This window comes from Macadamia integrifolia, chromosome 10 (genome assembly GCF_013358625.1).
Source record: "Macadamia integrifolia cultivar HAES 741 chromosome 10, SCU_Mint_v3, whole genome shotgun sequence".
NCBI lineage: Eukaryota > Viridiplantae > Streptophyta > Magnoliopsida > Proteales > Proteaceae > Macadamia > Macadamia integrifolia.
In genome coordinates this window covers 15,158,968-15,231,056 of record NC_056566.1, presented here as the reverse complement: position 1 = coordinate 15,231,056, position 72,089 = coordinate 15,158,968, and the positions used below count along the sequence as shown (strand labels likewise).

Here is a 72,089-nt window from a genome sequence, read left to right as displayed (position 1 = left end):
TGGTTTAGCAGCTCTTTTGGTTCTCTTTATCCAATTTAACCTCTCGACATTCTTTAGTTTTGTCATGTGCTTTAGACCCGATTCAATATAGAAGTCTTCTCTGAATATATATTAAACCCCACTTCTCCACAGAATCCATTTGAAAATAACTGATCATCTACTCAGCATCTCTCTCATTTCCAAGTTCCAACCATGAACCAACTCGACCTCTCTCTTTTGTTTCTGGAAAATACTGTGAAGAATGGTCCTAGCCATCCCAACCTGTTTTGGCCCTATCCATGTGGTTACAGTTTGACTGTTTTTTAACTATACAACCTGCTCCATATTGAAAAAGCATGAAAAGAACCATTCTCTCTGCTTAACTATATATAACCTCAACTCCTTGTCCAGGAAGTTGCAAGCCTAATCAGGAAATAAAAAGTCTGAAAGAAGGTTCTTCATGAACCCATTTTTTCTTTAGCATTCAAGCTTAGGATTTTCATGTTAATACAAAGATCCTAATTTGGTGGAATAGTATATATATTTCATTTGTTACCTAATTTTTTATTCTTTTGCCTGTTTATTAGCCCTTTAAGAGTTGATATTGAATTATAGATACTATATTTGAGTACTACATTGTTTTTATAAATCATTGTTTCTCTCTTTAATAAATTAATAAAGCAATGCATGTAAGGGCGTAGTGTCTGCCTTAGACTTAGAGACCATTTTTTTAATAAATAAATGACTCAATTGCTATGCATAGCTGTGTACATATATGGTCATGTTTTTCAACCGTTGGCTAAGGGTGGGGGTATAAGTGTAAATTTATTAATAAAAAAATGAAAGACAAAAGAAAATCATTTTACTCTTTTATCAAGGGTGGTATAACTCCACATAAAATCATTGGATTTGGATTATTTTTAAAATGTTTCATAGTATGTATGGCTACTTCTATAAGATCTTAGTTTAATTATTACATTAACAAGATGGGCCATTAAGAAGATCGCTTGACAATGATCTAGAAAATTTATTTTGATAAGGTAAATAATGTAATATTAATTAGTGCCCTTATATCCCCTTTTAAGATAGAAAATAGAAAAAGTAATTTTTTTTTTTTTTTGGTAGAAAGTAAAATAAGAACTTCAATATCTTGATAAGGTGCATTTCAATTTAATTAATTAAGTGGTACTAAAAGGCATGCATTTGTCATGACCAATGTATAAATAAAATGAACGTAAGTTGTTGGCATTATATTTGCTTATATTAATTCATTTGGCCAATATGTTCAGCATAATTTTTTCTTACTTTTCTTACCTGACAAAGATGTATATTGTTAGAATAAGAAAAAAAAAATCATGATAAAACTAGGAGATTGGAGGAAAATACTAAGAGGAATTAATTTGGTAAGCCATAAGTTTTTAATTGCTCTAGTTCTTTCATCACTTTCCACTTTTCGGTGTCTTTTGAGGTTAAAATGCATGAAAGCAAAGTACAGCTTTTGGACATAATGAAATAAGAGAAACTGACTGTGATAAGCATATATTTTACCATAGACCTTTAATAATTATTTAGTTTTCTTAAATTATAAAAATTGCAGTTTTCATTTGATCTTATTTTGTCTTGGTATGTGGAATACACATTTGATATTTTATTTGATAAGAATATAGTTCTTTAGTTGATAAAATAATTTAATTTTTCAAAACTCATTTAGACCTATAATTGTATGATAACTGGTTATAAATCGACATACAAACTGGAACATAAACTAATTCTTATTACTAATTAGGCACAAATGTTGACATAGATTAATTAAGGTTAAATACTTTAGTTGTTGGGATAAAAAAGTTGGCACTTAGGCCTTATATGTTGTGGGTTGTAATAATAGGGACAATAGAGTTGAGGTAAAGGGCATTTTTCTAGAGTTTATTTGAATGGCCATGGATGGCAATTCTAGTATCGCGTCCATATGCAACTGCTTGTATGCTAGCTAGATTTGGAAATGGATGCGATATGATGTTTAATGCACATACAGTTTCTTACCGTACCAAAAGCTGTTTCAAAAACTAAGCAAGCAAAGCGGAGGACATTTTTTGCTACGACGTCATGTACATGGTACACTGAACCATGTTTTCCATTCTTGAATTTGAAGAATAGTACAGTAAGTCTGTAATGGATTAAACTTGAAACACAATTTTTGATTGTTCACGAGGTACCAAGTACGCTCTGATAGGTAATGTACAATTTATGATGGATGATGCTATAATGTCATTGTTGTCTGGACATCCAGAGAATGCTGGTGCCCCATGCTCATGAGCCAAGATGAAGTTGTGTCCTTGATTCTTGGACCTCGTCCGGCAACAAGTTTGAGATCTTATGATCATCCAACTCAACCCCTCTCAAGGGATTACTGTAGAAACGCAACCCTAAAACGATGTAGAAGATAATAGAAAAACAAGAACAAGCAATGCACACAGATTTAAGAGGTTTGACAAGATTGTCTACATCTCCAATGAGATGAGATCCTGCTTCACTATCAATGGAGAATATGATTACAAAGCTCGTCCCTCACACACGTCTCAGTATTACTTGCATCACAGAGAAAGAAACCGTCGCTACAAATATATAGCGAAAAATCCTAATCCGAAAAGTATACAACTGCCCTCAAATAAAAAATTCAAGCGGGGGCTGCGCCCCCTACACCCCTTGCTATGCAGAGGGCCTCCTGCCCCCTTCAACCCCCACGGCCCGCTAACCGATTAGTAGGACAACCATCCTGCCTGTCGAGGCATTGCACCAGTACTCCCTGGATTAAACTATGTTGGAATACAAGACATCGTACACCAATAGTTACTTCTCAATCTTCTTGGATGCAGCAACAAGCACGAGACTGAAAGCCCTTGGGATTGGCTGTGTTATACGTGATCATGATAAGAAATTAAATTAATTGCATCGGATCACTTGGCTTTTGCTCCAGCGGTGGTGGGTGAGGGCCTTAGATGGCATTGTACACTGCTAGGCAGCTTGAAATCTCTGAGATCTCCGTCTTCTCGGATTGCCTTACCCGTGTCAAGTGCTTGGCTCCTTCTCCCTCTCCTCATTCCTCCATTGTGTACATTGTTTGCATTGTTAAGGATATTCTTTTATTGAAATCCTCTTTCTCTTGCTGTAAGTTTGTATATCTCAATAACATAAAGAACGGGATGGCCTATGCTAGTGTTAGGTGGGCTGTTTCTTGTCTTCATAGTTTCTCTTGTGAGTCTCCATGTCCGGAGAATCTTGAATTTCAATTTTTTTAAATTAGGTGGTTGAAACCTTGAATTTCAATTTTTCGAGTACCCGTCACAATTTTGTTGTCGGCCAATGTAGACCCTTGTAATGAAATATTTTCCCTTAAAATTTCAATCTACTTGATTTCAATGTCATCAAATCCCCTTTTAAAATTAAGTGATTAAGGCTCTCTTTGGTTTGATTTTTATTTGTATTTATGTGACCTATTTTGAATTTTTACAAGTGTTTGGTATAATTTATAACACTTATTTCTATTTATAATAAATTAGAATAAATCACAAATTACTCTCAAGCTATTTGTGATTTGTGGCAACAAATCATTTTTGTTGATTTTTGCTATCTTAAATGAGCACGTGTGATAAACTACTCAAAATCAATAGTAAATAGGTAACTTCAGTACGTTTTACACTTTTCCAGTAAAAAACCACAAATCTTATTATCTCTCGTTCGAAGCTCAAATCTAAAGGAGAAAACTGAAACTATTTTCTCATTGTATAATCTATTTTATAAATAGTAACCAAACAAATACTATTTGTGGTCCATAATTTATTGTCACAAATAATTTCTAAAAGATAGCTAATAAATACAAATAGAAATCATACCAAAGAGAGCCTTAATATAAGAGATTGTCAATTTTTCAAGTGATTGAGACATTGGTTGATTAAGTTGCTCGAATTACATCAGGGACAAAGAAACCCTATAATAGGCCATCAAATCTAGAAACCAGTGACACAGTCTCAAAACTCTAGAATTTATTTTTGTATAATAACATGAATTAGGATTGTTATAGCCGATTAGACCAAGGATTTTATACTCCAAATTGGAGATTGAATTGGTCCCAAAAACCCAAGGCAGCAATCCATGCATCAGACAAAATTGATGGGCTGTGTTACGCGTATTCATCTTTGAAAACTGAAATAAGTGCTTCAAGAAATTAAGACTTTCAATAACACCAAATAATAATAATAATAATAATAATAATAATAATAAAGAAAAAAAAAAAAAAGGGAAGAAAAGAAGTAACAAAAGAAAGGAAATAAGTAAAAACGGGGAGGTAAGAGAAGAAGATAAGGCACAATACAAAGATGCATCACAAGAACATCCCTTATATGGGGTCGACTACCTCGCTCGTTATCATCCACAAAACTATATTTATGTTCATACTAGAATTGAGCCCCACCATATGCATATCTTTTCTCACCACTTCGTCAATAATCATTTTAGATCTACCCCTATTTCTACATTCCTCCAAATGAATCGGATCACTCTTTCTTTTTAGGGCATCTATAGGTCTCTGTTACATATGGTCATACCACCTCAATTGACTCTGCGGAGCTAGTCTTGGATCGGTGCAACCCCCAACTCATTTTCTATTACATTCATTCCTTACTCTCTCTCCTAATCTTGCCGCACAGTCCTCTTAGCATTCTCATCACTACTACACTCAATTTAGTCAAATCACTCTTCTTCACATATTATAAATGCATTGTATTCCCTTAAATACAACATAGAGTATATAAAAGAAGCAGGAAAACAGCTGAACTTTCTAAATCAACTTTATGAACATGTATTCCTGAAAGTTGCAATTTAAGAATTAAAGATTAATTCCTAAGATAAAATTAACCTTCTGAATTAAAGAAGTTGAACCTACCTCGCAGCTCTGGGTTCATTAATATATTATCACTCCTGTCATTTTTCTTTTACTTTTAACTCTACTGCAAGGGTTGGGGGTTGTGTAGAGGCGCTCTCAAGGTCCTTTCCCCCATAGGCGGTGATGGTCATCTTCGACCCCCTCTCTCTCTCTCTCTCTGCTTTATCGCTTTGGCATTCTTTTATGCACAAGTGGAATGAGAATATTCATTATCTCTTGTCTTTTTTGTCTGGGAGAGAGAGTTATTGTAGAAACGCAGCCCTAAAACGATGCAGAAGATAATGAAAAAACAAACAAACAATGCACACGGATTTTACGAGGTTCGGCAATCTTGCCTACGTCCCCGGTGAGATGAGATCCTGCTTTACCATCAATGGAGAATAGGGTTACAGCGCTCGTCCTCACACCTCTCAGTATTGCTTGCATTACAGAGAAAGAAACCCTCGCTACAAATATATAGCAAGAAAAAACCCTAATCCGAATTAAACTACAATTGCCACCCTAATCCGGATTAAATTACAATTGCCCTCAAATAAAAAATTTGAGCGGGGGGCTGCGCCCCCTACACCCCCTGCTATGCAGGGGGGCCTCCTGCCCCCCTTGCAACCCCCACGGCCCGCTAACCGACTAGCGGGACCGTCGTCCTGGCTGTCTAGGTGCTGCACCAGTACTCCCTGGATTAAACTGCGACGGAATACAAGACATCATACACCAACAAGTTACATCCTATTCAGCCCTTCTTGACCATTAACAAATTGAAGGAAGCAGGGGTGATTGGTTTAGTTAAAAAGAAGTGTTTATGAAGTGGAGATGGACAGAGTCAGCTATCCACAAGAACACAAATTAATGGCGACTCTGAAAGGCTTTTTCTTTCCCAGCAAAAATGTATATTGTTAGAATATGAAAAAAAAAAAAAAAATTATTAGACTAAGAAATTGGAGTAAATCAATAAGAGGAATAGCTTCAAAGGCAAAGAAGCAGCTTCTTACAGTTTCTTAATAATGGAAATTTTGGAGATACCAAACGAAATAAGAGAAATATTACAGTTTCTAAATATTAGGTTCTGGTGTTTTTGATTCATATCGGTAGAGATGGATGAAAAAAATGATGAAGGACCTTAAGTCTTGATCCACGATTTTGCATCCACAAGACATCAGGATAATGATGCAGAAAATACTTTGTAAGAAGATTCAAAGACTCCGAAGTGAACCTTGAAAACATATATGCTGAATTGAGCTGGACCTTCTTCTCTTTTCATTCTTCTTTTTTTTTTTTTCCACCCAAATGTTGCAAAAGGGAGAAACAGAGGATGATGCAGGATGAGAGAAATAGATTTATATCACCAAGTTCTTCCATTCCCATCAATGTGCTTTATCGAAGATCTCTCAAACATCTTATTTGCATCTCCTTTTCTTCAAATGTATTCACAAAAACTTGCAACACCATATTATAAATTTGATTATTATTAAGATTCTTGATTGTCTACACAAAGTTATTACAATTGTAAAGAACATACTAGAAGGGTTTAGCAGATATAAAGAGAACATCACGACTCCGGTAAGTTAGCATCAATATAGTGCAAGTAAACTGTATGGGACTATGAACACAAAAACTTCTTTGCTTTATGAGAAAGAGGGTGAGAAGATGAAGATGATGGTGTGTTAGATCAAACATCAAGAAACACAAATAAAGGGAAACAATAGATCCGTACGACACAGAGATTTAACGAGGTTCACACACCAGGGTGGTGTGCTACGTCCTCAGGCGAAGAAGAAGATGATTCACTATGTAGAAGAAAGATTACACCCTAGTAGGGCGAGGAAGAACTCGCCCTGAAACCCTAGCTTCGTGAAAACCCTAGAATACAACGACTTTCTCAACAAGCAACAGTACATTATATATATTCCAAAAACGTGGGTCGACCCATTGGGTCGCGGTCGATTCGGTCGAACCATACCGCGGGGGCGTAGCCCCGCACCCCCATACGAGATCAGTGATGGGCTCGATAGGCCCAAGCCCTCTGCTTCCATCACAGATCTCAGAAAATTTCCCATTCGGGTCGCCACCAAAATATGTCGGATCGGGTCAATCTTCAAAATGGGTCAAGAATTCGAGACAAACTTAACATGGTGTCATGAGCTCGGGTTTCTTGTGATGGAGATGAGGGTAAGGAGAGATGGACGGGGTTCTTCCTCAACAGTAGGTAAATGGAGAAGAAGAAGAGATGAGGGATTGATTGCAGGGGTCAGAGATCAGGTTCACGGTCAAAATTCCCTGTTTCGCTAGTGCTTCGATCATGACAGGGAAAAAACAGAGGGTTCGACTGGATGGAAAAAAAACTCACCGAGAAGGTAGATGGAGGAAGTGTTAGGACTTCACCAGAAATGGCGGCCATGAGAGATGTCAGAAGGTGGGAGAGAAACAGAAGGAACAGTGAGATGAGATATGGGTTCAGCCAGGTTGAAGAGTGGAGATCTTACCAGAGAGGAGAAGGGGAACTCTGGTCATGGGAGGTGCAGCAGATAGCCGCAGGGAAGAAAGGGAAGACGAAGAGGAAATGGCGCCGGCCCGGGATTTTGGAGAGACGGGTAAAAATGTAAGTTAATCCTCCATTAAGGGTAATTTGGGTCACCACAAAAGAGTTTAGTTGTGAAACTTATTAGACTACTCTTAACGGGAAAATAAAAATAAATAAGTAAACTACCGGTAAAGTACCAATACACCACATTTAGAGATATTGTTTTTCCTAGCCATCCGGGCTAGATGGCGTTGTGTTGAATTTAATTCCAAATCAATGAGAATATAAAATTTATCTCATGGCTATAACTTTTTTCGGTCCATCACACAAGTCTTGGAGCCTTCAACCTCGAAGTTGAGTACATAATCAACACATCATTGAGGCTCTGAAGCGACTTGTCAATGGCTATCACTTGAAAACAGTATGATTATTAGACTTTTTTTTCTTTTAAGACAAATAAAGACTATATATTATACTGAACACATCCGTGGGTTGTCCAGATGGTTAAGACAAATTGAGGATTGTGTGAATAAACACATGATCACAAATTCAGTTCGATTCTCCATCTGTGCATCTACGATCCTCGAGGTGCATGTAAATTGACCCGAACATCTTGGTTAAAAAAAAAATCATACTAAACACCAATTTTTATAAAACTATATCAAATAAATAGTAATATAAACTATACCAAAGTGTGGATATGTATACTCCTTGGTTGCCAAAGGCATTTAAGATTTCTTAAAAAAAGAACTACAGGGCATTGAAGCAGCCGGATAGCAGCGTTCTCTTGCCCCCCAAAAATTAACCTTCTGATGGGTGTTTTGCCTCCCTATTTTGAGATCCATCCCTTATTGAGCCATCCTGGCTATTGTAGCCTTTCGTTTTTCTTTTTCATTTTTCATTCAAAATATAACAACAAAAATAAAAACAAAAACCAAGATCTAATTATCCAAGTTGAAAATCTAAGGAGCGATTCAGCGGCTTTTCAAGGGTTTATTTACTTGTAGTGCCTTCTATTTATTTATTTTATTTTTGGGGGGTGGGGGCGAGGGTGAAGTGAGGAGCTCCAATCACGCAACGAAGGGAGCTGCATCTCATGTTCCTAAAGACATTTTCATTTACATTAGCCACATTGCATCTGTTGCACACCTTCCCCCTGCGGCAGACCATCAGCTCCCGACCGGACCCTATTTTGTACTACCCAACCCCACAACTCCCAACCCCCCCCCCCCCCGCCCCCCCCCCCCCCCCAAAAAAAAAAAATCTCCCAACAGAAGAAAACATTGTCCATCATGATTCAGTAAGCATTGCATGCATAAAATTTGAGTACTCGATCGGTGTTCAGAGCCTTTCTTTACCCCATTACATCCTCTTTGATTTGGTATGGATCTACTGGTGCAGGCCCCAAACTGCATGTTCTCTCTGCACTCCACCGCTTTCTGGAAATCATCTACCTCTTCCATAGTAAGATATAAACCATGAGTACATAATCAATTCGCTCTTCCAGTTGCCACAAAATTCCATCCTCAACTGTCCAGATGCGTGGACCTCGTCTTTCCCCTTATTTAAAAACATCTCATCGTTGCCATCTCAATACCCAAATTAAATCAGGTGGCAAAACCTGACGTTGTAGTTAGATTAGCACAAAGGCATCCCAAAACATAATTGTAAGGAACACAGTGAAAGAGTTTGATGATCCCAGACATCAACTCCACTTGGGAAGTTTTCAAAGGCAAGTACTCGCCACATTGGTGCGTCATATCAAAGACTACAAGAAAATATCATCTAAATGCATGCATAGAAAATGAAGCAAAAAAAAAAAAATTATAAATGAAAACCTATTGAAGAGAAGTTATACAGAGTTATAGCGAGCCAGAAGAAACTTATTTCATCATCAGAAGTTTCTGTCATCCCTTATCTCAATCCACAACAGTGGGTCCTGGATGCCAACCAGTGAACAAGCTANAAAAAAAAAAAAAAAAAAAAAAAAAAAAAAAAAAAAAGGGAAGAAAAGAAGTAACAAAAGAAAGGAAATAAGTAAAAAGGAGGAGGTAAGAGAAGAAGATAAGGCAGAATACAAAGATGCATCACAGGAACATCCCTTATATGGGGTTGACTACCTCGCTTGTTATCATCCACAAAACTATATTTATGTTCATACTAGAATTGAGCCCCACCATATGCATATCTTTTCTCATCACTTTGTCAGTAGTCATTTTAGATCTACCCCTATTTCTATCTTCCTCCAAATGAATCTGATCACTCTTCATTTTTAGGGCATCTATAGGTCTCTGTTGCACATGGTCATACCACCTCAATTGACTCTGCGGAACTAGTCTTGGATTGGTGCAACCCCCAACTCATTTTCTATTACATTCATTCCTTACTCTCTCTCCTAATCTTGCCGCACAGTCCTCTTAGCATTCTCATCACTGCTACACTCAATTTAGTCAAATCACTCTTCTTCATATATTATAAATGCATTGTATTCCCTTAAATACAACATAGAGTATATAAAAGAAGCAGGAAAACAGCTGAACTTTCTAAATCAACTTTATGAACATGTATTCCTGAAAGTTGCAATTTAAGAATTAAAGATTAATTCCTAAGATAAAATTAACCTTCTGAATTAAAGAAGTTGAACCTACCTCACAGCTCTGGATTCATTAATATATTATCACTCCTGTCATTTATCTTTTACTTTTAACTCTACTTAGTCTACTGCAAGGGGTGGGGGTTGTGTAGAGAGGCTCTCAAGGTCCTTTCCCCCATAGGCGGTGATGGTCATGTTCGACCCCCTCTCTTTCTCTCTGCTTTATCGCTTTGGCATTCTTTTATGAGACCATTCATTATCTCTTTTGTCCTTTTGTCTGGGAGAGAGTTATATTCTATTCAGCCCTTCTTGACCATTAACAAATTGAAGGAAGCAGGGGTGATTGGTTTAGTTAGAAAGAACTGATTATGAAGTGGAGATGGACAGAGTCAGCTATCCACAAGAACACAAATTAATGGCCACTCTGAAAGGCTTTTTCTTTCCCAGCGAAAATGTATATTGTTAGAATATGAAAAAAAAAAAAAAAAAAAAATTATTAGACAAAGAAATTGGAGTAAATCAATAAGAGGAATAGCTTCAAAGGCAAAGAAGCAGCTTCTTACAGTTTCTTAATAATGGAAATTTTGGAGATACCAAACGAAATAAGAGAAATATTACGGTTTCTAAATATTAGGTTCTGGTGTTTTTGATTCATATCGGTAGAGATGGATGAAGAAAATGATGAAGGACCTTAAGTCTTGATCCCCGATTTTGCATCCACAAGACATCAGGATAATGATGCAGAAAATACTTTGTAAGAAGATTCAAAGACTCTGAAGTGAACCTTGAAAACATATATGCTGAATTGAGCTGGACCTTCTTCTCTTTTCATTCTTCTTTTTTTTTTCCACCCAAATGTGGCAAAAGGGAGAAACAGAGGATGATGCAGGATGAGAAGAAATAGATTTATATGACCAAGTTCTTCCATTCCCATCAATGTGCTTTATCGAAGATCTCTCGAACATCTTATTTGCATCTCCTTTTCTTCAAATATATTCACAAAAACTTGCAACACCATATTATAAATTTGGTTATTATTAAGATTCTTGATTGTCTACACAAAGTTATTACAATTGTAAAGAACATACTAGAAGGGTTTAGCAGACATAAAGAGTACATCACGACTCCGGTAAGTTAGCATTAATATAGTGCAAGTAAACTGTATGGGACTATGAACACAAAAAACTTCTTTTCTTTATGAGAAAGAGGGTGAGAAGATGAAGATGATGGTATCATGAGCTCGGGTTTCTTGTGATGGAGATGAGGGTAAGGAGAGATGGACGGGGTTCGTCCTCAACTGTAGGTAAATAGAGAAGAAGAAGAGAGGGATTGACTGCAGGGGTTAGAGATCAGATTCACGGTCAAAATTCCCTGTTTCGCTAGTGCTTCGATCATGACAGGGAAAAAACAGAGGGTTCGACTGGATGGAAGAAAAACTCACCGAGAAGGTAGATGGAGGAAGTGTTAGGACTTCACCAGAAATGGCGGCCATGAGAGATGTCAGAAGGTGGGAGAGAAACAGAAGGAACAGTGAGACGAGATATGGGTTCAGCCAGGTTGAAGAGTGGAGATCTTACCCGAGAGGAGCAGGAGAACTCTGGTCATGGGAGGTGCAGCAGATAGCCGCAGGGAAGAAAAGGAAGACGAAGAGGATTTGGGTCACCATAAAAGAGTGAGTTAATCCTACATTAAGGGTAATTTGGGTCACCATAAAAGAGTTTAGTTGTGAAACTTATTAGACTACTCTTAACGGGAAAATAAAAATAAATAAGTAAACTACCGGTAAAGTACCAATACACCACATTAGAGATATTGTTTTTCCTAGCCATCCGGGCTAGATGGCGTTGTGTTGAATTTAATTCCAAATCAATGAGAATATAAAATTTATCTCATGGCTATAACTTTTTTCGGTCCATCACACAAGTCTTGGAGCCTTCGACCTCGAAGTTGAGTACATAATCAACATATCATTGAGGCTCCGAAGCAACTTGTCAATGGCTATCACTTGAAAGCAGTATGATTATTAGACAGTTTTTTTTTTTAAGATAAATAAAGACTATACATTATATTGAATGCATCCGTGGGTTGCTTAGATGGTTAAGACAAATTGAGGATTATGTGAATAAACACATGATCACAAGTTCAATTCGATTCCCCATCTGTGCATCTACGATCCTCGAGATGCATGTAAATTGACCCGAACATCTTGGTTAAAAAAAAAAAAATCATACTAAACACCAATTTTTATAAAACTGTATCAAATAAATAGTAATATAAACTATACCAAAGTGTGGATATGTATACTCCTTGGTTGCCAAAGGCATTTAAGATTTCTCAAAAAACAGAACTACAGGGCATTGAAGCAGCCGGATAGCAGCGTTCTCTTGCCCCCTAAAAATTAACCTTCTGATGGGTGTTTTGCCTCCCTATTTTGAGATCCATCCCTTATTGAGCCATCCCGGCTGTTGTAGCCTTTCTTTTTTATTTATTTATTTATTTATTTTTCATTTTTCATTCAAAATATAACAACAAAAATAAAAATAAAAACCAAGATCTAATTGTCCAAGTTGAAAATCTAAGGAGCGATTCAGCGGCTTTTCAAGGGTTTATTTACTTGTAGTGCCTTCTATTTATTTATTTTATTTTTGGGGGGAGGGGGCGAGGGTGAAGTGAGGAGCTCCAATCACGCAACGAAGGGAGCTGCACCTCGTGTTCCTAAAGACTTTTTCATTTACATTAGCCACATTGCATCTGTTGCATCACCTTCCCCTGCGGCAGACCATCAGCTCCCGACCGGACCCTATTTTGTACTACCCAACCCCACAAACCAAACCCACCCCCCCCCAAAAAAAAAAAAAAAATCTCCCAACAGAAGAAAACATTGTCCATCATGATTCAGTAAGCATTGCATGCATAAAATTTGAGTACTCGATCGGTGTTCAGAGCCTTTCTTTACCCCATTACATCCTCTTTGATTTGGTATGGATCTACTGGTGCAGGCCCCAAACTGCATGTTCTCTCTGCACTCCACAGCTTTCTGGAAATCATCTACCTCTTTCATAGTAAGATATAAACCATGAGCACATAATCAATTCGCTCTTCCAGTTGCCACAATATTCCATCCTCAACTGTCCAGAGGCTTGGACCTTGTCTTTCCCCTTATTTAAAAACATCTCATCGTTGCCATCTCAATACCCAAATTAAATCAGGTGGCAAAACCTGACGTTGTAGTTAGATTAGCACAAAGGCATCCCAAAACATAATTGTAAGGAACACAGTGAAAGAGTTTGATGATCCCAGACATCAACTCCACTTGGGAAGTTTTCAAAGGCAAGTACTCACCACATTGGTGCGTCATATCAAAGACTCTACAAGAAAATATCATCTAAATGCATGCATAGAAAATGAAGCAAAAAAAAAAAAAATTATAAATGAAAACCTATTGAAGAAAAGTTATACAGATTTATAGCGAGCCAGAAGAAACTTATTTCATCATCTGAAGTTTCTGTCATCCCTTATCTCAATCCACAACAGTGGGTCCTGGATGCCAACCAGTGAACAAGCTACAAGTTGAAAACCAAAATAACAAACTTTGCATGTAAAATGAAAGAAAAGGAAAAATATTGTTCCAGACAGTTTAATAAGGTAACAGAAAATTGCAGTCCTTTGAACAAATTTGACAGAGCAACTGGATGGAGACTGGAGTTCTCACATCAAACTTGTGTACTTCCCTACTTGTGATTTCAGTCACCTGTAAGAAGGAAGAATTCTGTGATCAACATAATTCCTTCTTTCTTCCTCTCATCCTTTCATGCACGTGTTCATGTGTGTGTGTGTGTGTGTGAGAGAGAGAGAGAGAGAGATCCACAACGTTCTTGTTTGTGGAAGCATTTTGATATCCACCTCATCAGACAAATACTACACTATTTTCTTTAGTATATCTATACATACTTAGAGAAGGCTTTTACTCAGTAAGCATCACTTTAATTTTTTCCATTACTGACCAAGTATAAGAATGAAGGATATTGGAAACAAATCTCCAAGGCAATAAAGTAACAGCGGATAAAAAATGGAAATAAAGGGTGGTGATGATTCAAGTTCATACAAATACAAACATTTCTATTTTCACGAAAATGGTTTCCAGTACTGATCAGGTATAAGAATGTATATTTAATAAAGGGTAATAATAATAACAGAAGAATATCGGCAACAAATCTCAGAGGCAATGAAGGTAATACCAATAGCAGTTAAAATTGAAAACGAAGGGGGTGTTGATCCAGATTCATGCATGTACAACAAAGTCTAAAGTGAACTAGACCTTTCCAAATATATGTATAAAAGAACACTAAAAATGTATACCATCTCTCTCTCTCCAATGTGGGGGAGGGGCTTGTAGAATTCACTTCCATTGTTATTATATTACCATCAAGTGCAATCTATAATTTGCTGCATAAAGTTGCACTTTTTTGAGTTCCATCTGCCAATGCTGTGGTTGTCAAATGGAAATTCATTCCATTAGGCTGTGTTTGGTAGCCACGAGAAGAAAAGAAAAGAAATGAAAAGAAAAAGAATCTAGAAAAGAGAAGAAAAGAAATGAATTGGTAAGAAAATAGAAAAAAATATGTATGTTTGGCTACCATTAAAAGAGAAGAGAAGAGAAGAAAAGTTTTTGAATTTTCTTATGTTTTCTTGTGTTTTTGGCAAGATTTTTTTTTTTTGCAGCAAAAGAAAACTTCACCATTCCCAAGATGAATTTTGAAATTCAAAAAAGAAATCTTCTCTTGGTTCATTTGTACTTTTTAATTTTCTTTTCTTTTCTTCTCTTGGCTACCAAACACAGCCTTAGGGTGTGACATAGCATCCAAACAAAGTCTAAAACCAAAAAATGGGTCCATTTCCATACATCAACAAACATATGAATAAATCGTACTACATTTTCATCTTCCACGACCCTAAATGACTTCATTTCTATTTTTCACTCATAAATCTAAATGAATAAAGAGAGGTCCATATGAAGCATTCAATTGGATCCAGGCATCTATAATTCAATATGTTAGAAGAACTTCCAACAGGTTGCCAGTGCTTGCAGTATTCATGGAACATTGACCTCCAAGATTTTTCACATGATACAATTGTGGCAAAGCAAAAAATGCAAACCAGTAGCAGCAGGATCTTAGGAGGGATCATTCCATCAAAAAGACAACAAAAGAAAAACTAAAATAAGACTTTAGCCAAATTATGAGACCTGGTGATCATTGAACCCCTTTTGGGGCAGTGATCGCAGAACAAATGGATACACACTCATTTGCATAGCCAAGTGATGAGGGTCATAGGCTTTATGAGTTTATGCTGAAGGTACCAACTGGTTCATGAAAGGTAGCAAGGTCATTTCTTGCAAAAGGAAAAGCTGGACGGAAAAGGTGGTTGATGAAATATCTAGGTGACAAGGATATTTTCCAGTTAGTGGATCGAATGGTTAGATTGGACCAGTTATCAAAGTTTGTTTTGTCATAGATGTTTGAGTAGATAGCTAACTCATGATGGTTCACTTGTAAGTTTCAATAGATGATTTACTCTTTATACTTTATACATCTTATTCAAAGGGTGGTTTGCAATATGATTATTCACTTTCCTTTAAAATTTCAGAAGAATTTGACCTCAAAAGCATTTTTTTTAACAAGTGGATTTTTCTTTTTTGAAGAAGGGTGAATTAAAATCAAGTGAATGATCCTTCTTGCACTGAGTGAAAAACAAAGAAAACATCCAAGTGGAGTCTTTGCAAGGTGGTCCAATTGATATTCTTACCACAAAAGGAGGAAATTCTGTTTATGGTGTTAAGGGTGCATGCCATATGCTTGAGTCTTGTGCAGATTGAGTGTTTGACCAGTAAGGAATGTGGGGAAAATGTTTTGGTTGAATGATAATTCACTGCTCATTAGAAACATTGGGTACATCACGGCAGTCCACAGAACAAGACGGATGGAATTGATGTAACTACTTGTAAGCATAGATAATGCAGCATAGCTTAGAATTTGTGGGTACGGCTACAGACAGTTTGATCCTCCGGTTGTCTGCTTGTAATGTCCACTGTGATAAGCCGTTCTTTTCACAACAGAGAATCGTACAGGTTCCCCTGGATCCACAAGATTATTGTGTTGGACAGAGTTCTGTTTTCTACTTTTTGGAGGGGGGATTGTCTCATTGTGCAAATGATCATTACGAAGATACAAAAACATCCCATTTTTCTCTTCAAACAATAACTGCCTACTGCAGCTGGTGAGGTTGTGGTGCAATAAGCCCAAGCTCACCAGGAGGTCTCAAGTTTGAGTCTCCTGGCTGTTACCTTCCCCCTCCCCCTCCTATGGTGTACCCATCTAGAAAAACATGTCATTTTCATTGTTTGGTGCCCCAAACAGCAGAAAATGAGAAAAACTATTTTCCAGAATTCATTCAAACAATCGGTTAAATAAGATGAGGGAAAACATTTAGAAAATATTTTCCCGCAAAACAAATGGAACCAGAATTCATCGACTCTACCACCAGAAATTCATGAATCTTGATCATACAGAGCCACGATTTTTTTCAAATTTGGATTCGCATCACCACATTTGCAACAAGAAGTAAACATCAGAGTAAACAAAAGGGTCTAATCAAGTTACTCAATTCAAAGGAGTTAAAGTCAACTAAGATGCCCATCAAAGCACCAAACTTTCGAAGATAAAACCCTGATTTCTTGAAGAAGCAAAATTACTGAAAACATTTCTACAAAACTAACAAATTCTGATCAGAACTCACCTCAAAGACAGATAGAATCAATCAAACAAGTCCTTGGGACCTGAAAGCAAAAACCCAATAGATGAAGCCCATCAAAGCAACGGATTAGATTCGATTCATCGATAAAGGAGAAGAAATAAAGAGAATCCCAAAAATAAGGAAAGACAAGAATTGTGAAAGAAATGCATACCATGAAGATCAGGTGGGCGACCGTCTTTGCCCCAACCAATGCCACGGGTGGACTCAAGGTACTGGGTAACGAGGTGACGGCACTTCTGGAGATGATTGATGCCTTCGACGCGGTAGCACCACTTCACCTTCTCACGCAATATCTTTGCAGTCTCGATATCGATCCACTTCTCTCTGACCAGATGCTCCCTCATCTCCAGCATCGCCACCGGATCCTTGTATGGATTCGCTGGGTCGAAGTCATCTGGAGGACTTTCATCGAACACTACTCCTCCCTTCCGAACCATCTCTTTCTCCCTCTGACCTCTCTCTGCTTTCTTTTCGCCCCTCTCAGTGTGTTTTTGAGAGTATGTAGCATCAACGGCCTCACTGACATTGGAGAGTATATTATATACCATCCACTAGCTCATAGACCTTAGTTAAAGTATATAAACCTCACCACAACTTAAGGTCTAAAACGTTTATAAGATCTTGGTGCTCACCTGCGTACTTTTGGCCCAGGCCTGAGCAACGCCCTGGTGGGTGGCCAGTTTCATGGGAGCCTTCACAACTATGGTTTGTAGCAGGGTTCTAAAAACAGGATTCGGTGATCCAATAGGTCAATCCTGTGATCCAATAGGCCACTGCTGATTCGATTCAGATCGAATTGGAATCGGTCCCAAAAACCCTAGAATCGGATATTTGATCTGAAAACCCATTGATTCAAGAGAATCTTTATGGGCAAGAAGAGGTGAAAGCATCCTCTGCAGTGAGTTCGACGGTGCGGTGCGGTGCAGTGAGCATCAGATGGTCAAGACAACCTCGGGACATGTGCCCGAATGTTCTCGACCATCCGATGCTCATAGCACCGCCGCACTCACTACAGAGAATAATCACTCCAGGCAAAGTTCAAGAGATTCTTACCTGTTGGACCTTCTCCAGCACACGTGTCTGTTGGAGAGGCCTCATTGGGATCCCAGCACCCTCATTGGAGAGGATCCGGTCCCGTGTTAACGTTTCTTGATGATTCAAATATGGGATTTAGATCCTCTCCAGCCACTCACCAGCCAGGGTTTTGTTTCTGTCTCACTTATTCTCTCTTGATTTATTTTTCTATTTCATCCAATAGCCTCCACGATGCTACTCTTCTACCATGAATAGAACATAAAGGCAAAAGAGAAGTGATCATTTGAGAGGAGCTTAGTAAGTTCAATTTCAGTACCTTGAATGGTTTACCCTAAGTTCAAGAAATGCAGATTGGAGCAGGCAGGAGACAGTTCCAAAAGATGTATTACGAATATAGATCGTTTCCATCCACCTGACTGCATGTAAAAAATCCTTGTGGTTGTTGAATGCAATTTTGTAATTTCTTGAAATCACAGTAAGGTCGGATCTTAATGTACGAGGCTGTGTTGTGCTATTACAACATGTTAGTTACAGGTTTGAAACTTGTAAACAGCCTCTCCTGGGGATGAGGCTGTGTACATTTGCCCTTCCCAGGCCCTGCTATAGTGGGAGCCTTATGCACTGGGTCGCTCTTTTTTTTTTACAGTAACTTGTGATCTTGTTAGAGGAGCTGCCCCCCATTCCATTAGTTGATGAGCTTGTAGCAGCAGCAGCTTCTGTAACCTTCCCACAGTAACTTAACCAGCAGCCCTCAATATCAATTTTCTATGTAACAGGGAGAAATTGCAAACCCTTGCAGACAATCTCCTCCCGCATTCTCATCAAAATACACTTCCTCAATTACCAGTTCATAACAAGTATTGCTTGCTTCATCCATTACTGGCTCTCAAACTTGCGAATCGATTTTGTCTGTCATAGAAGAACCTGCTCAGGTGCAATCATAAATAATGAGAATCAGCAAAGTTAATGAGAAATAAATAGCTTCAAGTACCAGCAAACTGGTCCAAAGGTTTCAAACAAGGTCCAAGCATGTCCACCAAGTGCATGTGAACAAGGAGCCTTCGAAAATAAGAGGAATCACAAGGGATAACATGTAAGATTGTCCTACATGCTAATATACAATGATGAAAAATCTATTACTTGGTCTCAGATCGATACAACTTCATTAATTTGATAATCCATGTTAAGAAGTCAAGATTGGAGCCTCCTCGGATGCATCATGTCTATTAATATTGAACATCAAAGTCATAACCCGTTGCTGATCAACTGATTTGATGAACCGATTGAACTCCAGATGGTGGAACGAGGTCGTATATAAAAATGAAACACAATGCTCTTCCTCCATGTCTTTTTCAGCTGGTGAGCCTCCCTTCTTTTTTGCCATGGTTGAAAGTACTCTGTCCTCCATTCCTTGACTTGGAGAATCTGATCTGCTTTCGATGACATTTGTATAAGTATGGCAATTTGAAGATCACTGCTCATTTAAGATGAATGACTATGGAATTCAAATTCCAATCTTGCTACATTTAATAAGTTAATAAGGTTCCAAAGACCACCGTGAGATCTTTTCTGGATTGCCAAGTACCCGTTGGTTAGCTGTTGTATTCAAATGACCTACTGTAACATTGAATTTCTTGAAGATGTCTGCACAAAGGAAGAAATACATATGCCGTAAAAGCAATGGACTGAAATGACTTCTGCTCAATGACCTGTCAAAGCAACACAAAATAGGAGCTGCTCAGTGATTGGTAGAAAGCAGAGTCCCACCAGTTCCAGAAGCACAAGTAGTACACGTTATAAAAAAAAAATTATATATATATATATATATACACAGACTCAATCTATTCATAATTAACAAACCATCAGCAGAAACCTAAGTGGATGGCAAAAAGAAAATAAATGGCATCATTTATCAAGTTTTCGACGTGATCAAATTTACCAACCAAGCAAAGTAGGTAACTTCATTTCTTAAATGCAAGCTTTGCTTTCATAATCAGGTTCAGATTTTTATATTAAGAGACTATTTTGGTTGGTCACAGGCCAGGTAGAAGTCTAAGGTTTTCTGCGTTTGAAAAGGAAATTGAATTAGTACTGCAGTCAAAGTCTGTATAAACAAAATGTACTCCATCCTACAAAGATTGGCCTCCTGATTTTTACCTTGTCCTATGATGTTTGTCCACTGTAAAAGTCAAGACATGAAGTTTTGTCACTTTCATAGAATACGTTGCCAGAGTACAAATCCAAACTATTTCTAACAGTTGTTTAACTATCTGCAAATCTATTCAACATTTACATAACAAATTTGGATAGATGAGGATTTAAAGCATTATAAAAAAAAGAGTCTTCTTTGAAATGGTAGGCTTCTTCATAGAGGAAAGTCATCATGGGACAGAGATAAAGGCAAACTGGACGGATTGTGGCAAAACCCTACTTTGGTCATGGTGAGGATGAACAGTAACTTACCTCTATTTTATTCTACTGTACATTGCTATAGATAAGTTTCTCTTCCTTTTTATTTCTTTATATATTCTATTTTGTGTTGCTTGATATTTTTAGTTGGGCCGGGGAGCCTGCAATTGTGGATTTCTTTTTGGCTGACCAACATCAATCTATCAGTGACAATCCAATAACATTAATGTTTGCAGCCAAGAGTTTTCTCTCAGCCACATTAATTTTTCACGGTGGTGTGATTTGATTCTTACTCAATACTGGGGTGGATTCCCTAAGTTCTCTCCCCTCTTCTTTGTCTTTTATATTGTCTGCTTACAGCAATTACCAAACTACATGACCAGCCTCTGCCAGTCTGTCCCTAAAGTCTTTCCATCAAATCTTCCATTCAACAATCCTAAAAAGCTACCCTTTTCAAGCCCCAATTAATCCATCTTCAAACCTAACCAGAAAACTGTCAATTGGAGTGTTTTCCTCATATTATTGCTGTCATCTATTCTACTATTAGGAAACCATCTATGGTATAATTTGTCATTCCTAAGATGTTCTCACAATATACATTAAACCAGTCAGACCTAATCCCAAACTTAAAGCCTAGAAACCTTAATTTCAGAAAACATAGTGCTACTAGAAATTCGAGTTTGCCTAGCAATATAAATTATCTTATTTTTCTTTACTTGATATTTTCACTATTACTTTTTTACTCTTTGGGAATATTTTACGGTGGGAAACTCTCATCCTGCTTTTTTTTTTCTCCAAATCATGGGTGAGTTCTAGCCTCTTACATGTATTTATAAAACAGAAAAGAGACATAAAATAGAAGTCTAACATGAGCAACAAGCACTTAATCAATGAGAATATTAGAGATATATCCGCAAAAAGGGATATGGTGACAGTTAACACCTAAGAAAATTACAATACAAATTAAGAAAATCTGAAATGTTACATTCTATCAGGGCCAACTATCCCGAACACATGGAGACAGTCTAGAACCACTAGTTTAGCCAAATCATCAGCTTCTTAATTTTACTAATCTTGGCATCCAAGTGAATGAGAAATTCAATAAGTTTACGAGAGATCAAATGAATCTAATAGAATAAGAGCATCTACATGGTTCTGAGTCATTACGCCTCAACAATTAACAAATAAGTTATTGTTGCAATCCAAGATTCAAAACCCCCATTTGGGATCGCTACGGGCCCACCCAAGAAATATAGCCCAATTAGAAGGAAAAATGGAAAAACTAGGAAAGACAAGATAAGAAATGATCATATCATAGCTGATTTGAGAGTAGCTCTGATGCATGATAAGCTACGAGAAAGTCGTTTAATATGGCATGGTCATGTTCAACAAAGTCCTTTGGATGCTCCAGTATAGAGGAATGACTTGATTCAGATTGAAGAAACCAAACGAGCCAAAGGCAAACCTAAAATGACCCTAGGAGAAGTGGTGAGGAAGACATATATAGCTTAGGCCTTGTATCGAGTACAACGTCAAATTGAGCTGATTGGCGGGCAAGGATTCATACAGCCAACCCAATTTTGTTGGGATAAGGCTGAGGCTGAGTTGTTGTAATGGCAATCTGGCAATTAACTAGAAATATCAAGGGGTGACATGATAGAGAAATAGGGAAAATGATAAGAAAGGAATTAAAAGTTGAAGGATGAGGGCAGACTTGGAACTAAAGAAAATTAAGGCTAAGAGTTAGAATAAAGGGTGAAGATGAGGATATTTTGGAAAAGAAAGGGAGTTGGTGAAAATTAAAATATCATCACCAAATCATCTTCTACCTCATGATAGATTAGAAAGGCGGCAGAACAGCAGTGCTCTCAGTTGGGAGGGATCTCTCTACAGGTCTATGAATGAGTTGAAATTTTGGGAGAATGTTACTGATTCACGGATCTATCAAGTCCAGCAAACACCAAGTGATTAAGCAACTTTAAGGTCAAAGAGAATACACTGAAACAAGACCTGGTGGACAGATTCAAAGACAACCTAGTTGTAGGCCTGATTTTCAAGATTGGAGTTAGCGGCTGAAACTCCAGAGGTTTGGTTGCCAGAGGAGGGCTTCCTTCAACCCAAAAATCAGGTTGAAGGGAAGAGGGAAGAGGGAAGAGGGAAGAGAGAGAGGGACTTTTAGGTACCACTGGAATAGTGTAAAGAAACAGGAATAGGAAATAACATCAAAGGACAAGGAACGAATAATGGGAAAGAAAGGGGAAAAAGAACAAAAGATGAGAAGGAAAGGGATTTACCTGTGAGAAAAAGGAAGAAGAGGTGAGAGATAGAAAATACTCCAACAGCAGGCTCACACAACACAATACAGTAACTCAGCCAAACTTCAATTCATTCAATTATTTGAAAACTAATGCCATTTTAAGGTTATAAGCATATTTGAAGAAAATAAAGACTACTACAAATAGCAACTACTATCAAACTAGGAAATGAAATCAACAAAAAAACTCCTCCAATAAGGAAACTGGAAAATAATCTGATCTCCTACTTGATCTACCCAATAAATAGAAGTACACACATTATCTCCAATGTAGAAAGAAATCTCTACCACCCTTCTTGGAACAAAAGCTCGGGTTGGGCCAGTTCCGTCTCCACTTAGGCTTCCACAGCGGGTCGTGCCCATCCAACCACGACAGTGCTACTGCATCAATTATCCAATCTTGCTCCACCATGATGTGGTCATATCCTCCAACAATAGCAAACTTCAATCCTCTACTGCAGGAGAAAAATTCAATGTAGAAGAGTCTTCTTCCTCAAGTGGACCGAGAAGGCTCCAATAACTAACCCATCCCATATTCTAAACGTTCCAACCATTGCTCGAATTTCCCATAGAAAATCCATCAAAATTCAGTTTAGATCTTTCTTACTATGGAGCTTGCCACAGAGGAACCATGTCCATCCTTGTGTCACTAGAATAGATCAAAGAGCTCCAATGCCTACATGAAGAAAGTAGTTGAGTAGGAAGCCCCTTTTCTCCAGTTGAATTAACTTGGGGAAGAATAATATAATTAGTTTCGTGGAGACTTTTTAAGCTTCAACTGACTTGTACGTAAATAACCACCAGACATTATACCTCAATCCTTCCCTGTCAAAGCTTTGTATATAATTTGTGTATTGTTTGATATTCGACTTCGAATGTAGGGAAAAGCGTAAATGGTGAATGTGAAGTGAGCACCCAAATCTTGTGATAGGGGCATTTTGGGTTCCATAGATCTCAGATGGGTCACATGTCACCATTCACCAACAGAATTAAAAGCGCTTACTGAAAGCTTTGAGAGAGCTCCATATCAGGGAATTCAAGACCCGATAGTAGAAGGGATTCCATGATTGTGAGAAAAGGTCCTTCGAGGCTATCTTATATGATCAACCTCAGTCCTTAGGTCCTTGACTTCGAATGTGGGGAAAAGCGTAAATGGTGAATGTGAAGTGGGCACCCAAACCTTGTGATAGGGGCATTTCGGGTTCTATAGATGCCATATGGGTCACATGTCACCACTCACCAACAGAATTAAAAGCGCTTCTTGAAAGCTTAGAGAGAGCTCCATATCAGAAAATTCAAGACCTGATAGTAGAAGGGATTCCGTGATTGTGAGAAAAGGTCCTTCAAGGCTATCTTATATGATCAACCTCAATCCTTAGGTCCCTCACTGAATACCTCATCACAGTGAGTGCGAAGGTAGGAGAATGCAGAGACAAACGATTTTATATAAGTACTCTCTATCTTAGGGATGCATGTCATATAGCTTTTCACATTGTGTGATTCATGCCATTCCTCCTCCTCACACTTTTTCCCTTTATGTACCTATAATGCCTTCAATCCAACTAAAGGGTGGGAAAGCTTGAAAGAAGCCCTTATAGGGAAACCTAAAAAACTTCAAATGGATTTCCCATACAAACTTTTGAATTTCAGAAGTTAGCACACTAACTATGGTACAGAAATCAGAATCCTAATTCATAAACACTAATGAGGATTAAAGTCCTGCCACGTCATACATCCTAAAACCCAAAAATAATCAAGGAACAACATCTACAATCCACATGACCTTTAAATGTTGAACTTTGTCATCGCCTATCAAGTACATCCAAAATACTCGTGTCCTCCTTTTATTAGGCATTTACATGAGAAGTGAGGAGCAAGAAGTGTGAAACTGTATACAGATATAGGACCTAACACCAAAAACAAAAGCAAAGTCAGGCTGTTTAAAAGGAGAAAACTAACCCCAAGGGGGTTTCTCAGTTGGCAAAGATCAGCACATCAAAATTAAGAGTTCAGAGTTCTACTCTCCTTGGGGCCTAACTATCAAAAAAAAAAAAGAGGAAGAGAAACCCATAAAGGAAGGACTTATGTGGATGGATATAGCGGAAAGGAGCAAAGAATATTATGCTTCGTACAAAGTGGAAAACTTCAGCCAGTCAACATTCTTCGGCTTAAGGGTCTCTCTCTCTCTCTCTCTCAAAGTGGAGACACATCAGCCCGGGGGTAACAGAAGAATCCCCTGCAGGGAAGAAATTGAGGAACAGCTTTGGGGGGTGGGGGCGGCTAAACCGCAAGCCCCCTGCAGGAAAGAAATTGAGGATAAAAAAATAATTTTGAAATATAGAAAATTTTTATGAAAGAGTCGCTGGATTAGCTCAAAATCGAAATGAGCGCCAGATAAATTCAGACGCTCAACGGGATAAAAACCCCTTGTTCATTCCTAGTAGGAAGATTTGCGAGGTCCTGAGCTTCTGTAATATTCAATGAATGCAAGAGAATAGGCGAGTTTGAAGACCAAAATTTTTAAATCTGGGCCCAATTTTAACACCTCAACCAAAGTCATAATTCTCGAATAAATCAGAAGATACGTTTTTTATTGCTTCTCATTTGACTCATTAATTCCATGAATCCAACAAAAGTGCCGAGCAAACAGGGTAACATTCAAGCACATCTGCTCGCCCAGAAAAAATTAACAAAAACAAAGTTTCTGTTAAAGTGTACAAACAATCCAAACAAGAAAAGAAAGCGCAGAATGAACCAAACCCATTAAGAAGGAAATCAAGGAAGAACTAACCCGTTCACGCAAGATAGAAGAGATCATCAGTCATTAGCATAACGTACTGCAAAATCCTTAAAGGGGCATTCCTGAAATCCAAAGGAGGCAACCTCAGCTCTCTAATTCTGTACTCCCCAGATATGGGTTCACCACCTCCATTCGATTGCGATGCCCGTAGCTTATTAGAGTCAACCTTCCTGAAGAGATGCACAGACTTGACACCATTAGAATTTCCATCACTGGAAACAAGAGATGGGTTGTTCTTGGTCTTGAACAGAGTCCAACCCATTCCAGCTAGGGCTCTGCAGAAGCCATCCATGCTATCGATACGATCACCACTCAATCGGGAATACAAAGAAAGCGAAGAACAGTCCCAGTGACTGGCATTATCTCCATCGCCGCTGCTACTGTTGCGGCTATTACTGCTGAAGCTGCAAAAGGCAAGCTTGAAGAGGCCTTTGGAAAGGCCAACAAAGCTGCGAAGCTGAGCAGTTGAAGCAGTGGTGAGGGAAGGAAAGGGGAGAGCAATGGCATCTCCTGAGAAAGACCATGATGATGATGACGATGACCATAAGGATGGTACAGATGGTGATGAAGATGATGAGGAGGAGGACGACGACGATGGTGATGATGGCCATAAGAAGATGACATGGGAGAGAGATGGGCTGGGGTATAAATCCATGCCCATGTCTCTGGCAATGGTGGCTAATCTGTAGGTATCCCTAACAACCTCTCTGGTAGGAAGAAAGATAAGTAATGGGGTTTTTGTTTTGGTTCCACCATTCTTGCTCTCTCTTCTGCTGCTGCTTCTTTGATGGGTGTGGATATCATCATGGGTGTGACTATGGACTTCATCGTGAGAAGGGTCATGGTGATTTTGGTTTAATAGGAGAGGATTGTTAATGGTCTCCCCCAAAACCAGAGAGCGTACCAGCTTTAATGAGAGCATCTTCTCTCTCTCTCTCTCTCTCTCTCTCTCTCTCTCTCAGTCTCTCTTCTTCAGTCTCTCTTCTATCAAATCAATGAGACTCTTTTCATTCTCTCTCTCAGGATACCCTGGCTGAACAGTGGACTTCTGCAAACTGTTAAAGGAAGGAAAGGATAAAGGAGAGATTGCAAGACTTCCCAAGTTCAACCTGAATCTTTGAAAGCATGTTCTAAGGTGGGTAGAGTTAATTGGTCCATTTTCCAGAGTCCAGACTGGTACAGACCGGACAAAGCGAATGGGTTGGGCCGGGTAATTGATTGTTCATGTTATATGATGGACGGCCGTGATCTCAGATAATGTGGGGTGGTCCCACTTTCAATTAAATAAGGAGATGATCGCCAGTTAGATAATATGTGATATGTTCATGGTTTCAAGATCAACGGTCCACTTTGATTTCCACCCTTTTCAAACAATAAATAAAGGCTTGGTCAAAAAGATAGGAAAATCTCACTTTCTGGTTGTTCTAATTTCTTTTTGACCATTTAAAACATAGAAACGTGGAATTGTTTTCACAATTTTGGAAAAGAAATTCCAAAATATAAAATGTGAGTAGATATATCCTCCTCCTCTCTCATTCCATTTTTCATCCGGTCGGATTTATGATAGAAAGGAATCAAAATTGATGGAGACCTATGGTCAATTCTAAGTTTTGATGTTTAAACCTTTGGATTGGATAGATTAGATTTGGTCTTTGTTAAACCATGTGATCGAAAAAAGATGAACCTTGGCTCAAATGAACAATATATTTACGAATAGAAATCCACTCACGGCCTAGGGTGTCTAGAGCGCAAAGGTGGTATCAAGACCATTTTCAACTTACTCATTAAGTTTGTGAACCTAGGATCAATTGATGAATCTCATTGTGTGGTCAAGGAAAATTTTGCCATTAAAAATTAATATTACACGCTTGACTGAGGAAATAAAAGGATAAGATGATATTGATCACTCTATTGTAGATGGATGTAATGAGATCAAGATTAAATGGAAACATAATGATCCTTTCTTTTCGTTTGTCTTTGGTTTTGTTCTAGTCTAACACACACACACACACACACACATATATATATATATATATATATTAGTGTTTAAGCAAAGTTTTTCATGATTAGAGGATTTTTCAATGTAATTTTGTAAATTTTTGTAAAAGGTTTTGGAAAATATTATAAATGTTTTTAAAACACTTATAAGGCTTAATCGATGGTTCAGGTTGTATGTATAAGATGTTTAGACAGACTAGGGTGATGACAATGATTATTTCCATGTTGGGACGTCTATTATGTGATATTATAGTATGGAAAAACTGAATTATAACATTTTTGGGTTTAAATGTTATATCTATTTATATGTGTCCTTGTGTGCATATATATTTATTTAAGAAATAAAAGGCAAACAAATATTGAGAAGCCTAGGTGGATTATCCAATGGAATCCCACCTCGACACTCGCAATGAATTAATTTAGGTTTTAATTGCTGCTTTCCATGGGGGTGGAGTGTTCGCCACACTGCATTTTAAGTTTCTTACTAAATATATGGCTCAAGCATGCCTTCTCGGTCACTCCCCATTTCCCTATGTTGAAAGAGAGAGCATAACGAGAGAAGCAGAGAGAAAGTTGAGAAAATTGTAGAGAAGTGCATGGCTAATTAGGAGGGAGCCAAGCTCGATATCAAGAGAGAATACAGGATTTTTACACTTGTCATCCTTATCCCTTCCATTACTTATCAATAGTTACATAATCAGTTTCCCAATGGAGTAAAACACTACATGGGATGGTAGACCTCACATGTGATATGACTCTTAAGATTTACGTGTAAATTATTGAACCCGACAACATATGTAACAATATGATAGGAGTTTAGATAGGTTACACAATCATGGTTAAAATACTTTTCTTTCTCTTTTCAAAAATGATTTTACCTTCATTTCCTTCCATTTTCTTGCAACCAAATTAAGCCTAAGTAATTTTACAGATCGAGATGCCTATGCTTGCACACGTAGACTTATGAAATTTTATTTATTAATTTTCATATTTTTCGAAGGCCATATGTAGCTGCACAACTTAATTTGAAAGGCAAACCCTAATATAATTCAATGTAGTCATCTGAAAAACTCAGATTAATTTGACTATCAAGAAGGAACATATAGGGCCAACTGAGGGAACTAAGAGGCTCATGTACGGTCTGAAAAAACCCAAAATTTGGTACGGTTGAAGAATATTCCCAAAATTTGATTATATTGACTATCAAAAATTGAGTAAGTGATCATCGATTTTGATCTGAATCGGACGATTTTCAATCTAAATTTGTTGATTCCCGATCTAAATTCGTGGAAATCCTGATTGAGAATGAACTGAAACAGATCATATCCAACAAATCTACTCCTATTTTCTTAGGATTTTACTCTTGAACCATACATGTGAAATGAAAAGGGGAAAGTCAGAATTGAAGATCAGTCAAGATCCTTATTGGCCAATACTGACCGTTTAGTTACGTTACGTTTTTTAAAACCATGCTTGAGATAAGGCAAATTAGTTTAAAAAGGAGGGGACTGGAATAAGTAGCGTTTGTCTGGAGCGGAAGTTAGATATGACTTGGTAGGTGGAAGCGTGCAGTCACACTACTCTCTCTCTCTCTTTCTCTCTCTATTCAATGACCCAAGAAAGTCTTCTCTCTCTCTCTCTTCTTATTCTCACTCTTTCTCTCTGTCTCTATAGAATAGAAGCATTCTCTGCTTTCCAAGGCCATGAAAAGCGTAGGTGTTGGGCTCGTTCGTGATTGCAGGTACATCATCTCTGATATCTTCTTCCCCCCTCTTCTTATTTCCTTGTTTTTATCTCTTTCTTTGAAGAACTTTGATTCCACAAAGTAATAATTATCATCTCTGTTCATCTGCTACTTTCCTACTTAGTCATAATATAGAGTTTAGGAAACTACCATGTCAGCAGGTCCTACTTCCTTCCCTTTTATGTATATAATTTCTCTTTCTGAACTAGTTCTTAAGATGCTATAATTAATTTAATAACCTGTGTTGACCCAAAACTCATTCCTGGCCCAAAATTTCACCAATCAAATGGAGGGGAAAGAAACCCACCCATGTATGCCAACCTATGAATCCAAGTGACATGAGACTGATCTAAGTCACAATCCCTTCTTTTCATGTTTAATATTGGGGAAGAAGAATCTTACCTGGTTCTGTGGCCTCTGCATCAGTGCGGGGCTATTTAGTGGATGTGCAAGGGCATTAAGAGGTATATGAGTATTTTATATTTCACAGGGGAGGGTCCTTTATTTCGCCCCATCTATGTTTGGGCATGGGATCACAAAAAGGGGTAGTTTTCTTTTTCCCTTAATATTGATTGGACATATCTTATTTCATTAATATTTTTGGGTTGCAAGCCTTGACTCTAATTAGGAAAACCAGGAAAACTGTTCTCCTGGTCAGTCCTATACTAGTGGAGTAGTGGTATGTCTGAGTAAGCTTTCAAGCAAAGAGGCATATCCAACTAAGGTAAAAAGTTTGGGCTAATGGCGCTAGGAGAAGGTGATTATTCCAAATTGACTCCTCTGATTGGTCTCTCCTTTTTTGGGTCCCCCTAGAAGTCCCCCAGAAACTTACCCAAATATGCACTAGGTCTAACTTATGCCTCAAGAACTAAAAAGCTCCAGTGTAGTTCCTTATAGCAAACTTAAAATAAAAATTAGGTCAATGTTTAAGCATTTGAAACCTTGTTTTGATAGATAGACAGATAGAAGGGGATGGAAAATCTTGGTATCTTATCAACAAAAGGGTTGCAATGAACCAAGCCCAATGCACTAAATTACATATTGGGCCTTAGTGCCAAATATCCATGGCAAAAAGCCCGCTCAGGGTTAATTGTACCTTACTATGGTTTTCTCCATGTTAGAGCCTTCATCTCAATTGCAATATTCCTAGCCACTGGGGTTTGGCACATTTACTACTCAAGGCAGACTATAGTTTTATTGTTAAAAGTTTGAGTCTGAAATTTTATACATGAACTGAGCTAAACCTTATCCTATTTATTCAATGGTTGGAATTGCCACATCATATTGACACGTAGAAAAACTGAGGCTATCCAGGAGAATTTGTTTACATTGACCATGGAGTTACATTACACAAGTACATACATACTTGCACTTGGTGTACTTTGGGTTGTCACCAAGGTGGTGAAATGAGAGGTTGTAACATTTTTTTAATTGTTTCTTGTTTTATTTTTAAAAATAAAAAAAATTAAGTTAGGGGTAAAAAAGGATTTTTAAAAAAAATTGAAAATGAATTATCATTATATCATTTTAAGAGTTGTCCATGTGATATGTTTGGATTTGCCTCATTAAAAAAAAAAAATTGTTATAGTAAAATGGAAAAAAAAAAAATATGGTTGCAACATCTTTTCACTAACTTTGATTACAACAAGATATTTTCAACTAGACCAATCATGTGATTTGGAATAGCGAACGAACAACAATAATGGGGGCACATGATGGGGTGTATACAGGAGGGATAGGGGATCATTTCAAGAAGGAAAAGAGAGATAGACACAGTGGGTACCGACAACATACCCAACCTTTTCCCTACACATAAAAAATAATGATGTACATTCTTATGGTTTGATTCATTTGCCTCTTTGACTTATTATTGTTATGTTGAAATAGACTTTGATGACTTGAACATGCATGACCCAAAAGACCAACAATCCATTGACAACCCTAGTTATAGGCTTTTGATCCTTGAATTTCTAGCTACCATATCATTAGGAACATTAACTTCTATCTAAAGTTATAAAGTTTGATTTGTCTAGACTTTGTCTCCAAAGTGGAAACTTAGTTCGCCAAGTAGACCAATCATGCCCAAAATATCTAAATTGAGCCTTGTATGAGCAAGAAGTATATGACATTTTTCACAAAAGTGGTAATTAAACAGAACCCTTTCAAATGATATGCAACTTCAATACCTGATTATATATAAGAAGATTATATTTTGTGATAGATCCTCGTTTTCCTTTCGATGCTTTGGCCTTGTGGGTGTGGCATGCATTTAGAATTTTTTTCGGGGAAAAGGGCTTTGTTCAAGAGCATCCTAGCATTGTCTATGTTAACGTTCCCATGCGTTTATTTTTCTCCTTTCATATGAAAAGATAATTTTACCCTTTATTTTAGAGAGTAAAGACATAAACACAGGGAAAACTAACGTAGGCCACTGAGAAGTTTGCCTAACACTATTAGCTAGCTATTACAACAGCATTAGAACCCACATAGAAATGTTTGGTGATTATAGTTGACCATCCATTCCTTTGTTAAATCTCTTCCTTTCAAATAATAGTTGCAATTTGGCCTAGTTGATTGACCTGAAACAGCTTGACCCAATTTTGGCTCTTGATCAGTTCTTTTTATTGGGTTTAGGTTTTAATATTAAGAACTATTTACGTAGATGACATCAAAGGTCTCATTGGGAAGGTGGTGTTCTTAGAAATTAGCTTGAAATTGCCAAAACCCTAGAAATAGTATCAAAAAGAAGAATTAAAGATTTCTCATAATGATTGTTTTTTAAAAGTTTAGAGTTAATAAAATTGAGGAGAAAATTTAAAAAAATTAACAAAAACCTAATCCACTCCCACCTCAAAAGTAAGAAGTGTTTGAAAAAGATGAAGACAAGTTGCTTGCGGAGTTGATTGGTGCCTCGTCAATAAAAAGTAGTAGGCTCTCCTTATCTTCATCTTGTGCGAAAAGCATTCTTAGTTAAATAAGAAAGGATAAATCTATCATAATTATTATTATTATGGATGTTGTATTAAAAAAAAAAAATTATGGATGAAAAAGAAGCTTTTAGTCGGTGGCAAAAACAGACTTCACCCTTTAGATTATCAGTATGACCATTCATATTTCATATTCTTTCTCTCTCTGCCTTATTGAATTTGGATTCTAGAGGATATCATCCATCCATACAATACCCCAAATAGTAAACCATTGTTGACCATCTAGAAGAAGACGGTTCCAAATTAAGAAGAAAAACTTCCATGGAACTTTAATTTGTAGGGCATAGGGAATTTGCTTTAATGGGATAGCATTGAGTCCCTACTCCCCACTTGACCTTAGGGTATCTCCAAATCTTACTTTTTTTTTTGCCCGGGGGGGGGGGGGGTGTATCTATATCTTACTTGACCTCATGGTAGTTTGGTGTGTTGTAATGTACAATGCTTCTGTATTAATTGAATTTATTGAAACTGGTCCCAAAACAGAAACAAAACGCATACATTAAATGATTGCTATCATTTATTGTTGACATAAGTCCCAAGGCTAAGATCTGAATCCTTAGATGGTTTATTGAATTGAATCCTTCAATTCAATAAACCTCTTTTATACCAAAAAAAAAAAAGAATCCTTAAATGGGTCTGTGATGTTGTAGTTTGCAATTCTATTGGGAGTTTGAGAAATGAAACCTACAATAGGTCTACAATAAATTAGTCTCACCTATCAGCTTGTCTGTTTTTCTAGAAGCTAATATCTTAATTCTTTTTTTTTTTTTTTTTTTTGGTGGAGCTTATATCTTAATTCAGAAAGGAACTTTTTGCACTTTATAAATGAATTTATATCATATGAACAACATTTACATTAGTTAGTTTGTTGAATCATATGAAAAACTTTTGTATTATTTGTGTCTTCTAGAAACCCTTTTTAATCTATTAATCTGATAATTTTTAGTCTTTTCAAATTCTTTTAATTGTATTAACTTAGTACTTTTTAGTAAAATCATTATTTAGTTGAACTAATGGTATTTACCTGGATAAGGGTAAATGGAAGTTTAGGCTTTGAATTAAACTACAAAAACTTGTTGAAAATTCAATTATAGTAGTTTTTGGTTCTATAGTTAAATATATAAAGAGAAAAACTTAGTATTATGTGGATTGAATAGACTTTGAATTTGACATGTGATCAATTCATAGGCTCTATTGTGACCAATTGGTTGCAGGTTTGATTCAGGAAACAGCCTCCCTGAGACTCTTGTGCATTAGGTATACCCTTCACCATATTTCGTAGTTTATCAATTGTGATAAAATAAAGCATTGAAACTTTTAAAACTAAGGAGAGATCCATTGCCGTAATTGATTTTTTTTTTTTTTTTTTGTACAAGACTCACATTGGGGTCAGATAGTGACTCACCAGAGGCCAAACAAGGGGCCACTGAGCCACAATTATTACTAATTATTAACCTATTACTACTATATTTCAAGAAGGTGTGGGTAGGAGAATCAATGACCTTCCCTAAACTTACATATGCTAGAACCCTATTGCCTAGCTACTTACCATTGAGCTAAAAGCTCATCCTTGAATGAACTTTAGTCTGAAACTTAATATTTGGATAATTTAAATTATTCCAATGATATCCATTGATTGTAATTGTCATATCACGCTTTAATGGGGCATCAAGCTATTTCTTGTGAGGGGACCATCTAGAAATTTTCTTCTAGACGATTTTTGTTTTTTGACGATACATTTCCACATCTCTGTCACCTTTTGGTTTGAAGTTTTTTGGTTTGACATAGTTAAATCAACTTGGAGTTTGTTTAGAAGTTGAATGTGCATGATAATTAGGGGGTTGCAACTTGCAATGGATCCTGTTTGTCTAATGATAAGGTCTGGATGAGGAAAAATTTGTCATGTTATAATTGAAAGTGTATGGGTAATTGGTGTTACAATGTGAACAAAGAGAAATGGTATTGATATATAGATTTTCTATAATAACTCCTACCCTACTTCATTTATCAACATATAAATGTTTTTGGATTTTTCTCTTATCTCTGGATATGGTCAGAATTGAACGACCTAACTCTTGTCCCCACCAGTATCTCAAAACATGGAATTCCTACCAAGTATTTTTCCCAAGAGCCCTAGAATTACACCATAGATCAAAAAAGTCAACAATTCTAAGGTTTCTTGGCATGAATTGAACGTGTTCAAAGTTGGAATTGAATGCGATCAATTCTGATCTGGATCAATTGATTCACCTATCCGATTCCAATTTTTTAAGCCCTGGTCCTTGCGGCTGACCTAATCACTCTACTCCCATAACTTTATTTTTTTAAATACAAAGATTTTAAGTATGATGTAGAGGTCCCAAATCTATTGACTACATGTGCATTACATCTTTAATTTCAAGAACCACTTGTGCTTTTCCTTTTCTCTTTAATTTATATTTTATTTTAACAAAACAATAAATACAAATCCAAATACAAAACTCAGATAAACTAGAAAAGTTATAATCACACAAAATATTTTCTTCCTTTCCAAGTTTCCATTCCCATTAATCACATCTCTCGTATTGTACTGTCTTGAGATATAAGAAATGCTTATTTTATTTTTATTTATTTATTTTTGTTAATTTCATCTTTGGTTAAAATGAGCTTGGCGTGTGAAAAAAAATATATTTTCTTCAAACCTCTATATAATAAAATGTATTTTAGGTAATCAAAATATCAGTTCACTATCTAGTGTTTTATCTTATTGCAAAAAAAGTATTTGTAGGATTCGAATCAATCTTTGATCAGATGAAAATTGGCCAGAACTATCTTGGCAAACCTTAGAATATACTTGTTAACCTTGTTGATTCAGTTGGGATTAGTCTGGTCTATAATTCGAAATCAATCGATCCAATCCAATCCAATTGCTATAATAAAATAAAATTTATTCACCTTCACATAAAAAAAATGGAGGGAGAGGATTCTCTTTGATACCTATGTACTAATTTGGGTGAAGGAGAGTTCCTCCTTCGGATCTTCTAATTGGGGGAGGGGGTTTAGGAGAAAGAATGAGGGAGAGAAAAAACAATACTTATAGTCTTGAAGTGTAAAAAGTGTTTAAATACAGTATCCGTGTGCGAAACCTTTTCCCAAAATAGAATTATAAGAATATACAATCTCCCTTTTTGGGAACATTCACAATTCACATCACATTAACCACTCAAAATCTTATACTCATGGCTCAGGTAAAAAGAATCGGTTTGGAAACTGGATTCGAAACAACCAGAATCAAGGCCGGTTGAACCAATCCACTGCCGATTCCTATAACTATGTTCCAGTTCCACTACCTTACACAGTTCCACTTTATTAAATTAGCCTAATTAATGATAATTAATTTCGTATTATTTTTTAATAGATTTTTCTTAATCTAATAACAATTTTTTTCACGTGTTTGAAACCTAAGCTTCGCTTATGCCGCCGGCGGATATGCGAGAGACTTAAGCCGCCACGAGAAGAAAACGATCCAAACGTACCCTTCACGAAAGCTTCCTTTTGGGCGCATCACCATCACCTCTTCTCTTTCGTAACCGTTACCAACCCCACTCTTTCCCTTTTATTTCCTCTTTTGTCCTTTACCTTTTCAACATATTCCACTCTTCATCATCAAGGTTCATAATCTCAGTTCTCCGATTGGTATCACCCGAGGTCGAAATTGATTTGCCGATACCGATCCGTGTTGACCTAGATCGGATTTATCCCTTGTTTGATAAAAGAACAAATAGTTTGTTACCATTTTACCCTTGGATAGATATCGGATTGATCAAGACTCAAAATACACCTCGAATAATACCGATCCGATTCGAGGTTACGAACCGATGGAAGCACAGGAAAAGGAATAGGCATTTCTCTCAGATAAGAGGGACCCACATATCACGGGGGAAGAGAGAGTGGCCGTACAAACTGGCGGTGAAGATTGCCTTTTCCCTCCATATATATTTGTTTTCTCTTGGACTCTGACAATATGTGCTTGGCTGCCATTTTTGCTTTCTCGTTCTTCTTTTTCAGCTACTCCTCCGGAGCTCAATCTCAATCTCTCTCTGTCATGGCGGACGAGAAGGTTATCAATAAGAAGGAGAGGTTTGATACAGATGCGGCTGCTTCGTTAGTGAAAGAGCTCAGAGGTACGTTCTATACCGGTAAGACGAAGAGCTACGAGTGGAGAGTGGCACAAATAAAGAGTATCTTGAAAATGCTAACGGATAAGGAGAGGGATATCATCGAAGCTATCCACAAGGACCTCTCCAAGCCTGAGGCCGAAGCTTATGTCGCTGAGGTCGTAATAATTATCTTCTCTGCTTTTCTTCAATGATTTCATTTTCTACTCTTGATTACTCTGCTTCTGTTCGTGAAAAATAAGGAGGGATTTGATATATATACCAATTTTTAAGTTGGGTATGAATTGATGTTGGTACGTTGGGAAGAGAGGATTAACTGTGGAATTCTGCTTTGTACATACTTGATTTTCATATATTTCAATTGTGGTTGCATGATTTATTGTTTTATAGGATTGAATGCTCAATTGGAAAAATAAGTATACTGAAATCCTTTGTGTGCGAGGATTTTGGATGAAAACAGTTACCATCAAGGGGAAGACATAGTTGCTTTGATAATTTGTTGATTCTTCAGAACATGGAAGGAAATAGCTTTTGGAATTTTGATTGGCAGTTGACAGATTGATGAATTTTGTAGTCAATGGTGAGAGGGATTTCTTTGTTTGGAGTACGTCAAATTCTGTGTGTCAAAAATAAGTGGCATTTACCATTAGGATTCTAATATATTCCCAACCCCCTCCTGTTGGACAAGCAATTTAGTGGTTAATTAGGTAGTTCTGAGCCAGGTTTTGCAGTCTTTCCAGGAATATATAACCTGGATTAAATCCAGGTTTATCTGGGATATCATGTATGAACACTGATATGGATATAGAAAACTTTGCACCATTGCTACAATTTGTCCATGTAATCATAGACAAAATTTTCAACCAAACTGAGTGGTTGGAGATGTCCTGGGAAATATTGAAGCCAAAATCTTTACAATTTGTGATAACATGACTTGTCAGAAGCAATGATAATATGGCTAGTGAGGATTGCAGCCAACTGGAGCTTGTGACATTCCTATTTCTTAGAAAGGAAGAGACCTCAGTAAAAAACTGAAATGTACTTAAAGTTGCCGGTATATTTTCATCTGGTCAGTTGTAGTAAATTCATCTTTTGAGTGATCTAGGGAAGGTAAAACTTATAATTCTAAGCTTTTGGTCGAGGTGTAACTTTAGTCCCCTTACAAGTGGAAGTATTTTGTTGTTGTTGTTTATGGAAGTCCATGGAAAATCCTTTAAAATTATGAAGTTTTCACTGCCTATTGGTATTTTGGATGGAAGGATTTGAAGTGCTTGCTCAATCCACAATATTTCAACTGTAAGTCTAGTTTCAGATTATATACCTCTTAATATGTGTTATAATACATTCCGAGAACAATAAAGTTCATTCTGTACAAACATAATAGGTCTTTTTTGGCCCTAACATCCCTTGCTAGTATCCCTTGAAAGATAAACATTGAAGAAGATTTCTAGCATCCCCTAAAAAGGAAAAACCACTATATAAGAAAGTGCTAATTGACATTTCTTTATTCTGAACCAGTCTTAATAAGATTTGCCCCTTAGCATGCTGTATGTACCTTGCACTCTGGATGTTTCCTGTGACCGAGGGGTATGGACTTAGGCATACCCCTATTACATAAACTCCAACAGCACCTTTATATGTTTCCTGTGATAAACTCCAACAGCACCTTTATATGTTTCCTGTGACCCTTTTGTATCTTTTCTATGCATCTGCAGCTTTGTGATTAGACTGCTTGATTCAAGAAAATGAAGAATATGCTCTCTTCATTTGATTCTTGCAGCCATTGCTTCTTCTCTTTTAAAGTGTCAATTCTGATGGGAGAGAAATAAGTCAGTTTGCCTCCTTTAGTTTTTTGGTGGATTCTGACCCTCTTCAGATGTGCTGGGGCGCATCCTGGGAACACACCCCAACATCTGGGTGCGCACGCCAAGCTGCTTCCACCCGTCAGATGTGCACTGGGCGCCAGCGCGGCTAGAGAGGATCTCAATCTTTAAAAAAAAAAAAAAAAAAAAAAAAAAAAAAAAAGAGGTTCTGAACTCACATACTCCTTTAGTGTTGTGTTCCAAACTTTTAGTTCTGGGGCCTTCTTTATCAGACATCCATCACATATGTATATGTGCTTCCCTCATCTTAATCACCTAGTAATTTCCATATTGCTAATTTTCCCTTCCATTCTCTTATGTATATATCTCATATCGGTTGCTACACAGATTTCGATGTCAAAGTCCTCGTGTAATCATACACTTAAAGATTTAAAACATTGGATGAAGCCAGAAAAGGTAGTTGTTCTCAATCCATTCTCTCATGTTGAACCAATTATGAACCATGTTATTTTGTTTGTCCTTGTCACTGTAATAGGTAACCATCTCCAATTGCAACATTTTGGCATTTGTGCAGGCCCAGACGTCATTTACGACCTTCCCATCATCTGCTGAAATTGTGCCGGAACCATTTGGTGTCGTTTTAGTCATTGCACCTTGGAACTATCCTCTCTGTATGTCACATTCTGGTTCCTTAGCATCAATGATGATGTCATGTATTTTGGTCATCCAATATTTTTCTTCTTCCAATTTGAATATGTTGATATGGAAGTGTACTCCTAGATATGATTGTTCCTAGCTTATATTTGCATGAGAATCTGCTTTAATCACATCATTTTCACCTAAAGAGGCAGTACCTTTTCATCTATTCAATACTAGTATTTTAATAATTAATTGCATTGTTCTATATTTTCATATTAGCAACATGAGATCTCATTTCTTTTGGATACAACTATTATTCTTCTCTTTGTTTGCCTGGACATCTAGTGCTCTACTGAATCAAAGTGGCAATCTTGGGCTTTAATCCAACGAAAGTCTATATGACACATTAACCTTTTCTTTCAGCTTTCAAATTATATTGAGTTTCTTTGATTTTCCTTTTCTTTCTATTTGTATTTGGTAATCTTTCTAGTAAGTTTATTTTTTTAACCTTTCGTAACTTTGTACTCGTCTTAAATATGACATTTAATATTTTATAGTATTAGAATTTGTAAGGTAAAGCGTTACCATCATTCCGGTTGTTGAAGAAAGCACTTGTGCTCCCCTTACACTCCTTGTGTAGGAATACCCATGAAACGGAGATGAGTAGGGTTATCTGGCAATTAAGTCAATATTTCTGCACCTATCCTAAAGAAAATATGGTCTTTCCCTCCCCTCACATGTACATCAAGACACCACAAAAGTTTCAGCCTAAGAATATTAACCTTCTGAAGCAAAAGCTCTATTTTCCTACCAGGTTTAAACAGGAGGATCAAAACCTTTTTTTTTTTATTGGGGTAGAAAGTGGATGATGGTCTTGAGCTCAAACCTGCAGTTTTCTCATTACAGTTGAGCTACTCCTACCTTTTTCTACTTCCAACCTTGTACAGGTTTAGTCCTCGAACTCAACCTATCAAGAGCCTGCCACATGACTACAGAATGCATCCAAGATATTTCTTGTTTCTACCTTTTTCCTTTTTCCTTTTTCCTTTTTGGCTCTTTTGTGCTTGCTTGAGAGTAAAGTTGACTGATCCATTCATCATTGTGAAAAATGTGAGCCAGGGTTTTCTTTCTTTCTTTTTTCTTCTGAATGTTAAGCTTTACACCTGGTTGTTTTCATTTTAATATTCTTTTTTTAGTACATCAAGAGTTCTTCTTATTTTGCTTCAGATTTTCTTTTATCTGACAAGAATATGTTTTTTGGGCCTCCCTTCCAGTGTTAGCCATTGATCCAGTTATTGGTGCCATTGCATCTGGCAATGCAGTGGTTTTAAAACCATCAGAAATTGCTCCAGCAACATCCTCATTTTTCGGAAAGTATTTGGAAGAGTATGTAGACAGCTCTGCGATAAGAGTTGTTGAGGGGGCTATCGATGAAACAACTGCACTGCTGGAGCAGAAGTGGGATAAAATATTCTATACAGGTTTGGACCCACTCACTAATTATTTTCTTATCTTTAGGATACCCTTTGGTATTTAATGGCTATAAATGGATTAATTATATGGTGGTTTAGTATTTCCATTTTGATTTCCCTTGTCTCTAGCGATTTTAGTTATTATCTGTATCTATGTCATGTTTTCAAACAATACGAAATGTATGGTACCTTAGAATTTTTATTGGTCAGTATTCATATTTAATTATGAAACATTATAGCCGTTTCAAATATAAATGGTAAATCAGGAATTTTCCATTTTATATTTTTGGTTCTTCTCTCGTGGTTGTTCAGTAAAAAGAACAAAATGTGATAAAGCCCTATTGCTTTTCAAGTTCTCAGTGAAGGGAACCTGAAACAGTTCTAATCAGAGTTATTAATGCTAAAGGTTTGGAAAAGGTGATGTAACAATATCAGAGAAATAAGAGATCAGTCAGTAAATGTACAAGGTGATGAAGAGAAGATGTGAAAAATAGGGCTTACGGTTTGGCTGAATGTCCAAACTGTGAGCAGTGCTGTGTATATATATATATATATATATATGCTGAAATATTGAAACATTACAATTATACCATGTACACCCCTGGTCCATAATCTTCTAACATAAGAATGTATGGCTGAAATACCCCTGCGGTAGCACTATTAACCCAATAATCTCAACACTCCCCCTCAAGCTGGAGCATATATATCTCCCATGCCTAGCTATATGCTCCAGCTTGGAACAACCTTCAAGAAATGCTGGATGAAACAAAGCTTTAGTAAACATATCACCTAGCTACTCCCATAGTTAACAAATGAACTATAGATAAATTTTCAGTTATTTGTTAGAACCCCAATTTGTGGACTAATTTTAATTATGAAACTCAAATATTGTCTTAGATTTGGGACCATTACGTGCAGAGCTGCTAATCTTCCTGCATCAGGGTGGGTGTCCAATCACTGGTAGACCAAAGTAATTAATGAACACAAATGGATAAAGAATTGTATGAATAAGATCATCATAGAAAAAGGTACTAGTAACTTGTAAGTTAACCCAAAAAAAAAAAAAAAAAAAGAGTTGGAAAATAGTATGAAAAAGTAAAAATCCAATAGTACTAATATATTTTCTGCTCATAAAAAGATTTAGGGAATCAACTGAAATTGACTGGTTGAAGAAAATAGGGGGAGAAAGCAGGAAATTTAAGTCCTATTTTGGATGGGACGCTGAGTCTAATTGTAAATGGTGGGAAAAAAGCAAGAAAGAAAGATAACCGGGAAATCAGAACACTGTAAGATCTGAAATCCTATTTTCTTCCCCAAATTCACCTGCAGGTGAGAAGTGAGATAGAAAATGCATTCCATGGAATTTCCTGACACTGTTGGACCTGGAATCAATTAGTTTAATTGAACTGAAAAACAGAACGAAAGTATTACATGAATAAATAAGGTTGTAATAGAGAATCTAACCAAAAAAATTATAAAACATTATTAAGGAAAGTAAATTGATCTAAAAGAACAAATGAATATATATATATATAAGGGCGTACCCGGTGCACAAGGCTCCTGCATGTGTGAGGTCCAGGGGCGAGAACTACGCAGCTTTACCCCAAGAATGTCGAGAGGCTGTTTGAACGGCTTGACTACTAGGCCGCAACATTCGTTCCTTTACCATTGGACCAAGCATGCCCCTTAAAAGAACAAATGAATATGAGAAATTAAAATGAATAATTTGCAATAAAGCTGTAAAGATCAGCTAAACTTTCTTATAGATTCATTAACATACTTTATATACTTTGAATGATTTATTTTAAAATTAATATTTTTCTTCTGTATTTATATTCCTAACTTTAATTTTATATCTTAAATAACAAATTTCTTTTAGAATAAATAGGAAGGTCTTTATGCATTAGGGTGTAGCGCTTTCTGCTTTCAATCTTCTCGGAAAATGTTGATTGCAAAGCCAAACCTTCGAATTTAAATGCTTTTAGCGATCACTAGAAACAGTTGGTTGGATGTTGGGTCCTTCATTCTTGATTTTGTTGATGCTGTCATATTAAGTAAATTATCATCAAATGTGCAGGTAATGGAAAAGTGGGACGTATCGTTATGGCTGCCGCTGCAAAGCACCTCACGCCTGTGGTTTTGGAGCTCGGAGGAAAATCTCCTGCTGTTGTTGATTCGAACATCAACTTAATGGTAAAATATTTTATTTTTCTTGACTACTCATGTAATATTGTGAGAGTCAATTTCTTTTTTCCCAGTTACATTGCCATATTTATGACTCTTACTGATGTTGAATTGCCTCTGTCATTCCAAGGTTGCGGCCAGACGGATGGTTTCAGGCAAGTGGGGAAGCAATAATGGACAAACCTGCGTTTCTCCAGATTATATTATAACCACAAAAACTTTTGCTCCTACATTGGTAGAAATGTTTACACTTTTATGAATGTGTGTTCCCACTTATGCAAAAAAAGTCTCTCTAGGATTCTTCTATTGATGCCATTCATTTCTTCATCAGATTGATGCTTTAAAACATGCATTAGAGGAATTTTTTGGGAAGGATCCACTGCAATCAAAGGATATCTCCCGCATTGTGAGTTCCAACCATTATGCACGCTTGTCAAAATACTTGGATGAGGATAAGGTTTCAAATAAGATCATCCACGGAGGTCAACGGGATGAGAAACAGCTGTGAGTACTGTTGTCGTCATCATTAGTTATTGGTGTTGTTAATCCATTATTATCAACCTTACACTTCCGGGTTTGTTAGCTAAGCTGTAGGGGACATATAATTGAGACCATGACTGCTTCTTTCTATGCCTTGCAGAAAAATTTCCCCGACCATCTTACTGGATGTTCCAGAAGACTCTCGGATCATGAATGAGGAGATTTTTGGGCCCTTACTTCCCATAGTCACGGTTAGGACTTTGTAAAAGGAATTTTTTTTTTGTTAGTATTTATTTTACTATCTACTTCTATAATCTTTTGGTTTGGTGCTGTCCATGTGTGTTAAGCATATGATATTGATAAAATTTTCCCCCTTCTCCGTCCATTTTGGGAAAAGGTTGACAGGGTGGAAGATAGCTTTGATTTTATTAACTCAAGATCAAAGCCTCTTGCTGCATATCTATTCACCAATGATAAGAAGCTTCAGGAGGAGTTTGTGAGAATGATCTCTGCAGGAGGGATGCTCATCAATGACACGATTCTGCATGTGAGTATAGTGCATATGAAAAATACATCAGTACCGGTGAAATTTTTGCAGTTCGGGTTTGGGAATAATGATTCGATTATTCTCATATCTACTGCTAGGTGGTAATGTATCAACATACCCACTGGAATTCTCTTCCAAGAAAAGAATTGCCTTACCTCATTTATGTTCCCTTCTTCCACTTGAAGATATTTTCTTTAAATAAGTTAATGGTTGGGTTCTATCTTTCATAGATAACTTGCTTGTGCCTACATGGATTTGGAAAATTTAGGTGTAGTACAAGGATTCAAACATCCGGAATTGAATCGGGTGAAGTGGCCGATCCTGATCCTGATTTCACCTGATTCTGGAAAAAAGTGTTTGATTGAATCCAACTGAGTTCGACCAAGTCTTTGACTGATACTGGCTGATCCGGGCCGATTCGAATTGGAATTGGTTCGAAATTGATGGAGACCTATCTGATGCCTGATTCTGAGTTTTAAAACCTTGGTATTGTGCATGGATGCCCCACATGTGTTTGGTACACATACATATTGAGTAGTACTACGCATGCTATAATGTATTTTGAATCTGATTGTATTCTAAATCTGATGATGCAGCTTGCAAATCCCTCTTTACCTTTTGGAGGAGTTGGTGAGAGTGGTACTGGTTCTTACCATGGTAAGTTTTCATTTGAAGCTTTTAGCCACAAGAAAGCTGTTATGTACCGAGGTTTTGGTGGGGATGCATCAGCAAGATACCCACCATACACCCCTAGAAAACAGAGCTTGGTGAGGGCCCTTCTTGAGGGCAATATATTTGGCATAATTCTTGCTTTGGTCGGATGGCCAAGGGTTTGAATCAGCATCAATGTTATCCTTAAGAAGCTTGAGCCTAATTGAGTGTAAGTTGTTTGAATCTATTTAATTGTAAATAATAGTGATCCTTAATGTTGTGCAATATATTTGATGATGATTTGTTCTTCTTCTGTTCATGCCCCTTGGGTTCTGTTAAGTAGCTTAGTTGTATGCACCCATTGATTGTGAGCAAGATCAATATTTCAAAATCTGGAGAGGAAGAGATGGATGGAACTGTTTTCCCTGGGAAAGGTATGGGTTAGGACATGCCATGGGCTGGGTCAAGAATCCCTACCACTCAAACCCCTTTCAGGCTTTTGTTCATGGAATATCATCATCTACTGAGACCGCGTTGTGACAGATTCACTCTTAACTGCGATCGCATGGAATTTTATTCAGCCAAACCCATTGACCAAAATAAAACCCAAAATCATTTAAATCTTAGAACGAAGCCCAATAAAAAAACTAATCATAAATCAAAATAAATAAAAAAACGACACATACATCACATGGCACATGCACACACAATTGAGAATGGTTACCAAATAAAAGACCACACAAATTGTAAAACACATTTTTTTAACCCGAATATTATCTGAGACGGGGGAAGCCCCTAAGATTTTATTAAGTAAAGGGAAAACCTTAAACGATTACAAGGGTGGGACATAACATGCCTTTCCCCAACCCTGAAGGAAATCGAACGGCCTTACACACTCCAGAAATCCAACACAAGAAAATCATACCAAAAAAAAGAATTACAATCTGAACACTGGCAAACAAAATTGTCATGACTTAACTGCCAAGGAAATAATATAGGTTACCACAATAATGTGAATATGATACAAGATAAACAATCCTTATTCTTCACCATATACCACACATAGAGGAAGCAAAAGGTTACACGGGCTTAAACTACACAAAAGTCTTCGTCTATTGGATTAAAATCTCGCCTTAGGATTCAATAGTTGCCCACAATGTTATTTCATGGAATTTCTTAGGAAACACTGAAAATTGATAGCTTTTGAAACACTTGTTGCATTGTTGGCCGAGATTGTGGATTTTCATGCAAGCAGGAAAATGTCAGCTTCATAAGTGAAACAAATTTCTCAGCAACATGATTTGTGGGAGGTGAGATGCATTGGTCAGCTATATCCTTCAACATAAGTTTTTCTCAATAGATGGCAATGGTGAAAAGGATAATGATGGCAAAGTGGAGATGAGTTCTCCGGGATGCTTCCCCATTATCACTTTTAGTGTGACTATGCCAAAGCTATAAACATCACATTTTTCAGTAATCCTCATTGTGTAAGCAAGCTTTGCAGAATAAGTAAAAAACAAATAAAATTAATAAAAATAATTAGAAAAAATATTAATTTCTCATTACATTGTCGTCTATTTTATGTCAGATGGAGTAATAAGTTGGCATTTGACGGCTAATGGGGAATTCTCTAAGTTGAAAGAGCTTCTAGGTACTGATGTAGGGGTGAAACAAGGCCAGGATGGGCCGGGTTTCTTAAAACCTTAACCCAATTCAAAATTTAACCCAGGCCCAGCTCAACCCTATCAGATTCGTGTTCAGGCCCAACCTTGTCAGGTTCATACCAACCAACCTTGCCCCAATTGACCTTGTCAGGGCAAGGCAATTAGGGCAAGGTTGGGTATAGTTGACCTTGGCTTCTACAATGTTTGAATTAACCTTGATTGCCCTATTTTTTCCATTCATATCTTATACATTAAAAAATTATAGGAAAATGAAATACCAATAGGAGCCCTAAATTCTAATATAAAAATTTAGGGTTAAATTTCGGGCCGAGTTGGGCCGAGCTGAGGCCTCAACTTGAGCCCAATCCAACCCTGACTTGGAGTTGGATATTTTCAACCCTAACCCACTGTCAGGGCAAAAAAACTTGGCCCAAGCCCTATTCGGGCTCAAGACAGGCCAAGATGGGTTCGAGTTGTCAGGGCCAAACTTTCACCCCTATACTAATGTGTTTTAGAGAGAGAGAGAGAGAGAGAGAGAGAGAGAGAGAGCGTGGTGCAAAATATCCATATGTTCCTGCAAGAGATGTCCAATGGGATGAATCAGGTTTTGAAAGTCTACTAATGCCGAAATCTGAGAGATGAGGCTCAAACTCTGAATCCAACAAATATTTTTGCTCGATACATCTTGATGAATTATTGGGGGTGAGCAATCATGGTGCAAGTAAGCTAAATCCTCAGCTACACCTTTAACAATATTAAACCTTTTAGTCCAATCCAATTCTGCTGCTTCTTCTTCTATGCTTAGGATCTTGGCCAAACTTCCTCTCTCCACATATTCATAAACCAAAAATGAGTGCCGCACATGAGAACAAAAACCATACAATTTTACAATGTTTTGATGCCTCACTTCAGTCATCATAAGAATTTCATTTCTGAAAGTTTCTTGATCTGAAATCTCCTCTTCATCTGAAGAAGAGGTGAACTTCTTAACAACTACCAATTGACCTGATGACAACTCTGCTTTATAAACACTTCCATGTCTTCCCATGCCAATGCAATATTTGGGGTTGAAATGCTCAGTTGCTTCAATGATGTCTTGGTATGCTATCCTCCCATCATAGTTCCATATTGCAAACATATCTTTGCGACTCTTTTTTGGGGATAGCTTAGAAAAGCAAGGTCGCAAACCTGTGACATTACCGCACAAACCTTTATTGTGACTGAAAGCTGCTATTGTAGCATTCCAAAAGGCTTGATTATCAGGTAGAGGACCCTCTAACTCATTGTAGGATACATCAATGGTTATCAAACTGAGCATTGTGGAAAAAGTAGATGGAAAGGAACCAAACAACTTGTTATGAGAGAGATTCAAATTTGTTAGTAAATAAGATTCATGCATTTCCCTAGTTGATTTGGAAGAGATGCACTTAGATTGTTCATTGAGAGGTCAAGCTGTTGAAGTTTGAAGAACAATCCCACATCCTCAGGTAGGGTGCCAGTGAGATGGTTATCATTAAACTTTAGTATCAGTAAAGAGCTAAGCCTCCCCATTTCTTTTGGAATCTGGCTTACCTGGAGATTTGAAGAAAGCTCAAGCCCTTGCAATTGAGTTGCATCTCCAAGCTCAGGTGGTATTCGACCGGAAATCTTGTTTGTTGAGATTTTTAGGCTTGTTAATTTTAGGCACTTTGCCCAATTCTTTGAAACCTCACCATACAATTGGTTGTAGCTGAGATCGATGTAATCTAAATTCGGTTTGGGCCTTTGAAATGGTTATGAGCTCCAGAAAATTGTATGAGTGACGCATTTTTGAATATATGTTGTGGTAAATACCGATGAAAATGATTATATGCAAGATGCAAGTTTTGTAATTTTGTAAGATTGTTAATTTCCTGAGGTAGTTGACCAGAGAATTGGTTGTAATGAAGGAAGATACTAATTAGATTGGTCAAATTTCCAAAAGAAGCATGAAGTGAGCCACTGAGACTATTGTTACCCAAATCAAGTAGAGTAAGAAACCTCAAGCCTCCAATTTCTAGAGGGAAAGAACCTGTTTTAGAAGGTTTTTCCATAATTCTAGCTTATAAAGATTGGTTAAGTTCCAAATTTCTTTAGGAATGGAACCAGAAAGTGAATTTGTAGCGAGGAAAATGGATTTCAGATTGCTCAAATTTCCAAAAGAAGTTGGAATTGAACCATTGAGACTATTATCCAATAAACTTAGGTGATGAAGATTGGTCAGGTTTCCAATTTCAATAGGAATGGAAACAGAGAGTGAATTTGTATAGAGGTGTATGAAGCTCAGCTTGCTCAAATTTGCAATTTCTAGAGGGATATGATAGAACCTGTCAAAAGGTTAATTGCCAATGATAGCTAGTTCCTGAAGACTGGTCATGTTTCTGAATTCTGTTGGAATGGAACCAGAGAGTAAATTTGAATAGAGGTGTATGAAGTTTAGCTTGCTCAAATTTCCAAAAGAAGTAGGTATTGAACCACTGAGATAATTGAACCCCAAAAAAAGTACAGTAAGAGATCTCAAGTTTCCAATTTCTGGAGGGATAGAACCTGTCAAAAAGTTACTCCACAATGATAGCTTATAAAGATTGGACATGTTTTCAATTTCCACAGGAATGGAACCAGAGAATGAGTTTATATGGAGGTGTATGATGTTTAGCTTCCTCAAATTTCCAACGGTGGAAGGGATGGAACCATTTAGGAAGTAATTCTCAGACACTTTCAGCACAGTGAGGCTACAAAGGTTCCCAATTTCGAGGGGAATGGGACCAGAAAGTTGATTCTCAGCAAGATGTAGAATTTTCAGGTTCTTCATAGAGCCTAAAGCTGGAGGGATTGAGCCCGTGAGATTGTTGTTGTGGAAATCAAGCTCACTAAGATTCATCAATAGGGAAATCTCAAATGGGATGTTCCCAGAGAAGTGATTGATGGAGAGATTGAGGTTGGACAGTTGGGAAAGGTTGGCAATGCATGGTGGGATAGGTCCAAAAAGTGAGTTATCATGGAGATCAAGACGGAGGAGGTTAGGAAAGGATGAGAAGGTAAAGTCATGGAGCGTACCTTGTAAATCCATACTTGAGAGGTTTATTATGGTGATGAGTCCTCTTGCCTCATTGCAAGTAATTCCCTCCCACTTGCATGGGTCGACGTTGCTGCTTCTGTTTGCCATCATCATCATCATCGTCCATGAAGGGAGTAGTAGTTGGGAATTGTTATGGACACGGTAGCGAAAAAGGCTGGCCTTCCATTGAAGGAGAGCCTCATCCATTGCTTCTTGTTGAAAACCATAATTGGAAGCCGAAGGAGAAGTGGCAAACAGGAGCAATCAGAGGAGGAACCATAATTGTTTCTCTCTTTCTAGGGGTGATGATGATGATGATGTTGGTGCGACCTGAAAAACTTTTAGAGATGATGAACGGTTCTCTCACCCACCGTGAGGAACCCTATTATCAGAGATTATATATATATATATATATGCTCAAGTAGAGTTAGATTACAACCATGTAGAAACTAATAATTACATATACTGCCACTAACAATTATGTAATTTCCTTTACAGTGGACCTATGATGTAATGTATCACCCGATGGGTGCTCCAATGAGGCCTCTTGTCTAACACCCCCCGCAAACTGAGCTGTGGGCGAGCACACACGTCCAGTTTGATACAAATGCTGTGAAAATCATGGCGACCAAGAGGTTTAGTAAAGACATCAGCCAGTTGACGATGAGAGGGAACAAACCACGTAACAAGCAAGCCAAGAGCCACCTTCTCACGAACAAAGTGATAGTCAAGCTCAACATGCTTTGTACGAGCATGAAACACAGGATTGACAGTCATATGCAAGGCACTAAAATTATCGCAAAATAGCATAGCAGGTTTCGATTGGGGAACGCCAATGTCACGAAGGAGGAAGGACAACCAAGTCAACTCTACAGTGGTAGTGGCCATCGCACGATACTCAGCTTCCGTATTGGAGTGAGCAATTGTGGGTTGTTTCTTGGCACTCCATGAGATACAATTAGCGCCAAGAAAAGTACAGAAACCTGTGGTGGAACGGTAAATCAAATTTAACCAGAAATAGCGAGAGGAACTATACAAAATATTAAACAATAAAAATCGGATGAATCCATTCAGAATGAAATGAACAATCTAGCCGGATGAACGTTTAAAAAAAATAAAATGTATACATTTATATAAGAGAAAATTGCATTTTCTAGATGCTATTACACTACTTAATCAATCCTAGATGAAAAATAAAAAATCCCCATCTCCAGTATTCCATAGGATATAAACCCTAGATTAACCAAGGAAAAAGAACCCTAAATGCCCAAGAAGAAGAAGAAGCCGAACCCTACATACCTTGGGAGAGAGGTTCGAACGCCGGAGGGGGGAGAATTGCACGCCGGAGGGAAGAGAGTCGCATGCCGGAGGGATGGATCGAGTTGCAGGTTACCGTACCGTCATCGTCTTCTTCTTCTTGTCCGACCTAGTGAGTGAGAGGAGTGAGATGAGAGATGGTAGATGGGTTTAGAAGATGCAAATAAAAGAGAGAACAATATTGTCCTCTCACAATAGGTGGGGGTATTTTGGGTATATTATAAAAAAACTAACCGGTTTCCATTCATTTAACACAGTCGGCTAACGGCAGGGACCAATTTGAAATTTTTTGAATTTTTAGGGGGTGGCTTTGATGTTTCAAAAAGCCCAAGGGGTGGCATTGAATAAGGACCAAAGTTCAGGTGGTGGCAATGAAATTTTCTCAAGTAAAATTGATTTTGGTATCCATCAGTGATACGAACCCAACAAGCTCAAAAGCCACGCATGAGCCATGCAACATGCAATAGGGTCTCTACATGGGTCAATTATTTTCCACCAAAAAAAAAAAAAAAATACATGGGTCAATTATTATATGTTATAGTGGGTTGAAAGTTATTACATTTAGTTATTAAAAGTGAAGTTATTGTGTTAGTTATTTAGAGTCTATGTGTTTCCAACAAAAAAATTAGAGTCTATGTGTTGTATATAGTTGTGAATCATAGGTTACAATTATAATTATGAGAGTTGTGCAATCATAATTTTGGCTTAAGCCTTTCCTTATATAGAAAAACCTTAATTAGGAGATTACAACTTAACAGTCTAAATCACACCAATTTCTTGGTTTTGTTTACGATGCTTGATGTTGCGGTCATCAACCTCGATTTGTTTATGATTTAGATAAGTAATCTATCATCCTTTACAAATGTTATCATGTATGATTTGAATGAATTTTTACAACAATTCTTATGATTTTAGAATTTCTTGAGTGATTATAATTCTGGTTATCATATTGATAAACCATTAAAGTTAAATCTGAAAAAACCTATTCTCTATATATCTGTGCATATGTGTATACTTTACCATGATTAATGGAGACTGAAAGAATTAGTGTCTGTGACTATATGCCATAGGTGGGACTGTAATGATCATTAATTAGATACTTCAACAACTTTTCTCGGTAAACAAGAGGGTGATTTTTCCAAGAAATGCTCATTGGTAAGAGCATATATGTATAGACGATAATGTGTATATTATCGTGTAGAAAACACTAATTGATGTGTGAGGGGTTTTTAATTCCCTATTAGATGTATTCTTATTCCATCAATGTACGCAGTCAGCATATAGAAATATATTATTCAGGAAAGCTTAAAACCATAAGGGTATTATTAAGAATGTACATCATTGCATGATGTATCTCCGCTCAAAGAGATGGTATTTAAGTGTATTAATTTAAATATTTCCTCGGAAGGCTTTGAATAGAATCTAGCTACATTCGATTATAGAAATTATAATCATATTTTATGAAAAAAAGTTTTTTGATATAAATGAATTTAAACGAATTTGTGGGTGTTGCTGATTATATATTCAAATCATGTGGTGGGATGATTTCATAGAAATTAAATAATCAAGCATATGATTTAAAATCAACCATGGAAGAAAAAGCTCATGGCCTTTAAGAAAAGATAGGATCAAAATCTTGAAAGGCTAATGATCTAAACGATAAATAATTTATCAACGCCAAAGTCGGTGCGTCTACATAAAGACAAATTAAAAGTCGTTAAAGTAAATTAAGAAGCTACTAGATTGCAAACATCATGTCTAAGGCCCTAGATTTCCTCCACACGATTTCAATTTTTCAGAGACAAGTTAAAAATCCAAACCAATGGACCTTCAACTTGAGGCGGTGTATTGAACTGTATCAGAATAACATACTAGACTGGTGAAGATCAGGACTGAAATGTGATTGTGTATTAGAATGAGATGACTTGGATTAGGTTGTTTTATCTACATTAGTTCCTGGCTATCAAGCCATTGCACTTATAAAACATAATTACCAAGCTTCTTTATGATTGTTAGAGAAAGAAAAATACAATCTATTGAGTTAGTACCATGCATGTATAATACATCCAATGAATAAGATGTAGGATATGGTTTATAAAAAAATGAGTTGATGTGTTTAAGTGAGACATATTGTTTTTTATTTTTCTCGCTAACAACGGGTATCCAGACCTTTTGTCGATAATTACACCATGCAAAGTTTTTTATCAAAATTTTTTTTTGGCTTCTTTTAAAGCTTGCTTTATCTAGGGCAAATCAGCTTTTTCTAGGACCATGTAATCTGATAATCCACTGCTTAGTAGGGCTATTCTACTCTACTGCACTATTAATTGACGTCCATTACTGACTGAGTGACTTCCACCATTAGTAGTGGGACTCTTTTATTCCATGATTGGTTTCCACTACTAGTAATGGACATCCTCTTCCATTGTTGATCACTTTCACTACTAGTGATTATCATTGATTAACCGATTTCCACTACTATTGAGATGACTACTTCATTGGCTAAAATAGATTTTGGTTTGGTTTTCTTCTCTTGACTTAGTTTAACTCGATTATTAGTTTGCTTGCAAGAGATCATTACGTGATCATCTCATGGCCTCTATATCAATGTGGAGCCAATGAAAGTACATGGTGGAACATCAACATATATATATATACATATATGAGATTTTTGATCTTGTGTGGGGGCATGATGATAATTTCATGGACTCCTATGTTTGGACATAAGAACCACTGACCAAGTAAGACACAAGAACCGTGCGACCAGGTAACAATCTTTTATGATTCTTTTTACTTTTCTTTTTAATAACACGTAGAGACAGTTTTCATTGGCCAAAATGGTCTGATTGATTTACCTCTCTCGATTATTTTTTCACATAGCTATTATTCTCTTAAAGTGGTTCAATTGTGTATCTTTCCTATCTCTTCTTGAAGGGTTCAATTGATTATCTTTCTTATCTTTTCCATGACGTACACAAATGAAAAAAAGATTTCATTGGTTATAATAGATTTCACTATTTTTTCTTCTTTGGGTGGATCATATATCTACATTCATCAATTGGCCTAGCTAGTTGAATTAATGGGTGTTACAAGGAAAACCACACCTCAACAACCCAAACCTAGTCCCTCACATGACTCCGCGCTCTATATCACTGCAAGTCTTCAATTAGCAGTAACTTGAGACTAAGAGGAAATGATGCAAGTCTTCTACTAGCAAGTCCTAAGCATGGCCTGGTCAACGCTGCATGAGTACAGAAAAGGTGCACAAAGGCACATGTAAACCTTATTGAAGTAATCCCAAATGCGATCACGTGTAAAAGGTCTGCCTGGCACACGATGCAAATTAATAACAATTGAAGTAACTTTATTAATTAAACTCTAGGTACTATTAAGGAAGTTGAAGATCATTTATATTTATTTTTTTAGTAGACCAATCTTGTTTGAATATGAATGTGTGCACGCACGAAATTGTTTGAGAGAGAGAGAGAGAGCGAGAGAGAGAGAGAGAGTTTTCGGAAAATGGTTTCTGGAAGAGTATGATCGTTGTGCCAAGACACATAGGGGCGGGAAATGATCACTCCGTCCTTTATAAAATGGAAAATGATGTTCCTATTGATGCTTCCTTGTGTACATCCATTGGTGTGACCCCTAATTTTTAAAACTAGACTGCCATTTGACGGGGACAAGAATTGATGCAAGAGAAAAGATTCTTAGGATTTTATTTATCAAAATACTTTTTTTTTTCTTGAGAAAAAGAAAATGATCCGCCACACTGACAACCTGGGAATTCCTCTCATACTATCCTCCTTGACATTGCCCTGTTCTTGTTGATGATTGTGCAACATCTCCTCATGTGTCCCCATCGACTGGGCATGGGTCCATCCCACACTGCCAGCATAGGGGTTCACTATACTTTCTCTTAGAAGCACTGTCATTTTCTAGGTTACGTAAAAGGAACTTTATCATATTTAAGTATTAAATGAATTTTACTTGTAATTGTATTTAAATTGAAAGAGGTCCAATTATATAGGATATTGTGGGGTAGTTTGAATGTTTTTTTTCATAGGTAAGAAAAATTTTCAATGGGTTTTAGGAAAGCCTTTTAACATTTCATAAGGAATGTAAAATATATCTCTTTCTCATCATTTTTAATTCTTCATAGTGTGAAACAAATGTATGCATTTTGATTAGGGTCATATTCTATTGTTACGATTTTACCCCCCTTTTTTTTTTCTTTTTAAATTCATCAAAAATCAGATCATGTCAATGGAATCTGATTGAGCTTTCTTTCCCTATTTCATAACTTTGCCTTTCCAATTCTTATATCTGATTATTGAACTGGAGTTTGAAAGATAACAAAAGGAGGCTAGTGGCTTTCGCTCCTAGTTTAATTCTCTTCTTCAAGAAAAATAAAGCTATCTGCACAAATGTAAGAGGGGGCACTTCAAAGATAGACATGAAGCCTTAGTTGATGACATTATGAGAGGCAAGTAGGGACGAATTCAATTTGGATTCATTACTATCCCAATCCGAATCCATCTACTTAATGACATACTCAAATCCACTCCGATATCCGATGGAAATGTTAAAACTAATCATATCTCTGGGAGTTTATCTGATATTCGAATATTATCCGATTATGAAAATTTGTCGGTATGAAATGAAGATAACGACTGCAGATTGATTTCTATGGGAATCGAGAGAGATGTACTCAAGTAGTACAGAAAACAGAGCAAGAAAAGCCATCCAATATAAGATCAAAGAACACAAAGAACAATAAGGCAGTGTTTGGTAGCCAAGAGAAGAAAAGAAAAGAAATAAATTGGTGAGAAAATAAAAAAAAAGTTTGCATGTTTGGTTAAGAAGGAAAGAAAAAAAGTTCTTGTATTTTCTTGTGGTCTTGGCAAGATTTTTTTTAGCAACAAAAGAAAATTTCATCATTCTCAAAATGAATTTTGAAATTCAAAAAAGAATCTTCTTCTGATTCAAGACATGCCAAGCATAAAGAGAATTACTTTTCTTTTCTTAACTACCAAGCACAGGCTAAGGATGAATCAATTCGATCTAGACATCCCACTCAACGATTTGGACATCGACCACCATGCTCGGTCACCAACGAAGCATTATCCATAGAACTCAACCTCTGCAGCCGCCATGAGAAAGTAGCAACTAAGAGAAAGACCAACAGAAAAGTCGAAACCCTAAGAAGATGAGGAATCTTTGAAAATGGGCAATTTAAAACTCAGTAGTAGGGCTAAGGGGTAATTTAAAACTGAAAACATGAATTAATGGTAAGATGGTGGGGCCAAAGTGTAGGAATAATGGTCAAATATTAATCGTTATGTATAAAATTGTATACTATAATAATATATCAATCCACAATGGATACATTAAACTATAATATATGTATATATTATTGGAGGGTTAAATGGATCGGATATTATCTGGTCAGATATCTGTGTATCCAAATTGGTATCCGATTATATTTCAGATAGATATAATCTGATACGGGTAGTCTTCAGATAGTGATTTCCCATATACGAATACTTCTAAATGATTTGAAAATAGATCAAATTTAAATTTTTGACTACCTGTTGAAAAACCTAGAGGCTAGTTACAACTGCAAAAGAAAATTAGACTCAAGCCAGCATAGATAGGAAGAAGTGGTTCACGATGAAATTGAAGGAGAGACCCATCAAACATTTTTTCTAGGCTCCCTGCAACACCTTGGGTCTCTTAAACGCTGTGACAACTATAATATATATATATAGCGTTATTTATTCAAGATGGGTTGCTTATTAGCTTGTTTATGAATCAAATTCAAGGATGTTGTATGGGATGGATATAGTTCTATGGTTCGATGGGAAAACCTCACTTTTGTTTTTGGTGAACATGCCATTGTGCCATACTCTCTCTCTCTCTTTCTCTCAACTAAAGTTTTACCTTTTTTAATTTTTCTTTTTGTGTTGATATGTAGGGAGCGGAAGTAGAAACTACCTAGCGCTGCGAGTGAGTTTTTTTTTTTCCACCACAGCTCACTAATTACGCTTGACAATTGTTAAATTTTATAATTATTTTTTTATGTTTTTTATATTTTTTTTTTTTAGACAACCTTGTGACCACCCCAGGGCTGAAACAACCATGGGAAATATTTAATTCTTTAATCTCATTCTCCCTTAAATAGACCCGGTAGTGGCAGAAGTCTCATGCATTGATTATATACTTTGACCTTTGTTTTATTGTCTTAAAGTTCAATTTTGTTATTGAATTGGGTTCTTGTTTGCTCTCGGATCCAGTTCAGATTTTTCTGATGCTATTCTAAAGATCCATCTTCCTTTTATTTGTTAGAACGCTAGTCCTCAGAGTTCTTTTAATTATCCAACTTTAGAATTCTCCTAGACTTGGGCCCATCGCCTGTAGGTTTGTTAATCTTCATTTTTCTCATATGTTTCTTTTCATCTTGTATTTAGATCTGCAAACAATGTTGCGCACTCTCGTCAAGTTCAGGCTGAGCAGCCCTCCTTATATTTCCTTTTCTTCATGCTCTGACTGGCTTGAAATTGTTGTATCATTTGATCATTCTTCTCATCAATGAATCTTTTTCTTACCAAAAAAAATAAAAATTATGGATTCTTTTTTTTTTTGGCTAAAGATGGGTATTTAGTCTTTCGACTTGACTAATCCCGTGGATTCATTTTGAGCTCACAACCACATGGACCAGATCGTTATGAATATGATCATCATAGAAAAAATTAACTGAAATGCATTTTCTCCTCATAAAAAGACTAGGGAATCAACTGAAATTTACTGGTTGAAGAAAATAGGGGGAGAAAGCAGGAAATATATAAGCCCTCTTTTGCATGGGACGGTAAGTCTAATCTGGGGGAGAGAGAGAGAGAGGAACACTTTAAGATCGAAACCCTATTTTCTACCCCAAATTCATTTGCAGGTGAGAAATGATCGAGATATAGATTACATTCCATGCAATTTCTTGACACGGTTAGACTTGAAATTAATTGGTTTGATTGAATTGATAATAGGATATAAAGGAAGAAAGCTACTTGCTGATGACGTAGGTCGTAGGTACACATCTAGACCTAGAAAAGAAAAAATAATTGGAAGCACTGAGGTTAATTCGCATAGTCAGAAGGGAATGACGGTTGGGGATTGTAAATTAGATTGAAAACAAATGTTTGTTGCTGACGTCCAATTGGCTATTCAGCTCTATGAAACTGAATTCTTCTCACTTGATATTTGAGAGCTTGTTATTTAATTATTTTTTTTAAAGGATGGTAGATGTAAAATTCCCTAGATAGTTACATAACTACTAAGACTCCAAGGTGGAAATAACTCCTACTGACATACAAACACTAAAGTTACATAAGCACAAAATAAATTAAATAATTACCATAATTATTTGGACACTTTTTTTTTTGGGTAAGAACATGACCCAATTATTGTTGAGATAAAAAGTAACAATAAACCCTAAACCTATTTTACGATGGATCAGCCTAAACCCATCAACTAATGATGTGAATTTGAAATCGAAACCGTTTATCGAAATCGAATTGTATCGTTTGCATCGAAGCCACGAAATCATTTATTAAATGCTTTGGTTTTGGTTTTAAAATTGAAATAGTGGTTCGGTTTTGGTTTTAAAATTTGAACAATTGGTAAACCATTTAAATAAGCAGCTAAACCGAATTTTTTTTTGCTAAGAATCAGCAATGAGTTTTATTAATAGACAATTAAAGATCAAAGAATGAGAGAAAAAACAAACCATTGAGCTACTTTTCCACCTTCGGCGTGGCCATCAGCAGAAAAAGCAACTCAACCAAAAGAAATACAATCAAATGGTTACGAGAACCTAAATCTAGGTCTCAATTGAGCATCCCAATTAATATCAGATACAAGAAAAGATGGAATAACATCCCAAGTAGAAGAAAATCTAGTTGAGGCAGCATGCTTTGCGAGTTTGTCCGCTACACAATTGATCTCATGGAAGCAGTTGGATATATATCATAAACAAGAATCTAGGTAGCTCTTAATATACCACCACTTCTGTTGAAATGCCCATGGAATTTTTTTGTTTTTGATGCACATTACGACAGCCATCGAATCACATTCAATCCAAAGCTTTCGGATATTCATTGATCTTACATGATTGATACCAGCAAAAAAAGCTGTGAATTCAACAACAAAGTTTGAAGAAATCCCTTCATAATTTGCGAACAACCTAGAGGGAACCTCCTTCTCATGACGCAAAATCCCTCTAGCCCCAGAGCAACCAGGATTTCCTAGCGAGCACCCATCAATATTAAGCTTCCAATATCCCAAGGGAGGGCATTGCCAAGTTACTTCAACAATCTTCCTTCTTGTTGATGGATATATCAGTACCTTTAACCGTCTAGAAAATAAAAGCTCCAACACCGACTTGATATTGATTGGAACTAACTTGAGAAAATCAATTAAATCTCTCAATACCGCCTTAAGCACAAAAGAATGATTTCTCTCCACACATTCATATTTCCGTTTGTTCCTTTCAAACCATATATGGTATGGAATAAGAATAATCATAGCCATCCAAAGCTTGCTCAAACTAACGATTTTTCCTTTCCGTTTCCACCATGAGAAAAATTCCTCGATGGATGAAAAATCACACCAACGAACTTCAAAAAAACACATCAGCTCTGTCCACACCTTAAAGCTAAAAGCACACTGCAAGAAAATATGAGTATATGATTCATTCTCCTTTTTACATAGCTCACATCTCAAAACCATTGGCACACAATGTTTTTTAACCATATCATTTGTAGGCAAACGAGCATGAGCAAACCTCCATCAAAAAATGGAAAATCTAGGAAGCAGACCCTTCATCCAGACTAAACGAGGTCAACCAAGAGTATTATTCTTATCCTTCAAAACCTCCCAGGCTGAATAAACTGAAAAAATACCAGACTCAGAAAGAGACCATACCCGTTTATCTTGAATGTCCATGGACGGAGGCTTGGTAGCCACAATCTGAGCAGAAATAGCTTGCATTTGAAAGAATATTAAGTTTAAGTAATTTAATGTTAAGTTTACATGCATTTCAATAAAAAAAAAATTAAGTTTACATCAAACAATATTAATAAAAGCATATAACAAAATAATTCAATTCAATATTACAATTTACATCCATTTCACCACAAATTTTAAAGGTAAAGAAATTGTTTGGATAAAAAATTAGAAAACATAAGAAAACCGTTCAAAACCGTTTATAAATGGTTTCAGTTTTAATCTATGAAACCGTTTACTAAATGGTTCGATATTGGTTTAACTTAAAAAATCTTGCACCAAACTGAATCAAACCGTATACATCAAAATTGAACCGATTAACACCCTTACCATCAACCTAAATAAAATCTTAGAACAAACCACAATTACAATTGAAAATTAATCATAAATAAAAATTAATAATAAAACTTGATTACAATAATTAATCAAAACCATAATTCATTAGCAAAGTTGAATGAAGAAGAAGTGACTGGGAAGGATTTTTACAGCCTTAATAGACAACGAATGCAAATTTCATGTAATCAGACTATCAGACTATTACCCTTAAAAATTATATCCAAATACACACATACATATTCCCACACAATTAAGAATAGTCAGCAAATAAATGACCACACAAATTGTAGAATCCATCAAATAAGAAAGATGTAATAAAAACATACCAACTTTTCATGACTTGACTATCAAGGAAATAATAGAGGTAATAATAGGGGTCATCACAATAATTTGTGTAAGATACAATATAAGCAAACCGCATTCTTCACCATATACTTACACACAGAAGAAAGAAAAGTCTTCATTTGTTGGACTAAATCCTCACCTCAAGGTTCAATAGTTGCCCCAATATTATTTTATGGAGTAGCTTTAGGAAATGCTGCAAATTGATAACTCATGAGATACCTGTTGTATGGTTGGCCAAGATTGTAGATTTTCATGCAAACAAGAAAATGCAAATTCATAAACGAAACCAATTTCTCAGAAACTTGATTTGTGGAAGGTGAGATGCGCTAGTCAATTACATCCTTCAACCATATGTTTTGCTCAATAGATCATGGCAATAGGGAAAAGGACAATGATGGAAAAGTGGAAATGAGTTCTCCGGGATGCTTTCCCATTATCATTTTCAATGTTATTATGCAAAGTATAAGCAAGTATTGCACAATGAATAAAATAAATTAAATTAATAAACATAACAGTAAAAGATTTGCACACCACCAACTGAAATTTGAAACTATGCACTAACACCCATTTTAGGACTCAGATTACTATATAAAATGTCTTATGCACCCCCTTATTCAAGTGTTTTCCTGTAATTCCCCCCGTCAAGACTTGAAATTGTATATTGGTGGTAGAGGGAACCCATTCTCTAAAAATAATTAAGAAAAAAGGTTTCTCACAAATACAATGTGGGATTTCATTGTAGTCTATTTTATGCCACGTGGAGCAATAACTTGGTCATTTGATAGATAATGAGAAATTCTCTTAGTTTCACACATGTAATTAAAAAGCATATCAACAATGGTTCTAGCAACAATGACAAGTTGTAACAAGAATAATGAATAGTTGTAAAGTTTGTTGCATTAACAAAAACAATATAGTCAAATTGAAACTTTTTAACTTTAGAAATGAGTCAACTTTAAACTTCGATGAGTTGAATCAACCTGTAGTAATTTTGGAATGGAAATTAATATCCTTGACCTACGATAAGAAAAGGCTTCATATATACTCCTAATGAAATGTAATGAGACTTCTTAGTATCAAGAACCTTGTTGTACCACCATCCCCTGTAAGGCTATAATCTCCCCCTCCCTACCAAAGGAGAATTGATCTTATGCCTTCTTAGGACCCCAACTACCTATCCGTTGCTTAAATAAAAAACAAATATAAATGAGTGATTGATGGTGTACTGTGAAACGGGCTTGGAAGAACTAAACCCCATAAACCAGATTACAAGTGAAGGGACCCGAGACCATATCAACCCATATCAATTTCCTTTAGAAATCGATGTGGGACCAACCCCCATATTGTTGATATGGAACCATAATATACCACCATACCACGCTTTTGAATTCAACGTCCATAGTGGCCCACTTTGGATGGGCCCAAGACCATATCAATTCCCTTCTGAAATCGATGTGGGATCAGCCCCCATATTGCTGATATGGAACCATAACATACCACTGTACCACACTTCTGAACTCAACGTCCATAGTGGCCCACTCTGGATCGGATAGCTATTTCCTAGTGGCTCGTTTTGACACTAAGTCGCCACTTTCGGGCATGGAATGGGCCGAGGATTGCTTGCTCTGATACCACTGATAGGGGCTAGGAAGAATTCAACCTTATAAACTGGCTTACAAGGTAAGGGGCCACAAGATCATATCAATCCACAACAATTCCCTTTAAAAATTGGTGTGGGATCAGCCCCTATATGGTTGATATGAGACCGTAACATATTTCCATTGGTTATTGGGAGAGAGAGAGAGAGAGAGAGTAAAAACTCTAGGATGACGGCATAGAAAGACGAGAGAGGACATTTCTTATCGTAATAATTCCATGAATTTGTCTGATAGGCATGCCTTCTCCAAAGGTGTCCCACTTTAACACAATAATCTAAAGGCCATGATGATGGATAGATTCAGCAGAAGTTTCTGATAGACCATAGATAGAATCTAGACTTCTTAATCTTTTCGGGGTAATATTTACGGGTTTTCTTCCAGGAAATAATTGAGCTTAGTCTTAGACTAAGAATGAGAATAGAATGGTTTTTCAGACTTCCTCATCTTGGTATTCTTAGAATATACGTTTGAATCAATCTCTGTAGTGGATTAATCATCTACAACATTGTCTATCATTCACTTAACTTTCTGTAATACATATCATCCATTGTAACTTTGTCCATCCTCCACCCAAGTGCTTGTGTTGCAGATTGTCTTCGATCATGTATCTTCTTCAATGTTTCATTTTTTCAAAATCAGTTTGACAATCTATTACTTAAAAGGTTTTGCTTTCAGGATTTGAGCCTGATTGCTTCAATTGGCATTGTGTTTGCCTCTATCTATGGGTGCCATAACAAAGATACCAAATATGGAATCCAAAAACATAGACCCAATTGTTGGAGTCCAAATTGTCTACAGCGAGCAGTAGACAATATGAACATTGTCTACCCTAGCCATTGGATGCTCGCTGCACCTCACCACCTCACTGAAGACAAATTTGACGCCAATTATTGTACTCTTCTACGAATGATAGAAGGTTGTGATGTACTCAGGAACAATACAAGTTCATTTAGACTTGTCTTCAAACAATTAAAGTTTTAGAAATGATTGAAATTCTTTAAGATTTCAAAAGGAAGAAACTCCAAATTCAATATTAGTAACTCTCTTCGAACATTGTTCTCTCATTAAATATTTATAAGGAAAAAAGAAAACGTAATTAAAATCTAAAAAATCTCAGTCACCCATTAATTAAGTTCCTATGGTCAAAATAAAAAGTAATAATAGACCCTAAACCTACTTTACGATGGGTCAACCCAAACCCATTGGCTGAAACAAAACCCAAAATCATTAAAATCTTAGAACGAAGCCAATTAAAAAACTAATCATAAATCAAAATAAATAATAAAACAACACATACATCACATGCACACACAATTGAGAATGGTTACCAAATAAAAGACCACACAAATTGTAGAATACAACTTTTTAACCCGAATATTATCTGGGACCCGGGAAAGCCCCTAAGATTTTATTAAGCAAATGGAAAAGCTTAAAAGATTACAAGGGGGGGACATAGCCTGCCTTACCCCAACCCTGAAGGATATCAACACTTCCTTACACTCTAAAGAAATCCAACACCAAAAAAAAAAAAAAAAAAAAACACCAAGAAGGAATTACAATATGAACATTGTCATATATATCAACTTTGTCCTAAGGGAAAATTTGATAGAAACATACTAAATTATTATGACTTAACTACCAAGGAAATAATATGAGCTATCACAATAATGTGTATCTAATACAAGATAACAACATTCTTCATCACACATAGAGGAAGGAAAAGGCTACACGGGCTAACAAATAAGGGTATTCCTGAAAATTGGTTTGTTTTTCTCTTTTTCCATATGGAGGCGATCGGAGGCGATCGTGACTGAGGAGTCTAACGAGAAGAGGAGATCAGAGGCGATCGTGATTTCTCAGAGAGCAGGACCGGAACGTGAGAGTCAGAGGAAGTTTGAGGCGATCATGTCTCGATTTCTCTGGTGAGGATCAGAGGATCTGAGCCTCTTTCCCTGCGATCAGAGGCGATCGGAGGCGATCAGAGGCGATCGTGACTGAGGAGTCTAACGAGAAGAGGAGATCTGAGGCGATCTGAGAGAGAGAGAGAGGGAGAGGCGATCAGAGGCGATCTGAGCCTCTTTCCCTGCGATCAGAGGCGATCGGAGGCGATCAGAGGCGATCGTGACTGAGGAGTCTAACGAGAAGAGGAGATCAGAGGCGATTGTGAAAGTTTGAGGCGATCGTGTCTCGATTTCTCTGGTGAGGATCAGAGGAGATCGTGACTTGATTTCTCAGGTGAAAGCTCTCTCTCCCTGCGATCGTGATTGAGATTTCTTCTCTGGTTGAAGCTGCAGTCGCTGGCACTGGGCCCTTCTAGTACGGTGGAGGCCGGTGCTCTCCTTGGAGGATGAACAGAGGACAGAGCTGAGGAAATACTCCTTCGATCTTCACTGAATGTTTCGATCGAACCTTCGGACACCATCTGGTTGCCTCGGTTGAGCTTGAAGGAGGAAGCAAACGACTTAGGCTTTTGTTCATCATCCATTTTCTGAGATGCTATGAGAGTCTCATGTTAGGCAGGTGAGAGGTTTTCGGAGTTCTGTCTGGGGCTTGTGATGGGTGAAGGAGATCGAGCGACCTGCCTGACAGGGGAAAGAAATGATGGCCGGCTACCGGACAGAGGCAAACAACGATTGATCACGGACTTTTTGCGCCCTGCGTGTCTCTCCACTCCTGAAGTGGTGCCTGGTACTGCGGTGGAGCAAGGGGAGGAGGAGAGAAATTATGAAGATGGACAGCCTGTGGATCGGAAAGCCCGTAAATCTTATGCTACGGTGACAAAGAAGACCCTCCCTGACGTGGAGGATCTCCCAAATCCGATTCGGCTTGGATCCTTGACGAGGGTAGTGATTCCACAGGAAGCTTATGAAGAGAAACTGGAGACTTTTTCCTTTGCGTTGATAGGCAAAGTAAACTTCAGGTTTGTATCTATGGATGATATAAGGCGCGAGGTGGTTGCGAGTTGGAGGCTAAAGGGGAACGTGAACCTTTCTCCCCTAGGGAAGGGTTTTATTCTATTTCGTTTTGAGAAGGAGGGAGATATGGCCTCAATATGGAGGAGAGGACCGATCAAAGTAGGGGGACAAATTATTCGCTTTCAGAGATGGCGCCCAGAATTTAATATTAACGATAATTACTCTCACACTAAGCTAGTTTGGATCCGATTCCCTGAGCTTCCCATGGAGTATTGGCATGAGAGAATCCTATTGACCATGGCAAAGGTAGCAGGAAGGCCTGTCGCACTGGACAATAAAACACTTAAAGCAACGATGGGTAATTATGCAAGAGTCCTAGTTGAGATGGAGCTCAATGGCGTTAGAGTTGAGGAGATGCAAGTGGAACGAAGACAACCGGGAAAGGAGACGATATTCTGCTTCAATCAGCGAATCGTCTACGAAGACAATATGGTCCGATGCTTCTCGTGCAAAAAACTGGGACATCATGCGAACCAATGTAGAGGTAAAACGGTGGGGAAAACTGCTGTTGAGCAGCCTTCTCATAAGGGCGGCGGCGGCCAGGAAGCTGGCAGGGATGACAATCCTTCCCAAAAGGAGTCTCCTACCAGAATGGTAGATGCAGGAAATGGGAATACTTCCCAAATCTGTAATGAGCCAAACGAGGAGGGTTACCTAAAGTGCCAAGATTTAGTGGTGGACTTAAATGGTGAAGAATATTGCCCAATTGAGAATATTCCTCACAATGCTAAGGCTGGGGTGGATCCGATGGGTGTTGGGCAGAGAGTGGATAATATTTTGGATGTGGATGTCCTTGGGTTGACCCGGTCTTCTAACCCGTCTGAGAATGAATCGCAGGCCTCAGGTGAGGAGAGCGATCACAGGGAGGGTGATATTCAGGTCAGGGAATCTCAGACACAGAGAGAGTACTCTCAAATGGTGCGTGCTTTACGACCACGGCGCAAAATTAATTACAAACCAGGTGGTAGGGGTCGCAGAGGGGGAAAGAGTGGCAGGGGCCAAGTTTGGGAGGGGGTTGAGAATAACTTGACTGAGCTTTCTCAATCGTGCCTGGTGGAAGGCCGAGTAGTTATTCATCATAAGGAAGTGGAAGAAATTGATATGATCATGCAGCGTGTTGAAAGGTCGGATAGACTTGGTAAGCACGTTTCTGAGACAGAGCAGAATGATGAGGCTGCTCACAACTCTGCCTCTATGTAACTGATCATGAAGGTTTTCTTCTGGAACATCAGAGGAATTAGGAAGGCGGCAGGCAGGAATGCCTTACGATATTTTATTAAGGAAAGAGCTCCGGACATTATTTGTATAGCAGAGCCGATGATTGAGGTAAGTGCTTTTCCAAATTTATTTTTTAATAAATTGGGATTCAATAGTTCTTTCATTTACAATTGTAGAGTAGGGAAACCCTCTAATTTGTGGATTTTATGGAAGAGAAATTTGAATACCCCAGCTGTTGTCTCTGAGTCTGAGCAGCACATTTCGATTACTATTAAGTGGGAATCGAAATGGTTTCAGATTTCTTTCATTCATGCCAGCAGCTTTAGAGTAGGAAGAAGGGATCTGTGGTTGAAGCTTGTGGCTGATCTCCCCCAGCCTCTTCTCCCTTGGGCTATAATTGGGGATTTTAATGCGACTTTGTTCTCCCATGAAAAAAGGGGGCCAGGGAATTTTAGTATGGGATCAGCTGCTGAGTTTGGTGCTCTGGTGGATGCTTGTGGGATGGCCCAAGTGCCATCATCGGGGAGGAAATTCACCTGGTCTAACAATAGACGTCGTGGTAATGTTTCGGCGGTTCTGGACAGATGTTTTTGTAATGAAGAATGGATTGACTTTTTCCAGGATTGTGACCAACGGGTCCTCCCTAGAATTGCTTCGGATCATTCTCCATTATTGTTCACCTCAATTTTATCTCAACGGCCCGTTAATTGCCCCTTTAGGTTCCATAAGTTCTGGATGGAACATAGAGATTTTGAGCAGGTAGTTGCCACATCATGGGAAGAGTGGGTCTCAGGAAATCCGATATTTGTTCTCATGCTGAAACTCAAAAGGCTGAAGGGTGTGCTCCGTAATTGGGGGAGAGAGGCTTTCCCGAATTTCAATAAAGCCCTTGAGGAAGCCAAGGATAAGCTAGCGCAGGTGCAACAGACTATTGAAATTAATGGCATGGATGATTATTTGTTTGGGTTAGAAGCGGATGCGAAGACCTCTCTAATAAAAGCAATGGAAAACCATGAAAAACTTTGGGCCGAAAAAGCCAAAGTTAGATGGATGAAGCAAGGGGATCGCAATTCTAGGTTCTTTCATTTTTCTGTTAAAATGAGAAGACTCAGAAACTCTATAAGAAGCCTCAAAACTCCTGATGGGACTTTGGTGGAAGGTAACGACCAGATTGGGAATTATACAGTTCAGTCATATGAGCAATTTTATAAAGTTGTGCCTTTAGTGGAGCATGTGGAGCTTCTTGAATCTATACCGATGGTTCTTCATCAAGGTGATCACTATATGCTTGATGTCTTACCAGGGAATGAAGAAATCAAGAGAGCTGTTTGGGACCTGGACCCAGATAGCTCTCCTGGTCCGGATGGTTTTTCTGGAGCTTTCTTTAGAAGATGCTGGAATATTGTCGAGTTAGAGGTGTGCAATGCAGTTAAGTATTTCTTTAGTACTAGTCAATTGCCCAATGGTGTGAACAACAATTTTGTGGTTCTTATTCCTAAGGAGGAGGGAGCATCTTCTATCGATAAATTCCGGCCACTGTGTATGGGGAATTTTTATTGTAAAATTCTGTCCAAGATAATGGCAATGAGGCTTGCTAATTTGCTCCCTAGGCTGATATCTGAAGAGCAGGGGGCATTTCAAAAAGGAAAGTTAATCCATGACAATATCAGTGTGGCCTCAGAACTGGCCAATATGATGTTTGCTTCTATGAGAGGGGGAGGTCTGGGATTAAAAATTGACATCAAGAAAGCATATGATACTCTTTCGTGGTCCTTTATGTTTCAGGTGCTGCGGCGCTTTGGCTTCACAGAGAAGTGGATAACATGGCTGAACCAAATCTTGATATCCTCTAAGATATCGATTTTGATTAATGGAGGTCCACAGGGATATTTTGGTGTGGAGAGAGGGCTGAGGCAAGGGGACCCAATATCTCCCATGCTTTTTATTATTGCGGAGGAAGTGCTATCGCGAGGTTTAAAGCACCTGATTGAGATTAATCAACTGAAGCCAATTCATGGGCCTCGCGGTGTCAAAACTCCTGCCCATATTCTGTTTGCAGATGACATATTCATCTTCTCCAATGCTTCTATGAGGTATGTGAGGACTCTTAAAGAATTTCTTCTAAAGTACCAAGAGTTTTCTGGGCAGGACATCAGCTTAGAAAAAAGTAAACTTTTTTTGGGAAAAATATCACCTTCCAGGAAGCATCGAATATCTGAAACTTTAGGCATTCCCATGTGTACCTTCCCTACAAGGTATCTAGGTGTGGAAATATTCAAGGGAAGGATTAAAAAAGATACTGTGTTGCCGATTATGGACAAGGTTAAGGGGAGACTGACGGGTTGGAAAGGGAAACTGTTGTCAATGGCAGGTAGGGTGGAATTGGTTAAATCGGTGCTTTCGGGGATGCCGACTCATAGTTTCTCTGTTTATTGGTGGCCTGCATCTCTCGTGGCAATGATGGAGAAATGGATGCGAAATTTTATTTGGACAGGTGATGTAGATACGGTTAAGGCTGTCACAGTTAAGTGGGACTCTATGTGTAAGCCCAAGGATGAGGGAGGGTTGGGCCTTAGGAGACTTAGAGATTCCAATAAAGCAATGCTGTGCAAATTGATTTGGAGGATCAAAACGGAGAAGACAGCAGCGTTAACCTTTCTCAGAGCTCGATTCCTAAAGAAGGATGGAAGATCCTTCAAAAATTGCAACACCTCCACTATTTTTGCTGGTCTCAGGAAAATGTGGTCCTTTGTGGATGACAAGGAGCGCTGGATCATAGGGAACGGTCAGCTTGCAAATTTCTGGAAAGATAAATGGTGGGGTCCAAAATCCATTATGGAACTTCTGTCGCTGGATAGTGACCATACTCTCTCTACGTCAGCAAAGGTGGGGGAGTTTATCATAAATGGAGAATGGCGTCTACCTGAGGTAGTTTCTCCTATGCTTAATGAAATTTTTGGACAGATTAAAAAGATTGACATTCCGAGTTTGCAGATGGAGGATTTCAGGGTGTGGTCGCTAGTTCCTTCAGGGTATTTCTCCCCAAGGTCGGCTTGGGAGGCTGTTAGAGTGAAATCCCTGAAGGTGAACTGGTCTTCTTTGATTTGGCAGAAGAATCTTCCTCCAAGACACTCCATTTTTGGATGGAGAGTGGTGCATGGTAGAATCCCAACGGACGACCTGGTTTGCCAAAAAGGTGTTTATCTCCCATCCAGATGCAACCTGTGTGGAAAGGCTGAAGAAAGTATGGTTCATATTTTTTTACACTGTTCATTTTCCATATCAATATGGAAGAATTTTTTAGATTTTTTTGGAGTGGCGTGGGTAAATCATCCAAGCATTCAATCATTGTTCCAGTGGTGGAAGAGGAAATCTCAAGTGATTCAGCTAAAGAAGCCATGGAAGTTGGGCTTGATCATCACTATCAACCATATTTGGTGGGAAAGAAATAAAAGAAGGCAGGAAAATAAAGAAAGGGCAGGGCGGTATGTCTTTCAAAGTATAAGGCAAGAGGTTCAGCTTTGCTGTGACGGATCAAGTGAAGAAGTTCGTTCGATTTCAGACTTGATGACCTGCAGGAAGATAGGTTTAAGTATTAGAAATCCAACTTCCCCTTCACCTCTTGAGGTTCACTGGTGTAAGCCTTCCAGGGCGTGGATGAAGATCAATGTGGATGGAAGTTCGCTTGGTAACCCAGGTAATGCAGGTGCGGGTGGTGTCTTACGGGATGATAAAGGCAAGGTAATCGACTCTTTTAGCATTTTTCTGGGAGTCAAACAAATATATGAAGCTGAATTTGAGGCAGTCTTGGAGGGTATTCTGCTAGCTAGACAATATCATGCTAGGGGTGTTTGGATTGAGTCAGACTCAGCGTCCGTGGTCTCAGCAGTTCAGCGAAGGGAGATTCCATGGTTTGCCCTGCAGAAATGGAGATCTGTTATTTCCTTTTTGGAGTTGGTGCAATGGAAGATCACTCACTGTTTTCGTGAAGCTAATGTAGTCGCTGATTTTCTGGCTAGGAAAGCATCTAAATCTTGTACTTCAGAATTCTCAGTGGAGTTCCCGAGACATGTTGTTGATGAGTTAGCTTCTGATGCGTTGGACAGGCACCGTTTTCGATTTGGCTAAGCCCTTTGCAGTGGGTTTAGTGGGATCGGCCTGCCCTTTTGTATTTCTCTTTGTTTTGCTTTGTTCTCTTTTAATAAAATGACCTTTTAGCAAAAAAAAAAAAAGAAAAGGCTACACGGACTTAAACTACACAAGTCTTCATCTGGTGGATTAAAATCTTGCCTTATGATTCAACAATTGCTCCGAATGTTATTTTCTGGAATTTTTTTAGGAAACATTGCAAATTGATAGCTTTTGAGACACTTGTTGCATGGTTGGCCGAGATTGTGGATTTTTATGCAAACAAGAAAATGTCAGCTTCATAAGCGAAACCAATTTCTCAGCAACTTGATTTGTGGGAGGTGAGATGCGCTGGTCAACTATATCCTTCAACCATAAGTTTTGCTCAATAGATGGCAATGGTGAAAAGGATAATGATGGCAAAGTAGAGACAAGTTCTCTGGGATGCTTTCCCATTATTACTTCCAGTGTTACTATGCCAAAGCTATAAACATCACATTTTTCGGTCACCCTCATTGTGTAAGCAAGCTCTGCAGAATAAGTAAAAAAAAAAAATAAATTAATAAAATAATTAGGAAAAATATTAATTTCTTGTTACATTGTAGTCTATTTTATGTCACATGGAGTAATAATTTGGCCATTTGACAGCTAATGTGGAATTCCCTAAGTTGAAAGAGCTTCTAGGTACTGATGTGTTTTAAAGTTTGTACACTAAGAGTGTGTGAGTGAGTGAGTGTGTGTGTGTGTGAGAGAGAGAGAGAGAGAGAGAGAACCTGGTGCAAAATATCCATATGTTCCCGCAAGAGATGTCCAATGGGATGAATCAGATTTCGAAAGTCTACTAATGCCAAAGTCCGAGACATGAGGCTCAAAGTCTGAATCCAACAATATATTTTTGCTCGATATGTCTCGATGAATTATTGGGGGTGAGCAATCATGGTGCAAGTAAGACAGAGCTTCAACTACACCTTTAACAATATTAAACCTTTTAGTCCAATCCAATTCTACAGCTTCTTCTTCTATGCTTAGGATCTTAGCCAAACTTCCTCTCTCCACATATTCATAAACCAAAAATGAGTGCCGCACATGAGAACAAAAACCATAAAATTTCACAATGTTTCGATGCCTCACTTCAGTCATCATACGAATTTCATTTCTGAAAGTTTCTTGATCAGAAATCTCATCTTCATCTGAAGAAGAGGTGAACTTCTTAACAGCTACCAATTGACCTGATGACAACTCTGCTTTATAAACACTTCCATGTCTTCCCATGCCGATGCAATATTTGGGGTCAAAATGCTCAGTTGCTTCAATGATGTCTTGGTATGCTATCCTCCCATCATAGTTCCATATTGTAAACACATCTAATCCATGTTGTTGGTTTGCACTTGTTTCCTCCTCTATGCTTTTCATTCTTTGACGAAAAAATAAAAAAGTCCCAAGGAATGCAAGTAGGAGAAAAAGCAATACTGCTACAAGAGATAGGATAAGAATCAAGGATTTGTGGCTTTCTTTTAGGGTTTGCTTTCTGGTTGATGAAGAAATGCAAAGTTGCAAACCTGTAGCATTGCCACACAAGCCTTTGTTATGATTGAAAGCTTCTATTGTAGCATTCTGAAAGGCTAGATTATTAGGTAGAGGACCCTCTAACTCATTGTAAGATACATCAATGGTTATCAAACTAAGCATGTCAGAGAAAGTAGATGGAATGGAACCGAATAGCTTGTTATGAGAGAGATTCAAATTTGTAAGCTTATCCAAGCTTCCAAGTTCTGGAGGGATTTCTCCTGTGAACAAGTTTCCACTAAGGTCCAGTAGCATCTGTAGGGCAACTAAATTACCAATTTCATCTGGAATGCTTCCACTGAATTTATTCTTGCTCAAATTCAAGTAAATAAGATTCCTGCATTCCCCTAGTTGATTTGGAAGAGATCCATTTAGATTGTTCATTGAGAGGTCAAGCTGTAGAAGTTGAGAGAACAATCCCACATCCTCAGGTAGGGTGCCAGAGAGTTGGTTATCATTCAACTTTAGCATCAGTAAAGAGCTAAGCCTCCCCATTTCTTTTGGAATCTGGCCTACCGAGAGATTTGAAGAAAACTCAAGCCCTTGCAATTGAGTTGAGTTTCCAAGCTCAGGTGGTATTCGACCGGAAATCTTGTTTCCTGAGATTTTTAGGCTTGTTAATTTTAGGCACTTTGCCCAATTCTTTGAAACCTCACCATACAATTGA

General features: G+C 37.5%; 5 protein-coding genes across 5 annotated transcripts in view; 1 reads left to right on the top strand and 4 right to left on the bottom strand.

Moving 5' to 3' along the window:
* Positions 1-13,495: 13,495 nt before the first annotated feature.
* Positions 13,496-17,358, bottom strand: LOC122092137 (NADH dehydrogenase [ubiquinone] 1 beta subcomplex subunit 10-B-like). Its single transcript, XM_042662461.1, has 3 exons — positions 16,994-17,358; positions 16,825-16,864; positions 13,496-13,780 (listed from the first exon to the last, which is right to left on the bottom strand). The coding sequence occupies exons 1-2, from the start codon at positions 17,277-17,279 to the stop codon at positions 16,842-16,844; spliced, it is 309 nt and encodes a 102-aa protein (XP_042518395.1). The 5' UTR covers positions 17,280-17,358; the 3' UTR covers positions 13,496-13,780; positions 16,825-16,841.
* A 1,482-nt stretch (positions 17,359-18,840) lies between these two features.
* LOC122090895 (uncharacterized protein DDB_G0271670) lies at positions 18,841-26,491 on the bottom strand. Its single transcript, XM_042660645.1, has 2 exons — positions 25,392-26,491; positions 18,841-19,586 (listed from the first exon to the last, which is right to left on the bottom strand). The coding sequence occupies exon 1, from the start codon at positions 26,320-26,322 to the stop codon at positions 25,396-25,398; it is 927 nt and encodes a 308-aa protein (XP_042516579.1). The 5' UTR covers positions 26,323-26,491; the 3' UTR covers positions 18,841-19,586; positions 25,392-25,395.
* Positions 26,492-29,018: 2,527 nt separating this feature from the next.
* On the top strand, positions 29,019-44,395 carry LOC122091587 (aldehyde dehydrogenase family 3 member H1-like). The gene is made up of 12 exons (XM_042661598.1): positions 29,019-29,139; positions 35,569-35,694; positions 36,177-36,444; positions 38,497-38,565; positions 38,684-38,780; positions 40,023-40,229; positions 42,298-42,413; positions 42,535-42,639; positions 42,736-42,908; positions 43,045-43,135; positions 43,282-43,431; positions 44,028-44,395. The coding sequence occupies exons 1-12, from the start codon at positions 29,102-29,104 to the stop codon at positions 44,265-44,267; spliced, it is 1,680 nt and encodes a 559-aa protein (XP_042517532.1). The 5' UTR covers positions 29,019-29,101; the 3' UTR covers positions 44,268-44,395.
* A 3,707-nt stretch (positions 44,396-48,102) lies between these two features.
* On the bottom strand, positions 48,103-49,029 carry LOC122092244 (probable leucine-rich repeat receptor-like protein kinase At1g35710). The gene has a single exon (XM_042662578.1). The coding sequence runs from the start codon at positions 49,027-49,029 to the stop codon at positions 48,103-48,105; it is 927 nt and encodes a 308-aa protein (XP_042518512.1).
* Positions 49,030-69,999: 20,970 nt separating this feature from the next.
* Positions 70,000-72,089, bottom strand: part of LOC122092062 (MDIS1-interacting receptor like kinase 2-like) — a 3,588-nt gene continuing 1,498 nt past the window's right edge. The window contains exons 1-2 of the mRNA XM_042662372.1: positions 70,630-72,089; positions 70,000-70,386 (exon numbers count right to left, since the gene is read on the bottom strand). The exon at positions 70,630-72,089 is cut by the window's right edge and continues 1,498 nt beyond it. Coding sequence (XP_042518306.1) covers positions 70,064-70,386; positions 70,630-72,089 — 1,783 coding nt within the window. The 3' untranslated portion in view covers positions 70,000-70,063. The remainder of the gene's footprint in view (positions 70,387-70,629) is intronic.

Excerpts from the sequence above, each read along its gene's own strand:
- LOC122092137 (XM_042662461.1), bottom strand. The coding sequence starts at position 17,279 with ATGGTTCGGAAGGGAGGAGTAGTGTTCGATGAAAGTCCTCCAGATGAC. Across the intron at positions 16,865-16,993 it reads TCGCCCACCTGATCTTCATG|GTCCCAAGGACTTGTTTGAT; the intron begins GTATGCATTTCT and ends TTTTGCTTTCAG.
- LOC122090895 (XM_042660645.1), bottom strand. The coding sequence starts at position 26,322 with ATGCTCTCATTAAAGCTGGTACGCTCTCTGGTTTTGGGGGAGACCATT.
- LOC122091587 (XM_042661598.1), top strand. The coding sequence starts at position 29,102 with ATGAAAAGCGTAGGTGTTGGGCTCGTTCGTGATTGCAG. Across the intron at positions 36,445-38,496 it reads CCGAAGCTTATGTCGCTGAG|ATTTCGATGTCAAAGTCCTC; the intron begins GTCGTAATAATT and ends GTTGCTACACAG. Across the intron at positions 42,640-42,735 it reads AAACTTTTGCTCCTACATTG|ATTGATGCTTTAAAACATGC; the intron begins GTAGAAATGTTT and ends TTTCTTCATCAG.
- LOC122092244 (XM_042662578.1), bottom strand. The coding sequence starts at position 49,029 with ATGGATGAGGCTCTCCTTCAATGGAAGGCCAGCCTTTTTCGCTACCGT.